General features: G+C 44.0%; 2 protein-coding genes across 2 annotated transcripts; both read right to left on the reverse strand.

Moving 5' to 3' along the window:
• Positions 1-21,045: 21,045 nt before the first annotated feature.
• LOC119289046 lies at positions 21,046-22,421 on the reverse strand. Its single transcript, XM_037568482.1, has 4 exons — positions 22,168-22,421; positions 21,961-22,062; positions 21,769-21,858; positions 21,046-21,621 (listed from the first exon to the last, which is right to left on the reverse strand). Exons 1-4 carry the CDS (start codon positions 22,392-22,394, stop codon positions 21,474-21,476), a joined length of 567 nt encoding a protein of 188 aa, XP_037424379.1. The 5' UTR covers positions 22,395-22,421; the 3' UTR covers positions 21,046-21,473.
• An 807-nt stretch (positions 22,422-23,228) lies between these two features.
• On the reverse strand, positions 23,229-25,192 carry LOC119283597. The gene is made up of 3 exons (XM_037563076.1): positions 24,828-25,192; positions 23,813-24,656; positions 23,229-23,725 (listed from the first exon to the last, which is right to left on the reverse strand). Exons 1-3 carry the CDS (start codon positions 25,190-25,192, stop codon positions 23,360-23,362), a joined length of 1,575 nt encoding a protein of 524 aa, XP_037418973.1. The 3' UTR covers positions 23,229-23,359.
• Positions 25,193-72,089: the final 46,897 nt, after the last annotated feature.

Genomic DNA, 72,089 nt, shown 5'->3' on the forward strand with positions numbered 1-72,089 from the left:
TTGCCTTTCCGGCAGCCGCATCACTTTTCCTGGCTTGCTCCTTGGCTCGGGCAAGTTCCGCCTGAAGATTCCCCATGGCAGCAGCACCATCTGCAACAAGCGCACACATTGTAAGATACTGGCATAAAGCTCCTCTTACCAGGTGCCGCCGGAGGAATTACATACCTTGTGCCTCGTCAAGCCGCTTGTTGACAAGCGCGATGTTGGCATCTGCCACGTCAAGTTGCCGCTTTAGCTCGGAAAATTCATCAGTCCGGCTGGCCACCGGACACTTCTCCACCTACGTATGAAGGCGGCATATTAGACCTGGGATTATGATCCTCTGTGCGCCGTCACTTTTGACAACGCACAGAGTCTCGGGGCTACTATCTACACAGGGTGCATCTTATTTATGCGCAACTGTCCAAAAAGGGTACATTACTTCGCGTACCTCAAAACCTGTCAGTAAACTCCTGATGGCCTCGTGCAATCCACTCTCCGCGGATGAAATCCTCTCAATCACCGTACCCATCAATGCACGGTTCTCCTCTGAGATAGATGCTCGCTCTAGCAGATCCTTCAGCTCCTCCGACCGCGCACCACACGGTGCCGGACTCGTCCGATGGCCCTTTTTGAAGGCGGGACGTGGAGGGCTTTGGGGGGCCATATGACTACCTTCCGGCCCTGCCGGATTCGGAGAAACCCTCCGTGACGATACCTCAGGGTCGCCCACCTCGCATGGAGGTACGGCAGGGGGAGGCCTCCCGCTCTCCATCATCTCCGGAAGAGGATCCCCCGAAGACGAGCTCTGCTGAGAAGGGCTAAGGTCCGAGCTACAAGGTAAATTTTCGATTACTTTTCTCAGATATAAAGCAAGGATTTCTCTCATTTCTTAAAAATAAAACTCCTCTCTACTTACGGCTCGATGGAGGGCTGATCCCCTTGAGGGCATAATTCGGCCGAAGTATCCCCCAGCACAGGACCCTCTGGCGAAGATTTCTTCCCCCGCTTTGAGGCCATGGTCTCTGGGTCTTCAGAGGCGGTCCTCTTCTTCCCCTGAGGAGAGGAATTTTCGATTCCTCCCTTCCAAACAGCTTCCTTCGAGGAGGCCGTAGCTTCCTTGTCCCCTCCCTCGCTTTCCTCCGAAGGCACAACCTCCAACATCCTGACTAGCACGGGACCCGGCGTGGTCTCGGGGAGGGGGGCCGGACACCTGATTAGCTTTGCTTTCGCTATCCACTCCTGTTTAAAGGACAACTCTTTTAAGGGCAATTTTATGATAAATATGCGGATTGCAGGTCCGGGCACAGGGCTACTTACTTGAGTATCCGAGCGGTTGCAGCTCAGACCTGTGTCCTCGGTCAAGTCCGGACACATTGCTTGTGATCCGAAGAACAATTTGTACATCTCCACGGGCATCGCGCCCATAAAATGTTGGAGAGCTCGTGGTCCACCCGGATTGAACTCCCACAGGCGGAGGGGGCGACGTTTGCAGAGCAGAGCTCGGCGAATCAGCATAACCTGTGTCACCACGACTAGACTGATATCTCTTTCTAGGAGATCTCGAATGCGGCCCTGCAACAAGGGCACGTCCTTGGGCGGCCCCCAGTCCAGTCCTTTATTGACCCATGACGCTAGCTATGGTGGGGGACCTGAGCGGAAAGCAGGCAGCGCCACCCACTTGGTGCTCCTGGGAGCTGTGATATAAAACCACTCTCATTGCCATAAGCTGGACTCCTCTTGAAAAGAGCCCTCGGGCCATGGAGCACCGGCATTCTTTCTTATAAAAGCACCTCCACACTCCGTGTGCCGTCCCTCGATCATCTTCGGCTCTACTTTGAAGGTCTTGAGCCATAGTCTGAAGTGAGGAGTAATACGGAGGAAGGCTTCACACACGATGATGAATGAGGAAATATGGAGGATGGACTCCGGAGCTAAGTCGTGAAATTCCAGTCCATAATAAAACATGAGCCCCCTCACAAAGAGATCCGTCGGGAAGCCTAGCCGCCGAAGGAAGTGAGACATGAACACCACACTCTCACCAGGCTTGGGAGTAGGAATGACCTGCCCTTGAGCAGGCAGCCTATGCCAGATTTCGCCGGTCAAGAACCTGGCCTCTTTCAACTTCAGCACGTCCTCCTCCGTGACGGAAGAGGGCATCCATCGGCCTCGAAGGTCGGAACCGGACATTGTTGAAGGTCCGAAGCGCCTGAAATCTGGAGTCATGGGTGTTGGAACTCGAGGCGAAGGGCGAACTCGTTTGAGATTGAAAGAAAGGAGTAAGGCCTTGGTCTCTTTATAAGAGGTTGAATACCAAGGGCCCTCCCCGTGACCGTTTGGGACTCGCCTTTGATCGAGAAAACATACCAATGGGTACGACTGGGTTACCCACGCCCGTATTGATGAGAATCCCGGAATGAGGGGACACGATCTCTTCTTTGACAAGACGTGCCAAGGAAACCGCCTCGCTAAACGCGCTGAGGTGGGACAGTAAAACGATTCGAATAAAGACTTGGCCGTGGTGTGATGTCATGCTACGGAATACGTCAACAGATTAGATTTGTGTAAATATTATTCTCTCTATGGCAATATGTGGAAATTTATTTTGCAGAGCCGGACACTACCTTTCTGTTCAAAATTTTCTATGAAGTACTTGGAGGAGGAAGCCGCCTTGCAATGCCAAAGACGATCTGCGTGCCGGACTCGTCGTCATGGAAGCCTGGTTCAGGGGCTACTGAGGGAGTCCTGGATTAGGGGGTGTCCGGATAGCCGGACTATACCATCGGCCGGACTCCTGGACTATGAAGATACAAGATTGAAGACTTCGTCCCGTGTCCGGGAGGGACTTTCCTTGGCGTGGAAGGCAAGCTTGGAGATACGGATATGTAGATCTCCTACCATTGTAACCGACTTTGTGTAACCCTAGCCCTCTCCGGTCTCTATATAAACCGGAGGGTTTTAGTCCATAGGACAACAATCACAACACCAATCATACCATAGGCTAGCTTCTAGGGTTTAGCCTCCTTGATCTCATGGTAGATCTACTCTTGTACTACCCATATCATCAATGTTAATCGAGAAGGACGTATAGGGTTTTACCTCCATCAAGAGGGCCCGAACCTGGGTAAAACATTGTGTCCCCTGCCTCCTGTTACCATCCGGCCTAGACGGACAGTTCAGGACCCCCTACCCGAGATCCGTCGGTTTTGACACCGACACTCGTCCTCAACTGGATCAATAGATGGAGGGACTTCATCGAGGTGAACATGTGCTGAATGCGGAGGTGTGATACGTCCAATGCTTGGATCGGTTGGATCGTGAAGACATTCGACTGCATCAACCGCGTTACTAAACTATTCCACTTTCAGTCTACGTGGGTACGTGAACACACTCTCCCCTCTCGTTGCTATGCATCTCCTAGATAGATCTTGCGTGATCGTAGGAAATTTTTGAAATACTGCATTCCCCAACAGTGGCATCAGAGCCAGGTCTATGCATATATGTTATATGCATGAGTAGAACACAATGAGTTGTGGGCGATAATAGTCATACTGCTTACCAGCAACGTCTTAGTTTGATTCGGCGGTATTGTTGGATGAAGCAGCCCGGACCGACATTACATGACCATGTTCATGAGACATGTTCTACCGACGTGCTTCGCACACAGGTGGCTAGCGGGTGTCTGTTTCTCCAGCTTTAGTTCAATCAAGTTTGACTACGCCCGGTCCTTGTTGAAGGTTAAAACAACACACTTGACGAAAAATAGTTGTGGTTTTTATGCGTAGGTAAGAGCGGTTCTTGCTAGGAGCCCGTAGCAGCCACGTAAAACTTGCAACAACAAAGTAGAGGATGTCTAACTTGTTTTTGCAGGGCATGTTGTGATGTGATATGGTCAAGATGTGATGATATAAATTGTTGTATGAGATAATCATGTTTTGTAACAATTATCGGCAATTGGCAGGAGCCATATGGTTGTCGCTTTATTGTATGAAATGCAATCGCGATGTAATTGCTTTAGTTTATCACTAAGCGGTAGCGATAGTCGTAGAAGCAATAGTTGGCGAGACGACAACGATGCTATGATTGAGATCAAGGTGTCAAGCCGGTGACGATGATGATCATGATGGTGCTTTGGAGATGGAGATCAAAGGCACAAGATGATGATGATGATGGCCATATCATATCACTTATCTTGATTGCATGTGATGTTTATCTTTTATGCTCCTTATTTTTCTTAGTACAGCGGTAGCATTATAAGATGATCTCTCACTAAATTTCAAGGTACAAGTGTTCTCCCTGAGTATGCACCATTGCTACAGTTCGTTGTGCCGAGACACCAGGTGATGATCGGGTGTGATAAGCTCTACGTTCACATACAACGGGTGCAAGCCAGTTTTGCACAAGCAGAATACTCAGGTTAAACTTGACGAGCCTAGCATATGCAGACATGGCCTCGAAACACTGAGACCAGAAGGTCGAGCGTGAATCATATAGTCGATATGATCAACATAGTGATGTTCACCATTGAAAACTTCTCCATCTCATGTGATGATCGCACATGGTTTAGTTGATATGGATCACATGATCATTTAGATGACTAGAGGGATGTCTATCTAATTGGGAATTCTTAAGTAATATGATTAATTGAACTTTAATTTATCATGAACTTAGTATCTGATTGTATTTTGCATGTCTATGTTGTTGTAGATAAATGGTGTGTGCTACTGTTCCTTTGAATTTTAATGTGTTCCTAGAGAAAGCTAAGTTGAAAGATGATGGTAGCAACTACACAGACTGTGTCCGTAACTTGAGGATTATTCTCAATGCAGTACAGAAGAATTATGTCTTGGAAGCACCGCTAGGTGCAAAGCCTGCAGCAGGAGCAACTCCAGATGTTATGAACGTATGGCAGAGCAAAGCTGATGACTACTCGATAGTTCAGTGTGCCATGCTTTATGGCTTAGAATCGGGACTTCGGCGACGTTTTGAACGTTATGGAGCATATGAGATGTTCCAGGAGTTGAAGTTAATATTTCAAGCAAATGCCCGGATTGAGAGATATGAAGTCTCCAATAAGTTCTACAACTTCAAAATGGAGGAGAATAGTTCAATCAGTGAACATATACTCTAAATGTCTGGGTAACACAACCACTTGACTCAACAGGGAGTTAATCTTCCTAATGATAATGTTATTGATAGAGTTCTTCAATCACTACCACCAAGCTACAAAAGCTTCATGATGAACTATAATATGCAAGGGATGGATAAGACAATTCCCGAGCTCTTCGCAATGCTGAAAGCTGCGGAGGTAGAAATTAAGGAGCATCAAGTGATGATGGTCAACAAGACCACTAGTTTGAAGAAGAAGGGCAAAGGGAAGAAGGGGAACTTCAAGAAGAATGGCAAGCAAGTTGCTGCTCAAGTGAAGAAGCCCAAGTATGGACCTAAGCCTGAGACTGAGTGCTTCTACTGCAAAGGGACTGGTCACTGGAAGCGGAACTGCCCCCAAGTATTTGGCGGATAAGAAGGATGGCAAAGTGAAAGGTATATTTGATATACATGTTATTGATGTGTACCTTACTAATGCTCGTAGTAGCGCCTGGGTATTTGATACTAGTTCTATTGCTCATATTTGCAACTCGAAATAGGGGCTACGGATTAAACGAAGATTGGCTAAGGACGAGGTGACGATACGCGTGGTAAATGGTTCCAAAGTCGATGTGATCGTAGTCGGCACGCTACCTCTACATCTACCTTCGGGATTAGTTTTAGACCTGAATAATTGTTATTTGGTGCCAGCATTAAGCATGAACATTATATCTAGATCTTGTTTGATGCGAGATGGTTATTCATTTAAATCAGAGAATAATGGTTGTTCTATTTATATGAGTAATATCTTTTATGGTCATGCACCCTTGATGAGTGGTCTATTTTTGTTGAATCTCAATAGTAGTGATACACATATTCATAGCATTGAAGCCACAAGATACAAGTTTAATAATGATAGTGCAACTTATTTGTGGCTAGTCGTTTAGGTCATATTGGTGTAAAGAGCATGAAGAAACTCCATGTTGATGGGCTTTTGGAATCACTTGATTATGAATCACTTGATTATGGGCAAGATGACTAAGACTCCATTCTCCGGAACAATGGAGCGAGCAACAGACTTATTGGAAATAATACATACTGATGTATGCGGTCCTATGAGTGTTAATGCTCGCGGCGGGTATCGTTATTTTCTGACCTTCACAGATGATTTGACAAGATATGTGTATATCTACTTAATGAAACATAATTATGAAACATTTGAAAAGTTCAAAGAGTTTCAGAGTGAAGTGGAAAATCATCGTAACAAGAAAATAAAGTTTCTACGATCTAATCATGGAGGTGAATATTTGAGTTATGAGTTTGGTCTTCATTTGAAACAATGTGGAATAGTTTCGCAACTCACGCCACCTGGAACACCACAGCGTAATAGTGTGTCCGAACATCATAACCACACTTTATTAGATATGGTGCGATCTATGATGTCTCTTACTGATTTACCGCTATCGTTTTGGGGTTATTCTTTAGAGATGGCTGCATTCACGTTAAATAGGGCACCATCGAAATCCGTTGAGACAACACCATATGAACTGTGGTTTGGTAAGAAACCAAAGTTGTTGTTTCTTAAAGTTTGGGGTTGCGATTCTTATGTGAAAAAGCTTCAACCTGATAAGCTCAAACCCAAATCGGAGAAATTTGTCTTCATAGGATACCCAAAGGAGACTGTTGGGTACACCTTCTATCACAGATCGAAAGGCAAGATATTCGTTGCTAAGAATGGATCCTTTCTAGAGAAGGAGTTTCTCTCAAAATAAGTGAGTGGGAGGAAAGCAGAACTTGATGAGGTAATTGGACCTTCTCCCTTATTGGAATGTAGTTCATCACATAAATCAGTTCCAGTGATTCCAACACCAATTAGTGAGGAAGCTAATGATGATGATCATGAAAGTTATGATCAAGTTACTACCAAACCTCGTAGGTCAACCAGAGTAAGATCCGCACCAGAGTGGTACGGTAATCCTGTTCTGGAGGTCACACTACAAAAGAAAGACACATCCGTGACATTTTGGGCCGTACGAAAAAAAATTCGCATACTTATGACACTTCTATGTCGATAATTGTGACAAAACCCGGTATCATCATAGATGTGGTGGGGTCCTACTTCTATGACAAAAAATCATGACAGAAAATGGGCTTTTCGTCCTGGGCGGGCCGAAGACGCAGCTGCATGACATTCTTTGGGCCGTCCATGATGGAAAAAAACCATGGTATAAGCGAGGGCGAGGAAAATATCGGGGAATTCCGGGTTATGGTGGGTGGTCGGGGCCGAGTGATACGTCTCCGTCGTATCTACTTTTCCAAACACTTTTGCCCTTGTTTTGGACTTTAACCTGCATGATTTGAATGGAACTAACACGGACTGTCGTTGTTTTCAGCAGAATTGCCATGGTGTTATTTATGTGCAGAAACAAAAGTTCTCGGAATGACTTTAAACTCCACGGAGTGTATTTTTGGAAATAATAAAAAAATACTGGCAAAAGATCAAGGCCAGGGGGCACACCCTAGCCACGAGGGTGGGGGCGCGCCTGCCCCCCTGGGCGCGCCCTCTACCTCATGGGCCCCCTGGAGCTCCTCTGACCTCAACTCCAACTCTACATATTCGTGTTCGGAGAGAAAAAAATAGAGGAGAAAGATTCATCGCGTTTTCCGATACGAAGCCGCCGCCAAGCCCTAAACTCTCTCGGGAGGGCTGATCTAGAGTCCGTTCGGGGCTCCGGAGAGGGGAATCCGTTGCCATCATCATCATCAACCATCCTCCATCACCAATTTCATGATGCTCACCGCTGTGCGTGAGTAATTCCAACATAGGCTTTCTGGACGGTGATGGGTTGGATGAGATTTATCATGTAATCGAGTTAGTTTTGTTAGGGTTTGATCCCTAGTATCCACTATGTTCTGAGATTGATGTTGCTATGACTTTGCTATGCTTAATGCTTGTCACTGGGGTCGGAGTGCCGTGATTTCAGATCTGAACCTATTATGTTTTAATGAATATATGTGAGTTCTTGATCCTATCTTGCCAGTCTATAGTCACCTACTATGTGTTATGATCCGGCAACCCCGAAGTGACAATAACCGGGACCACTTCCGGTGATGACCGTAGTTTGTGGAGTTCATGTATTCACTATGTGTTAATTCTTTGGTCTGGTACTCTATTAAAAGGAGGCCTTAATATCCCTTAGTTTCCACTAGGACCTCGCTGCCACGGGAGGATAGGACAAAAGATGTCATGCAAGTTGTTTTCCATAAGCACGTATGACTATATTCGGAATACATGCCAACATTACATTGATGAATTGGAGCTAGTTCTGTGTCACCCTATGTTATGACTGTTACATGATGAACCACATCCGACATAATTCTCCATCATCGATCCATTGCCTACGAGTTTTCCTTATATTGTTCTTCGCTTTTTTACTTTTCCACTGCTATTGTTACAATCACTACAAAATATCAAAAACATTACTTTTGCTATCGTTACCTTTTGCTACCATTATCACTACTATCATATTACTTTTCTACTAAATACCTTGCTGCACATATTAAGTTTCTAGGTGTGGTTGAATTGACAACTCAGCTGCTAATACTTGAGAATATTCTTTGGCTCCCCTTGTGCCGAATCAATAAATTTGGGTTGAATATTGTACCCTCGAAAACTGTTGCGATCCCCTATACTTGTGGGCCATCAAGACTATTTTCTGGCACCATTGCCGGGGAGAATAGCTCTATTCTTTGAGTCACTTGGGATTTATATCTTCTTGTCATTATGAAGAACTTGAGAGATCCAAAAACCAAGATCTATCCCCCAACTACGAGGGGAGGTAAGGAATTACCATCTAGCTCTGCACTTGATTCACCTTCTGTTTTGAGTAAGCTTGCGACACCTAAACCTTCTTATGCGATTGATTCTGATATGTCGCATTGATGATGCCACTTCTGCTATGCATGATACTTATGATGAAACTACTTCTATGCCTGATACTACTGTGCCACTTGGTGAATTTCTTGATGAACAACTTGCTAGGGCTAGAGAGAATGAAATTGTTGAAACTGATAATACTTATGAAAGTGATTATGAAGGCTCTCCTAATAAATATGAATTACCTGTTGTTCCTGAGGGCTATGTTATGGATGAAGAAACTAAAAGAGACTTTCTCGCTTGCAATGATAGAAGTGATCTTAAGAAATTATTAGCTAAGCTTAAACAAAAAACTCTGAATGCTAGAATGAAATATGATCCTGCTTATGCTACTTCACCTATCTTTGTTACCGATAAGGATTATGAATTCTCTATTGATCCTGATATAATTACTTTGGTTGAATCTGATCCTTTTTATGGCTATGAATCTGAAACTGTTGTGGCACATCTTACTAAATTAAATGATATAGCTACGCTATTCACTAATGATGAGAGAATTCGTTACTTTTATATCCTTAAAATATTCCCGTTCTCATCAAAGGGTGATGCTAAGATATGGTTTAATTCTCTTGATCCTGGTTGTGTGCGTAGTCCCCAGGATATGATTTATTACTTCTCTGCTAAATATTTCCCTGCTCATAAGAAATAAGTTGCCTTAAGGGATATATATAATTTTGTGCAAATTGAAGAAGAGAGTCTCCCACAAGCTTGGGGGAGGCTTCTCCAATTACTTAATGCTTTGCCTGATCATCCTCTTATGAAAAATGAAATACTTGATATCTTTTATAATGGACTAACCAATGCTTCCAGAGATTACCTGGATAGTTGTGATGGTTCTGTTTTCAGGGAAAGAACACCGGATGAAGCTGAAATTCTATTGAATAATATGTTGACAAATGGAAATAATTGGACACTTCCTGAGCCTATTCCTATACCAACTCCGAAGAAAAGGGGTGTTCTATTTCTCAGTCCTGAAGATATGCAAGAGGCAAAGAAATCCATGAAAGAAAAGGGTATTAAAGCTGAAGATGTTAAGAATTTACCTCCTATTGAAGAAATACATGGTCTTAATTTACCGCTTGTTCAAGAAATATATGGGTTTAATCCATCACCTATTGAAGAAACACATGGTCCTGATAACCCAACACAGGTAGTAAAGGTAAATTCTCTCTATAGATATGATAAAGCTGAAATCCCATTTACTAAGTTTGCTAGCCCATGCTTAGATGAGTTTGATAAATTTATAGTTAAGCAAGAAGACTTCAATGCTTATTTTGGTAGAGAATTAAAACACAGTGCTGATATGCTTGAACACTTGGGTGATTATATGGCTAATGTCAAAGGTGAACTTAAACTTATTAGTAAACATGCTTCTATGGTTACCACTCAAGTAGAACAAGTACTTAAAGCTCAAAATGATTTTCTCAATGAATTGAATAGTAAGAATGAGGACTATGCTGTTAGAGTGGCTACTAGAACTGGTCAAATGACTCAGGAACCTTTGTATCCTGAAGGCCACCCTAAGAGAATTGAGCAAGATTCTCAGAGAAATAATATAGATGCACCTAGTCCTTCTAAAAGGAAGAAAAAGAAAAATGATAGGACTTTGCATGCTTCTATTGAACCTATTGCTGAAACACCTGAGAATCCAAATGATATTTCTATTTCTGATGCTGAAACACAATCTGGTAATGAACAGGAAACTAGTGATAATGTTAATAATAATGTTCATGATGATGCTCAACCTAGCAATGATAATGATATAGAAATTGAACCTGTTGTTGATCTTGATAACCCACAATCAAAGAATCAACATTATGATAAAAGAGACTTTGTTGCTAGGAAACACGGTAAAGAAAGAGAACCATGGGTTCAAAAACCCATGCCTTTTCCTCCCAAACCATCCAAGAAAAAGGATGATGAGGATTTTGAGCGCTTTGCTGAAATGATTAGACCTATCTTTTTGCGTATGCGATTAACTGATATGCTCAAAATGAATCCTTATGCTAAGTACATGAAAGAAATTGTTACTAATAAAAGAAAGATACCGGAAGCTGAAATTTCCGCCATGCTTGCTAATTATACTTTTAAAGGTGGAATACCAAAGAAACTTGAAGATCCAGGAGTACCCACTATACCATGCTCCATTAAAAGAAACTATGTTAAAACTGCTTTATGTGATCTTGGAGCCGGTGTTTGTGTTATGCCTCTCTCTTTATATCGTAGACTTGATTTAAATAAGTTGACACCTACTGAAATATCTTTGCAAATGGCTGATAAATCAACTGATATACCTGTCGGTATTTGTGAGGATGTGCCTGTTGTGGTTGCAAACGTTACTATTTTAACGGACTTTGTTATTCTTGATATTCCCGAGGACGATAGTATGTCTATTATTCTTGGAAGACCCTTTTTGAATACAGTAGGGGCTGTTATTTATTGCACCAAAGGCAATGTCACTTTTCATGTTAATGGTAATGAGCATACGGTACACTTTCCGAGGAAACAACCTCAAGTCCACAGTATCAATTCTATTGAAAAAATTCCATCGATTATTTTTGGAGGTTTTGAATTTCCTCTTCCTATTGTCAAGAAGAAATATGATATTCTTATTGTTGGGGATGTGCATATCTCCGTTGAGGTAACCTAGTGTTATTTGAAAATTCTCCGGTTCCATGTTATTCGGAATGAGTTTGTTAACAAGACTTCATCAACCTTATTAATTGATTCCTTTTGATGATCATGAGATGGATGAATTTAGAAAACACAACTCTGTGTACCCTCTTTTTTACTTTATGTTATTTATATTAAATAAAATAAAAATAGTATTTTCTGTCTGTTATCTGAATTATCCGTGCAATATAAAAATACCCCGAAAATAAAAGTTCTCCAAATGCCCTGTAATTTAAATATGATTTTTTCTGGAATATTTGAGAATATCTGGCACTGAGAACACAGCAGGGGAGCAAGCACCTGGGCACGAGGGTCCAGGGCGCGCCCTACCCCCCTGGGCGTGCCCCCCTACCTCGTGGGCCCACGGTGGCCCTCCTCCAATTATTGCTGCACCCACACACTCCTTCTTCCTCCCACAAACACCATTATCCAACTCAAGCACGAGTTCTAGCTCATTTTGCTGCGATTTTCGATCTCCTTGCTCAAAGCACCTCTCACAAAACTGCTTTGGGGGATTGTTCCTTGGTATGTGACTCCTCCAATGGTCCAATTAGTTTTTGTTCTAGTGCTTTATTCATTGCATATTTTTGCTGCTTAGGTGACCCTGTTCTTGAGCTTGCATGTCAAATTTATGTGGTTCCAAGTAGTTTTGATGCATGATATAGGCTCTACGCACTTGTAGGAGTAGTTGCTATCAATTTTGTTGAGTTTGGTTCACTTTTATTTGAAGTTACTAAAAATTTCAGAATTTTTCAGAAAATAATGAAGAGATTTTTGAGGGGCTCATCGAGTCGAAGCTCGAAGGAAAAGCAAAATGAATAAGCAAAGAGGCCCAAATATAATCTGCCTGGCATCACAGAGGTTCGGTAGTGTGAATGGCCTTGTGATGATTTCTTAAGAGCAGCCAGGATTTATGATGATTTCTATGAATTGGCTGAGAATGCAAGCCTCACCGCCTTCCTCCATGACCAGCGCCAACAGTATCTCTTACTCACCAATATCTTTGTGCAAAACTTTCATTTCCATGCTAGGAGCTCACCACCTACGGTGGAGTTTTATTTATATGATGAGCATAAGGAGATGTCACTTCGTGATTTTTGTCGGGTTTGTTTGATCCCTTTTGAGGGCATCATAGACGAACCACATCGCGGCGATGTGGATGGGTTTATTGATACCATCACTGTAGGGGAAACGAGGAAGGTTCCGATGCACGAACTACTAGCATACACTTTCCTGTTCTACGATACTTTGCTATATTTGCTAGTAGATGATTAATTGGGCACGGGAACTGTGGAAACCTGAGTGCCCCTGATATTGTTATTTTGTGCCACGCCTTATTTCGCGATGATACATTCAGCATGGGTGCTATTATTGCAAACCGGTTAAATCTTAACCGTACTAAGGGCGCATCTTTGGAGGCATCTTCGCCTTGCGCCTAGCTGCACATTTTAACATACCTATTAGGCATTATGAGAAGGAAGAAAAATTGCTGCCTCCTGTTTATTTAGATTATAAGAGTATGGTAGCACACGATTTTATTGTTAAGAATAGGGAAAATGAGCTCAAATACAAATTGTTCTTCGATAAACATCATCCTGAGACTATTACCCTGCCTGCTCCTTCCTTGTTTGATTTATCTGCAGGCAAGTACCTTGTCCCGTTGGAGGCTATTCGCGCCTACCGGAGCCCTACATCAGCCATAGACCAGAGTCGGAACCACAAGTTGATCCTCCACGACATTCTAATTACCAGTGGGATCCGAAGATGATTGTGTGACAAGTCTTCTTCTTCGCAGTACGACCCCAACTATTACTATGGATATCCGCCAGGCTAACCGTGGCCATAGACCAACTTAGGCCAAAAGCCTAAGCTTGGGGGAGTACATATTTCCCACCGACATTACATTCATGTTCACACACTCATTGCTAGACGTCGGTGCTCATACTTTTTCACTTTAATATCCATGCTAGTTTATTTCTTTTTTATGCTTTCTTCTTGTGAGTTTCATAAACCTTAAGAAAAACCAAAAAAATTAGTTGTAGTTTTTAGTTAGTTCACTTTCCATGCTTGTAGTAGTAGTTAAAAAGAAAAGCCAAAAAGATTTCCTATTCTTCCTTTTGCTTGTTGGGAGCTTTCCCGTGTATATAGTTTTATTTCTTTTCTTTTCTTTGGGGGTAGATATGAGAAGACCATGATTAAATTGTTGAAGTGACTCATATATGCTTTATTGTTGATTTAACCAAGAGTCCATATAGCCTTGTCTTCTCCTGTTTATTGAATGCTTGCAGATTCCAGCTTAGTCCAATGCATGTGCAGTGTTATTATTATTCACATCATTCGGTCGTGCAAGTGAAAGGCAATTATGATGATATATGATGGACTGATTGAGATGGGAGAAGCTGGTATGAACTCGACCTCTCTTGTTTTTGTACATATGATTAGTTCATCGTTCCTGATTCAGCCAATTATGAATAAACATGTTTGCAATGAAAATTAGAGATTATAGTTGCTTATGCCATGCTTAATTAGCTAGGAGCTTATAATGGTTTACCTTGCGTGCCAACATGCTATTAAAATGGTTGTGATGTGGTATGATAGGGTGGTATCCTCTTTTGAACGATTTGAGTGGCTTGACTTGGCACATGTTCACGCATGTAGTTGAAACAAAATCAACATAGCCTCTACGATATTTATGTTCATGGTGCATTATATCCTACTCATGCTTGCATTCAGTGTTGATTAATTTTAATGCATGTTCATGACTGTTGTCGCTCTCTAGCTGGTCGCTTCCCAGTCTTTTTCTAGCCTTCACCTGTAATAAGTGGGAATACTACTTATGCATCCAATCTCATAAACCCCAAAGTTATTCCATATGAGTCCACCATACCTACCTATATACGGTATCTACCTGCCGTTCCAAGTAAATTTGTATGTGTCAAACTCTAAACATTCAAATAAATATCATGTTTTGTATGCTCGAATAGCTCATGTATCAACTAGGGATGTCTGTATCTTCCATGTTAGGCGGGTTATTCTCAAGAGGAGTGGACTCCGCTCCTCACTCATGAGAAAGTGGATGGTCACCGGGATGCCCAGTCCCATGCTTTATGCAAATCAAATCAAAATAATTGCAAACAAAACTCCCCCTGGGACTCTTGTTAGTTGGAGGCACTCGTTGTTTCGAGCAAGCCATGGATTGATGCTTGTTGGTGGAGGGGGAGTATAAACTTTACCATTCTGTTTGGGAACCGCCTATTATGTGTGTAGCATGGAAGATATCGTCATCTCTTGGTTGTTATGTTGACAATGAAAGTATACCTCTCAAAATATTATTCACCTCTATTTCAAAATCGAGTTCTGGCACCTCTACAAATCCCTGCTTCCCTCTGCGAAGGGCCTATCTATTTACTTTTATGTTGAGTCATCATCCTCTTATTAAAAAGCACCAGTTGGAGAGCACCTCTGTCATTTGCATTCATTACTATTAGTTTACATTGAGTATGACTTGACTGGATCTCTTTTACCATGAATTACAATGTCTTGTCAGTCCTTGATCTTTAAAAGTGCTCTGCATTTATTTTTTGCGGTCTCAAAAAGGGCTAGCGAGATACCATCTTGTTATATCATATTATGATTGTTTTGAGAAAGTGTTGTCATCCGAGATTTATTATTATTGCTCGCTAGTTGATTATGCCATTGATATGAGTAAACATGAAACCTACGCGTTATTGTGAATATGGTTAGTTTATAATCTTTGCTGAAAACTTGAATGTTGGCTTTACATATTTACAACAACAAGATCAAATAGTGTTTGTAAAAGTTTTTCTTTATCACTTTCAGTTTGTCAATTGAATTGCTTGAGGACAAGCAAAGGTTTAAGCTTGTGGGAGTTGATACGCCTCCGCCTTATCTACTTTTCCAAACACTTTGGCCCTTGCTTTGGACTCTAACTTGCATGATTTGAATGGAACCAACCCGGACTGACGTTATTTTCAGCAGAATTGCCATGGTGTTATTTTTGTGCAGAAACAATAGTTCTCGGAATGACCTGAAACTCCACAGAGCATATTTTTGGAAATAATAAAAAAATACTGGCAAAAGATCAAGGCCAGCGGGGCCCACACCCTATCCACGAGGGTGGGGGCGCGCCTGCCCCCCTGGGCGCGCCCCCCTACCTCGTGGGCCCCTGGAGCTCCTCCGACCTCAACTCCAACTCTATATATTCGTGTTCGGATAGAAAAAATAGAGGAGAAAGATTCATCGCGTTTTACGATACGGAGCCGCCGCCAAGCCCTAAACTCTCTCGGGAGGGCTGATTTGGAGTTCGTTCGGTGCTCCGGAGAGGGGAATTCGTCGCCATCGTCATCATCAACCATCCTCCAGCACCAATTTCATGATGCTCACCGTCGTGCGTGAGTAATTCCATCATAGGCTTGCTGGACGGTGATGGGTTGGATGAGATTTATCATGTAATCGAGTTAGTTTTGTTAGGGTTTGATCCCTAGTATCCACTATGTTCTGAGATTGATATTGCTATGACTTTGCTATGCTTAATGGTTGTCACTAGGGCCTGAGTGCCATGATTTCAGATCTGAACCTATTATGTTTTCATGAATATATGTGAGTTCTTGATCCTATCTTGCAAGTCTATAGTCACCTACTATGTGTCATGATCCGGCAATCCCGAAGTGACAATAATCGATCGGGACCACTTCCGATGATGATCGTAGTTTGAGGAGTTCATGTATTCACTATGTGTTAATGATTTGGTCTGGTACTCTATTAAAAGGAGGCCTTAATATCCCTTAGTTTCCACTAGGACCCCGCTGCCACGGGAGGGTAGGACAAAAGATGTCATGCAAGTTCTTTTCCATAAGCACGTATGACTATTCGGAATACATGCCTACATTACATTGATGAATTGGAGCTAGTTCTGTGTCACCCTATGTTATCACTGTTACATGATGAACCACATCCGGCATAATTCTCCAACACCGATCCATTGCCTACGAGTTTTCCATATATCGTTCTTCACTTATTTACTTTTCCGCTGCTATTGTTACAATCACTACAAAATATCAAAAACATTACTTTTTCTATCGTTACCTTTTGCTACCATTACCACTACTATCATATTACTTTGCTACTAAATACATTGCTGCAGATATTAAGTTTCCAGGTGTGGTTGAATTGACAACTCAGCTGCTAATACTTGAGAATATTCTTTGGCTCCCCTTGTGTGGAATCAATAAATTTGGGTTGAATACTCCACCCTCGGAAACTGTTGCGATCCCCTATACTTGTGGGTTATCACCGAGCGATACGCATTTCTCTCGTACACGTACGCGCATGGGTGCGAGGCGTTGGGCTCTAACTGAACCCGATCGAGGCACTGGGCTCTAACTAAACCCGAGCGATTGCACTAGCTATGTTACAGAACCCGAGCGATCAATCCCTTGCTGTTAACTGAACCCGAGTGATTCCTTCGCTAATGCTGCTAACTGAAGACGATCAATGCTGCCTCTGGATGAACAGTGAGGGTTGTTGGGGGGTTTGGATGAACAGTTCCATGTGGGGGGTTGGATGAAGAGGACCCTGTGTTAGTAGAGGTTGTTGTCGCTGGATGAACAGTACCTCGATTGATCGAGCCGGTGGATGAACAGGACCCCGTGGAGGGGTGGATGAACAGGACCCCGTGGAGGGCTGGTTGAACAGTAGCTGGTGGAGGGCTGGATGAATAGTAGCCCGTGGAGGGGTGGTTGAACAGGACCCCATGGAGAGGGCCGGTTGAACAGTAGCCGGTGCAGGAGCGCGCGGTGGAGGCTGGAGGAGGTCGACGGTGGAGATGAACAGTATCCCGTGGAGTCCCGTTTTGCGGTACGCCACACCCCTCCCGATGAACAGGACCCCCGTTTTGACCGTAGCGCTCCAACAGAAGTCCGTTTCCTCTGTTTTGTAGTACGCCACACCCCTCCCGATCTATAGGAACTCGTTTCCACCGTAGGAGGTCCGTTTCCTCCGTTTTGCGGTACACCAGACCCCTTCCGATGAACAGGATCCCGTTTCGACCGTGGCCGGTCGAACACAAGGCCGTTTCCTCCGTTCTATGGTACGCCAGGCCACGTTTCCATCGACTGTTCCGTCCAAGCCGGTTGGCTCCCGATGAACATGACGACGCATTCTGTTCTGACCCAGCCGGTTGCCTCCCCATGAACATGATGACGGCACAGCTTCTCCGTTCTGGCCCAGCCATGTACACAAGCCCTGGTCGTACGTATGCGCGAGTAGGCATTTGAGTCCCCGCCCGTATGTACACGTTCGCGACTAGAATGACAATGCTACGTACACTTTGACCAGGTGGGTCCGACTGTGAGGCACTTCCTTGTGTACGAAGATGTAGTTGGTGGGTCCCAGCAGTCAGGGTGTGAATCATTTTTTTTTGCCCGTAATATGGATGCACTTCCTTGCGTGCGAAGATGTAGCTAGTGGGTCCCAGCAGTCAGGGGGAAACATTTTTTTTGCGAAATACGGTAGCCCATCTGGTGGGTCCCTGCTGTCAGGTGGAGGAATCATTATTTTGTACGTAATAAGGAGGCATTTCCTTGTGTGCGGCCATGGACCCAGCTGTCAGCCTCTCCATGTACAGTCCACGTCCGATGGATGTCATTCGTTGACCACGTTGACCACAGTGCGCCAAGAGCACTAGGAAGGGAACGGCACGGAGCCAGGGAAGACTCAGCAGTGGTTGCCCACATGGTGGGGAGTACGAGGGTTTACTGGTCTGGCTGCCGTCATCGAAAAATAATAGGAGGTGTGGGTGAGTAGAGGAATGGCCTGGCCAGCAATGGAGTAGGGTGGGGCGGTGCGGCCTGTGCAGCAGCACAGCCGGCCACGGGAGGCGGGAGCAAGCAGTCTCACCGGTGCTGGTTTGGGCGGATGAAGCAAGAAGACCAGAGGTTGAAGAAGCACTACGGCCATTGGATGGACATCATACGGTCTCTGTAGCTAGAATCGTTTATATTGACTAAGTTGACAAAGCCCTTGGTACGCGTCAACTTAATAGGCCCACGGGCCAGCCTCCGAAATGGTGTGCCCATATGTCAGGAGGAGGAATAATTTTTTGGGCGGCTGAAGCTAGAATATCCGAGATTAAAGAAGAAGCACGACATCTGTTGGATGGACATCCAACGGCCACTGCTGCTAGAACTGTGTGTTGACTATAAGTTGACAAAACCTTGCATACGCGTCAACTTACTTTTTTAGGGGACACATCAACTTAGTAGGCCCACAAGTGTGTGGCAGAGAACTTATATCCCATTTGCGATTTGCAAGAATGTACAACCCATTTTTGAATTCTAATGGAATTTACTACAGCTCATTTATAGTTTGTTTAAAAGTACAACCCATTTTCTAGCTAGGACAACGATTAATAATTTCAACCAACCGTTCAAAACAGAATTCAATAAAAATTTCCCACATTTTGATGGGATCCGAAATATTTTTATCCCGAAATTTCTAGTCAGATTAAATACAATTTCAATATAAATTTGTATTACGTAAAAATTCCAACGAAACATTGCGCGCGCAAGAATTAATGAAATTAAAATTTTCAAAATCCAAAAAGAAATATAAACTAGTTACGTGTTTGGTGCATTTTTATAGTTACTGCGCAGTTTTTATAATGGCATCCCATTTATTATTTTTTAAAGCTCATTCCCTTGTTAAGCCTAATGCATCCCTCCTTGGAAAGATTTACAGCGTAATGGGGCGGAGAATAACAAGTTGACCTTGTCTGGGTATTCCTCAAGAAAAGTATAGCTGGGCTAGCCATTTTCAGCTTGAAAAAAATTAATATCTGGGCTAGATATCTGGCCTGGGCTAGATGGGCCATAGCCTGCCCAGTTAATACCCTCCTCTCCTCTGAACAACAACGAAAACATCGCTCAAGAAAAACTCTACAGTGCTCACACCTCAAAAACACAAATACTGCTCGAGCTGCTTGGTCCCATCTGTCGGCCGCTCCTTGTGCAATTATCTCGTTGATTGACTACATAGGTTGACAATGGTGTGGGATCATGATGTCAGGAAACCAGGAGGAAGCAAAAAATATTATAGTTGTATCTAATAAGGAGGCACTTGCGTACGTGTGGCTATGGCCCTGGTGGGTCCCCACTGTCATCCTCTCCAAGTAAAGTCATCTCCTCATTCCTCATGTCCATTGACCATGCTGATAACGCGAGACGGCGGTGCCACAGCGAGCGCAACAACTCGAAGGACGACGGAGAGGGCCTCGCGGGCCCTACGGATGGTCCGATACAACGCCCGCTGCTCATTCGGGAAGCCAGGATCATATGGCCACATGTCCGCGACGGCATTGTCGTTCGCTTGTTCACCAGTGCTCGTTGAGGAGGCGGAGGTTGCAGCATAGGTCCTCCTGCGCTGGTAGCTCTTCCGCCATTAGGGCATCGAAATGCGGCCGCACCTGCTCTATGGTGACCACGGCATGAACTGGCTTGGACAGTGGCGCCGGCTCCTGGTCGGAAGCTACGTCCATCGTCTGATTGTCGACGCTCAGCTCGGCGAGCTCGCTGGCGAGCCAGCATGTCCGGCTGCTGGACCGACCCGCTGCCAAGCACGAGTCTGACTGCCGTGGCCCACCCAAACCGCCTCCCTCGCCCGTGCGCACTTTCCGCCCGAAACGGTCAGCGCCGCCCGCCCTACTTCCTGGTGCAGGCGATTGCTTCGCCTTCAAACGACACAAGTGTCGTCCGTCCGTCCGTCTGCCGCTCACATTAAGAGAGAATTCCATATTTAACACTCGCTGAAATTTTTGTGCCCTATTTAACACCGTAAATTTTTTTCTTCCTTATCTAACAACAATGCTAAAATTTGTTCCCTTTGTGACACTTCCGTCTATTTTGAGTACTAACGGTGTTAAATGGTACATGAAAAGATGATATTACCCCTAATGCAACTTGTGATCAAAATCATTCACATGGGGATCAATAACTTTTCCTGCTGTTAATTGCAAAACTGGGCAGAACTTTCCTTGTAAACATGCAATTCTGGACAGTTTTTTATTTCGAAATTTAATTCAAAATTGTGCAGAACCTGTGACACAATTCATATGTATATTGTTCAACACACACCTTTCAAATTTGCCAATGGCATGAGGCACTCCATATACATCCAGACTCACATCCAAGTACACATATATGACTCACATATATCATGCGTATACATCATATTAGCAACCCAAAAGTGGCTCACATCATACCCAGGGTCACATACATTACTCCAAGTCCACACATACATCATATTAGCAACCCAAAAGTGGCTCACATCATACCCAGGTTCACATACATTACTCCAAGTCCACACATACATCATATTAGCAACCCAAAAGTGGCTCGCATCCTACCCAGGTTCACATACATTACTCCAAGTCCACACATACATCATATTAGCAACCCAAAAGTGGCTCACATCATACCCAGGTTCACATACATTACTCCAAGTCCACACATACATCATATTAGCAACCCAAAAGTGGCTCACATCATACCCAGGTTCACATACATTACTCCAAGTCCACACATACATCATATTAGCAACCCAAAAGTGGCTCACATCATACCCTGATTCACATACATTACTCCAAGTCCACACATACATCATATTAGCAACCCAAAAGTGGCTCACATCATACCCAGGTTCACATACCTTACTCCAAGTCCACACAACATGACATGAGCAGCAACAAAAGTGACATTAAGTGAAAGAAATTAGATGGAGTTCACAAGCTGAGCCGCCTTTTGCTTCTTGTGCCCATTGCAGGGCTAGTTGGGTAAGCTCTTTTGCTTCTAGTGCCCATTGCAGGGCTGTCAAATGGAACCATCAGATTGTTTTGATCCTTTTTAGCAAGCTCCATCTTCCTTGTGGCCCTTAAAATAACAACATGGCTGTCAAATTATTGTAGTGCATGTATGACAACAATACATATGGATATATTTGATACATGTATGGCAGCAAACAACAATATCAACTATGCATAATATGTGATATTAAAATCCAGAAACAGAAAAGGTCACCTTTTCCCCCCTTTTGCATTTTTCTTGTTTGTAGTCTCCAATGTTTGGTTATGCTTTCCCTTCCTCTTGGTTGTAGTTTCCAAGTTTTGGCTATGGATTGCATGAATACATACAAATCGAACTCAGTTTTCGTTTGGCACAAATAAAAACTCAGTTATTATTTGGAACAAGCATTGGTGTAGAATAGGTAACCTTGGTGGAAAATACATAGCGGCTGTCGGCGCGTCATCACCTCTTGGCACAATGGATGACTCGGATGTTTTAGTAGTCTTCCTCCTCTTCTTTGGTGGTTCTCTACACAAGAAATGAGAAAGTAGTGAACATTCATAGGTGATTACAAACAATAATGCAAGAAAGTAGTTAACATGCAATAGGAGAGTAGAATGGATAGTTGATTACCTCACAGCCATGAAAGCAGCAATGTCATCTTTGTTACCCTTCTTGCACTTATGCCAATGGTGCCCGTATTCCTTGCAAATAGGGCACAAGTGCTGGCCACTTTTCCTCTTTTTCTCACCACAACCCTTATGCCTCTCAGTTTGGGGCCGACCAGCTACAGCTTTTAACAAGGGTGGATGCATGAAGAATCCATGGTTAGATTCAGGCCACTGGGTCTTGTCACACATAGCAGGGATTAGTTGGCCATAAGCTGCCCTAAACATGTCAATGGAGTAATATGAGTCCACATAATTCTGTATATGTGCATTGACAAGTGATGTGATGAATGCTAGAGCATGCTTGCAAGGAAGGCCGGAAACTTGCCATTGTCTACAAGAACATGTGTTGTCATGCAAGTTGACGACAAACCTAAACCCGCTGCCTCCCAATTGAGTAACTTCAGCAACTTCTTCTGCGCTTTCTACCACCTCCAAGTTTAACTCTCTACTCTTTGCATTCAACTTCTTCATTATGTGGGGCAAAATTAATAAGCCAGCTAACTTCTTTGCTACTTTTCTCCTTCGATTCCACATGATCATAATCATCTGCCTAAGCTTGTCCATTAAGTCATCCAAGTTGAAGGACTTGTGGTGCTTAATCCATTTATTGAAGCACTCTGCCAGGTTGTTGGTTACATAGTCCACCTTACAAATGGTTGAGAACTGACTCCTAGTCCACAACCTAGTGTGCCACTTCCTAAGTTATGTAGTTGTCGCTGGCTTTGCTGTCTCCATTGCAACCCAATTTTTCTCAAATATATACTTGTTCCATGAGTAAGCAGCAGCCCAAAGATGGTCATCAAATACCTTTCCGTGATACTTTTTCTTGAAGTTTGACACCAAGTGAAACATGCATTCCCTAAGTTCTACCTCTGGGAAAACTTCCTTTACCCCTGTCATCACCGCCTGCCCAGCATCAGTGCTTACGGCTAAACCCCTTGGCGATCCTATGGCTTGCCTAAGCAATTGCATGAACCAGATCCAGTTCTCATTTGTTTCGGAATCAAAAATTCCAAAACAAAGTGGATACATCCAATTATGGCCATCTACAGCAGTAGCACTGGCTAGCTGCCCCTTAAACCTGCCTGTTAAGAATGTGCTATCTACTGCCAAATACGGTATGCAACCACTAAGGAATCCATCTATGCAAGGTTTCAAAGCAAAGAAGAACCTTCTAAACCTGATTTTTTTTCTTTTATAGTGTAATGATCAATCTGCACTATGCTACCAAGGCAAGATATTTCAACTTGCGCTTTAAACCTATACAAATTGTCAAAGCTGCTATCCCAATCACCATATAGTTCTTTCAGAGCTAGCTTCTTACCCATATATACCCTCTTGTAGTGGATGTCAACCTTGTGGTGTTCTTTAATCTTTTTGCGCAATGCCTTCGCTCCGAGAGTAGCATCTTCAATCAGCCAATCCTTCACCTTATCACATATCCAAAACTTGGTTGCATTCTTCATCTTCTTTTTCCTTCTTGTACTAGAGCAATCATGACCACATGGGTTTTTCTTCACCTTAAAAAGAGAGATAGAGGTAATTAGCTAAAAACACTTGACAATTATGCAATAAATGTTCACAAATGAATAGAGTTAAACAATTACCATTACAGTACACTTATCCTCCATCGTAGAAGCATGTATCCTCCATGGACAATTATCAGCATCTTGTCTTGAACAATAGCCCCTAAACCGATGAGGTGTACTATACTCGGTATTATACTCAAATTCATGTTTGATTGCATGCTGAGAAAGTGCCAACTTGAACTCTTTCATGCTGGGATATGTAAAGCCTTTTGTCATTGGAGGGTCTAATTTGTCATACTCTACATGTGGAGTATGCTCTGCCTCATGGCACTCCTCATCCTCCTCTACTTCATCATCCTCTACTTCAGACTCCCCTACTTCATCGTCCTCTACTTCAGACTCCTCTACTTCAGACGCCTCTACTTCATCATCCTTTTCTTTATTACGATAAAGAACCACATCTAAGGGCATAGGTTCGTCCACTTCATACATATTCTCCTCATCAACACCAACATGCTCATTCTCAGGTCTTGGGTTGCGAAGGTAAGTATCATCCTCATGTTCTATATTGCTGTTAGGTTCATCCCACCTGGTGATAGGCTCATATGGTTCCGAGGGATCACAATATGCAATAATCATATGCAGCATCTTTGTCTCCGAGTGTTTTACAAACATAATCATCAAATCTTGGTCAGATTTTACTTCTGGACAGTTTTTAAGAGCATAGTCATAATATTGCACATGTGCAACTTCCAAATAACGCGGCGGGTACTGCTCTACAATTGACTCGACCAAATCCTTATAATTTGTCAAGTCACAATCGATAACCTTCTCAAAACAAAAACATCTTATGACCTTTCGAGCTTTCTTTGGATTGCCAAACAATTTAATTTTGAGCAAATAACTCGAATTTGGATCCATCCTGTGAATTAAAAGACAACTTTAAACTTTGCTTTAAACCTATACATGAGTATTGCTAGACAATCTGATCATTAACAGAAATTAAGTGAAAAGATCTCTTCCTCAAATACATAGCTACACAAACTAGCACAATCTATGCATGATAATTGCTACTAGATGGACTGGCCCTTACCCATCTGGACACGCCCATGTTGCTGGCGGCAACTGAGTACCTCCCTGGCCTGAAGCTGCTGCCATGAACGACCCAGCCGTGCCCTCGCCAGAGACCCCATCCACTGCCGCGCCCTGGCCCGAGCCAGCTGTAGCCGAGCCACCGGCCAGGCCCGAGCCAGCTGTAGCCGAGTCTCCGGCCTGGCCCGATGCTGGCTCAACCCCACCGCAGCCCGAGGCTAGCCCGACGCCGTGGATTGACCTAACCTCAGCCCCGCCGGCGCCATCGGCAAGCACGTCCGCAGCCGCGCCATGACCATCGTTCGCAGCCGCGCCATGGCCGTCGTCCGCGGCACTGTCTCCATCTATAGAACTGCCGCCATCCATAGCCCTCCGTCGCCGCCCCTAGGTCTAGGAGGTTCGCCGCCGCCGCCGCCTCTAGGGTTGGGAAGAAAGGGGATGAGAAGAGTCGGGTCGGGAGAGAATAGAGAGACCGGTTTGGTCTCTGGTTTTCTTTTTCCTCAAAGGGGTAATTTCGTCCAACGAGAAAATACTGACATCAGTCAATCCAGATCTTAACGGCATATGCTAACGGACTTGACGGAAGTGTTAGAAAGGGAAAAAAATTACACTTGGTGTTATTTAGGGAAGAAAATTTATTGGAGTGTTAAATAGGGAACCAATATTTAAAACAGTGTTATATAAGGAATTTTCTCTCACATTAATGATATGCGGTTGCGAGGCAGCTACTCCGGCGCCACATGTCTGTCCCTCCGTCGCCCACCATTGCTATATAAACTGCTACGCCGGCCATAGCCGCAGTCATCCGCCTCAGTTCCCTTTCTCCTGTCCACTCCACTACTGCACACCATGGCTTCCTCATGCTCCAACGCTCTTCAGGACAGGCGGACGATGAACCACAAGGAGATGGCAGCCATTGCTACCGACTGGCTGTCCGGCAGGCAGCCAGAGGACAACGATGTCCCAATGGATAACTTAGTAGTCGATGATCCGACGCCAACCCCCTCCTCCGTGCCATCGTCACTGGTGCATTGCACCATGACCATGGGCGAGTTTCGTGCCCAATACATGGACACGGTGAGGCGAAGCGTGAGGAGCAGTTCCGGGAGGCGCAGGCCGATGCCGCCTACAACCACCATCTCCTCTAGGAGTACGTGCAGGAAAAGGAGCAGATCGCCGTGGAGCAGGCAGAGCAGGAGGCGCTGCTCGACTCGTACCGCTCCGCCCGCGAGGGCTGCCTCGAGCGCTGGCGGTACCGCATGCATGTGGTGGAGGCTGCGACTGCCTACAAAGAGGCCGATGAAGCGGGCGAGGCGCTGTTTGGCGAGACCGAGGACGAGGCAGAGGACAATGCCGACTCCGACAAGTCCCCGCTCTGCTGGCGTCGATGAGGCCTTGCTCCGTCGAGGCACCGCGGCACCAACAACGAGGCAGAGGACACCGCCGGCTCTGCCGAGGCCCCACCCTGCCGGCACCGAGGCGGAGGGCCTCGCCGGCTTCGGCGAGGCCCTACTCCGCTGTGGCCCCGCCCCGCCAACAACGAGGCAGAGGACATCGCCGGCTCAGCCGAGGCCCCCCTGCCGGCAATGAGGGGGAGGATTTCCCTCGCTCCGCCGAGGCGCCGCCCCGCCGGCAACGAGACAAAGGACATCGCCGGCTCCGTCGAGGCCCGCCCCGCTAACAACGAGGCCGTGCCACACAGAAAACGAGGAACAATAGAAAACGGTAGGTCGCCGCCGCTCGGGTCCAAGTAAGGCCACTGCTGCTACCCTCCGGTTAGGCCAAGCTAGGCGGGTTGACCATTGACGGACGATTAGCTTCTTGGCACCGTCGTGGAGTCGGAGAGCTATGTTGGAGAAGGACGCTGCTTCAGTTAATTAACTGCTGGTGCAGTTGGGTCACTGACACGTGGGACCAATCGGCATCTGGGCCACATGTCAGTTACGCAACTGCACCAGCGGTTAAGTCACTGAAGCTCAGTCCGCTGGAGAATAAGCTTCTGTTCGGCTCAGCCGGACACAGTGGGTAGATTAGGTTAATTAATTATACCTCCAGCGCACCCCTTTTAGTTGAAGAATGTATGAAATGTAATGAAATCCGGCATGTTTATATGAAATCCGACCATGTATGAATGAATTTAGTTCGATTAGTTCGAATTCCTGTATCACTGGCATTGGATGAACATGCAAAACAATACATACTAGGATTATTCCTAGGGTGATCACTGATAGCCCACAAGTATAGGGGATCGCAACAGTTTTCGAGGGTAGAGTATTCAACCCAAATTTATTGATTCGACACAAGGGGAGCCAAAGAATATTCTCAAGTATTAGTAGCTGATTTGTCAATTCAACCACACCTAGAAACTTAATATCTGCAGCAAGGTATTTAGTAGCAAAGTAATATGATAGTAGTGGTGACGGTGGCAAAAGGTAACGGTAGCAAAAGTAATGTTTTGGGGTTTTGTAGTGATTGTAACAGTAGCAGCGGAAAAGTAAATAAGCAAAGAACAATATATGGAGAGCTCGTAGGCAATGGATCGGTGATGGAGAATTATGTCGGATGTGATCGATCATGTAACAGTTATAACATAGGGTGACACAGAAGCTCCAGTTCATCAATGTAATGTAGGCATGTATTCCGAATATAGTCATATGTGCTTATGAAAAAGAACTTGCATGACATCTTTTGTACTACCCTACCATGGCAGCGGGGTCCTATTGGAAACTAAGGGATATTAAGGCCTCCTTTTTAATAGAGTATCGGACCAAAGCATTAACACATAGTGAATACATGAACTCCTCAAAGTACGGTCATCACCGGTAAGTATCCCGAGTATTGTCACTTCGGGGTTAACGGATCATAACACATAATAGGTGACTATAGACTTGCAAGATAGGATCAAGAACTAACATATATTAATGAAAACATAATAGGTTCAGATCTGAAATCATGGAACTCGGGCCCTAGTGACAAGCATTAAGCATAGCAAAGTCATAGCAACATCAATCTCAGAACATAGTGGATACTAGGGATCAAACCCTAACAAAACTAACTCGATTACATGATAAATCTCATCCAACCCATCACCGTCCAGCAAGCCTACGATGGAATTAGTCACGCACGGTGGTGAGCATCATGAAATTGGTGATGGAGGAAGGTTGATGATGACGATGGCGACGGATTCCCCTCTCCGGAGCCCCGAACGGACTCCAGATCAGCCCTCCCGAGAGAGTTTAGGGCTTGGTGGCGGCTCTGTATCGTAAAACACGATGAATCCTTCTCTCTGATTTTTTTCTCCCCGAACACGAATATATGGAGTTGGAGTTGAGGTCGGTGGAGCGTTAGGGGGCCCACGAGGCAGGGGGCGCGCCCAGGGGGTAGAGCGCGCCCCCCACCCTCGTGGACAGGGTGTGGGCCCCTGGCGTGGATCTTTCTTCCAGTATTTTCTATATATTCCAAAAATAATCTCCATTGATTTTCAGGTCATTCCGAGAACTTTTATCTCTGCACAAAAATAACACCATAGCAATTCTGCTGAAAATAGCGTCAGTCTGGGTTAGTTCCATTCAGATCATGCAAGTTAGAGTCCAAAACAAGGGCAAAAGTGTTTGGAAAAGTAGATACGACGGAGACGTATCAACTCCCCCAGGCTTAAACCTTTGCTTGTCCTCAAGCAATTCAGTTGATAAACTGAAAGTGATAAAGAAAAACTTTTACAAACTCTGTTTGCTCTTGTTGTTGTAAATATGTAAAGCCAGCATTCAAGTTTTCAGCAAAGATTATGAACTAACCATATTCACAATAACACTTAGGTCTCATGTTTACTCATATCAATGACTTAATCAACTAGCGAGCAATAATAATAAATCTCGGATGACAACACTTTCTCCAAATAATCGTGATATGATATGACAAGATGGTATCTCGCTAGCCCTTTCTGAGACCGCAAAACATAAATGATGAGCACCTTTAAAGATCAAGGGCTTACTAGACATTGTAATTCATGGTAAAAGAGATCCAGTCAAGTCATACTCAATGTAAACTAACAGTAATGGATGCAAATGACAGCGGTGCTCTCCAACTGGTGCTTTTTAATAAGAGGATGATGACTCAACATAAAATTAAATAGATAGGCCCTTCGCAGAGGGAAGCAGGGATTTGTAGAGGTGCCATAGCTCGGTTTTGCAATAGATATGAATAATATTTTGAGCGGTATACTTTCATTGTCAACATAACAACCGAGAGATATCGATATCTTCCATGCTACACACATTATAGGCGGTTTCGAAATAGAATGGTAAAGTTTATACTCCCCCTCCACCAACAAGCATCAATCCATGGCTTGCTGGAAACAACGATTGCCTCCAACTAACAACAATTCTGGGGGAGTTTTGTTTGCTGTTATTTTTATTTGATTTGCATAATGCATGGGACTGGGCATCCCAGTGACCAGCCATTTTCTCGTGAGTGAGGAGCGGAGTCCACTCCTCTTGAGAATAACCCGCCTAGCATGGAAGATACAGACAGCCCTAGTTGATACATGAGCTATTCGAGCATACAAAACAGAATGTTTATTTGAAGGTTTAGAGTTTGGCACATACAAATTTACTTGGAACGGCGGGTAGATACCGTATATAGGTACGTATGGTGGACTCATATGGAACAACTTTGGGGTTTTTGGATTTGGATGCACAAGCAGTATTCCCGCTTAGTACAAGTGAAGGCTAGAAAAAGACTGGGAAGCGACCAGCTAGAGAGTGACAACAGTCAAGAACATGCATTAAAGTTAATCAACACTGAATGCAAGCATGATTAGGATATAATGCACCATGAACATAAATATCATAGAGGCTATGTTGATTTTGTTTCAACTACATGCGTGAACATGTGCCAAGTCAAGCCACTCGAATCATTCAAAAGAGGATACCACCCTACCATACCACATCACAACCATTTTAATAGCATATGTTGGCACGCAAGGTAAACCATTATAAACTCCTAGCTAATTAAGCATAGTATAAGCAACTACAATCTCTAATTGTCATTGCAAACATGTTTCTTTCATAATAGGCTGAATCAGGAACGATGAATTAATCATATTTACAAAAACAAGAGAAGTCGAGTTCATACTAGCTTTTCTCATCTCAATAAGTTCATCATATAATCATCATTATTGCCTTTCACTTGCATGACCAAATAGTGTGGAAAATAATAATAGTGCACGTGCATTGGACCAAGCTGGAATCTGCAAGCATTCAATTCAAGAGAGAAGACAAGGTAATATGGGCTCTTTGTTAGGTCAACAATAATGCATATGAGAGTCACTCAACATTTTAATCATGGTCTTCTCCTCTCGACCCCCAAAGAACAAGAAAAGAAATAAAACTATTTACACGGGAAAGCTCCCAACAAGCAAAATAAGAACGAGAAATCTTTTTGGGTTTTCTTTTTAGTTATTACTACTACATGCATGGAAAGTAAACTAGCTAAAAGCAACAACTAATTATTTTTCTGGTTTTTCTTAAGGTTTATTAAACACACAAGAAGAAAGCATAAAAAGGGAAATAAACTAGCATGGATATTACAATGAAAAAGTATGAGCAGCGACAACTAGCATGAGTGTGTGAACGGGAATGTAATGTCGGTGAGAGATACGTACTCCCCCAAGCTTAGGCTTTTGGCCTAAGTTGGTCTATGGCCATGACTGGACTGGCGGATATCCAAAGTAATAGTTGGGGTCGTACTGAGAAGGAGCATCGGGTTGCCACTGGTTGGCGATCTCCTCCGGATCCCACTGGTAAACAGACTATCGTGAAGGAACAAATTGTGGTTCCAGATCTGGCTTTGTAGCTGGTGTGGGGTTTCGGTAGGCGTGAATGGCCTCTGGCGGACCAAGGTACTTGCCTGCAGATATGTCAAACAAAGAAGGAGCAGGCAAAGTGATAGTCTTAGGGTGATTTTTATCAAAAATCAGCTTGTATTTAAACATCTTTTCCTTATTCTTAACGATAAAATCATGTGCTACCATACTCTTATAGTCTACAAAAACAGGAGGCAGCAACTTTTCTTCTTTTTCATAATGTCTAATAGGTATGTTAAAATGCGCAGCGAGGCGTGAGGCAAAGATACCTCCCAAGATGGGGCCCTTAGTACAGTTAAGATTTAACCGCTTTGCAACAATAGCACCCATACTAAATGTGTCATCACGGAACAAGGCATGGCACAAAATAACAATATCAGGGGCACTAAGGTTGCCATAGTTTCCGCGAACAATTAAGCATCTACTAGCAAATATTGCAAAGTAACGTAAATCTGGAAAATGTATGCTAGTAATTCTTGCATCGGAAACCTTCCTCGTTTCCCCTACAACAATTGTATCAATAAACCCTTCCACATCATCGCGATGTGGTTCCTCTACACTGCCCTCAAAAGGGATCAAACAAACCAGACAAAAATCACGAAGTGACATCTCCTTATGCTCTTCATATAAATAAAATTCCACCGAAGGTGGTGAGCTCCTAGCATGGAAATGAAAGTTTTGCACAAAGATATTGGTGAGTAAGAGATACTATTCGCGTTGGTCGTGGAGGAAGGCGGTAAGGCCTGTATTCTCACCCAACTCATAGAAATCATCATAAATCCCGGTTGCTCTCAAGAAATCATCACAAGGCCATTCACAAGGCCGAACCTCCATGGTGCGAGGGAGCTTATACTTGGGCCTCTTATCCTCCTCACTTTGCTTATCCTTCGAGCTTCAGCTTGATGAGCCCCTCAAAAATCTCTTCATCTTTTTCTGAAATTTTCTGAAATTTTTAGCAACTCAAAAATAAAAGTGAACCAAACTCAACAAAATAGATAGCAACTACCCCTACAAGTGCCTACAGGCTATATCATGCATTAAAACTACTTTTGATCATATAAATCTGGCATGCAAGCTCAGGAACAACGTCACCTAGGCAGCAAAAATTTGCAATGAATAAAGCACTAGTACAAAAACTAATTGGACCATTTGAGGAGTCACATACCAAAGAACAATCCCCCAAAGTTGTTTTGTGAATGGAGCTTTGAGCTAGGAGATCAAAAATGGCAGCAAAATGAGCACTCGGGTTTGAGCTAGCTAGTGATTTTTTGGGAGGAAGAAGGAGTGTGTGGTAGCTGGAATAAGTGGAGGGGGCACCATGGGCCCAAGAGGCAGGGGGTGCGCCCAGGGGGTGGGTGCGCCCTAGACCCTCGTGGCCAGGTGCTTGCTCCCCTGGTGTGTTCTCAGTGCCAGATATTCTCAAATATTCTAGAAAAAATCATATTTAATTTTCAGGGCATTTGGAGAACTTTTATTTTCGGGGTATTTTTTATTGCACGGATAATTCAGAAAACACACAGAAAACACTATTTTTCTTTATTTAATATAAATAACAGAAAGTAAAAGGAGGGTACAGAGAGTTGTGTTTTCTAAATTCATCCATCTCATGCTCATCAAAAGGAATCCACTAACGAGGTTGATCGGGTCTTGTTAACAAACTCATTTCAAATAACATGAAATCGGAGAATTTCGAATAACACTAGGTTACTTCAACGGGGATATGCACATCCCCAACAATAAGAATATCATATTTTTTCTTGACAGTAGGAAGAGAAATTCAAAACCTCCACTAGTGATTGTTGAAATTTTCCAATAGAATTGATACTGTGGACTTAAGGTTGTTTCCTCGGAAAGTGTACAGTATGCTCATTACCATTAACATGAAAAGTAAAATTGCCTTTGGTGCAATAAGTAACAGCCCCTGCAGTATTCAAAAAGGGTCTTCCAAGAATAATAGACACACTATCGTCCTCGGGAATATCAAAAATAATAAAGTCTGTTAAAATAGTAACGTTTGCAACCACAACAGGCACATCCTCACAAATACCGATAGGTATGACAGTTGATGTGTCATCCATTTGCAAAGATATTTCAGTAGGTGTCAACTTATTCAAATCAAGTCTACGATATAAAGAGAGAGGCATAACACTAACACCGGCTCCAAGATCACATAAAGTAGTTTTAACATAGTTTCTTTTAATGGAGCATGGTATAGTTGGTACTCCTGGATCTCCAAGTTTCTTTGGTATTCCACCCTTAAAAGTATAATTAGAAAGCATGGTGGAAATTTCAGCTTCTGGTATCTTTCTCTTATTTGTAACTATATCCTTCATATATTTAGCATAAGGATTCATTTTAAGCATATCAGTCAAACGCATACGCAAAAAGATAGGTCTAATCATTTCAGGAAAGTGCTCAAAATCCTCATCATCCTTTTTATTGGATGGTTTAGGAGGAAAAGGCTTGGGTTTCTGAACCCATGGTTCTCTTTCTTTACCGTGCTTCCTAGCAACAAAGTCTCTGTTATCATAACGTTGATTCTATGATTGTGGGTTATCAAGATCAACAACAGGTTCAATTTCTACATCATTATTATTGCTAGGTTGAGCATCAACATGAACATCATCATTAACATTATCACTAGGTTCATGTTCATTACCAGATTGTGTTTCAGCATCAGAAATAGAAATATCATTGGGATTCTCAGGTGTGTCAATAACAGGTTCACTAGAAGCATGCAAAGTCCTATCATTTTTCTTTTTCTTCCTTTTAGAAGGACTAGGTGCATCAATATTAATTCTCCGAGAATCTTGCTCAATTCTCTTAGGGTGGCCCTCAGGATACAAAGGTTCCTGAGTCACTTTACCTCCTCTAGTTGCAACTCTAACAGCAAAGTCATTATTCTTACTATTCAATTCATTGAGCAAATCATTCTGAGCTTTAAGTACTTGTTCTACTTGAGTGGTGACCATAAAAGCATGTTTACTAATAAGTTTAAGTTCACCTTTGACATTAGCCATATAATCACTCAAGTGTTCAATCAGATAAGCATTGTGTTTCAGTTGTCTACCAAAATAAGCATTAAAATATTCTTGCTTAACCATAAAGTTATCAAATTCATCCAAATATTGGCTAGCAAACTTAGCAGGAGGGATTTCAGCTTTATCATATCTATAGAGAGAATTTACCTTTACTACCTGTGTTGGGTTAACGAGACCGTGTGTTTCCTCAATAGGTGATGAATTAAGACCATGTATTTCTTCAACAGGAGGTAAATTCTTAACATCTTCAGCTTTAATACCTTTTTCTTTCATAGATTTATTTGCCTCTTGCATATCTTCAGGACTGAGAAATAGAATACCCATTTTCTTCGGAGTTGTCTTAGGAGTTGGTTCAGGAAGTGTCCAATTAATTTCATTAGTCAACATATTATTCAATAGCAATTCAGCTTGATCAACAGTTCTTTCCTTGAAAACACAACAAGCACAACTATCCAGGTAATCTCTGGAAGCATTGATTAGTCCACTATAAAAGATATCAAGTATTTCATTTTTCTTGAGAGGATGATCAGGCAAAGCATTAAGTAATCGGAGAAGCCTCCCCCAGGCTTGTGGGAGACTCTCTTCTTAAATTTGCACAAAATTATATATTTCCTTTAAAGCAGCTTGTTTCTTATGAGCGGGGAAATATTTAGCAGAGAAGTAATAAATCATATCCTGCGGACTACGCACACACCCAGGATCAAGAGAATTAAACCATATCTTAGCATCACCCTTTAATGAGAACGGAAATAATTTAAGGATATAATAGTAGCGAGTTTTCTCATCATCAGTGAACAGGGTAGCTATATCATTTAATTTAGTAAGATGTGACACAACAGTTTCAAATTCATAGCCATAGAAAGTATCAGATTCAACCAAAGTAATTAACTCAGGATCGACAGAGAAATCATAATCCTTATCAGTAATAAAGATAGGTGAAGTAGCATAAGTAGGATCATATTTCATTCTAGCATTCAAAGACTTTTCTTTAAGCTTAGCTAATCGTTTCTTAAGATCACTTCTATCATTACAGGCAAGAAAGTCTCTAGCAGTTTCTTCATCCATAACATAACCCTCAGGAACAACAGGCAAGAAAGTCTCTAGCAGTTTCTTCATCCATAACATAACCCTTAGGAACAACAGGCAATTCATATCTAGGGGGAGAATCTTCATCATCACTTTCATCAATATTATCAGTTTCAATAATTTCATTCTCTTTAGCCCTAGCAAGTTGTTCATCAAGAAATTCACCAAGTGGCAGAGTAGTATCAAGCATAAAAGTAGTTTCATCATAAGTATCATGCATAGCAGAAGTAGCATCATCAATAACATGCGACATATCAGAATGAATAGCAGGTGTAGGTGTCGCAAGTTTACTCAAAACAGAAGGTGAGTCAAGTGTAGAGCTAGATGGCAGTTCCTTACCTCCCTTCGTAGTTGAGGGATAAATCTTGGTTCTTGGATATTTCATGTTCTTCAGAACGATAAGCAGATATAAATCCCAAGTGACTTAAAGAATAGAGCTATGCTCCCCGGCTGCGGTGCCAGAAAATGGTCTTGATAACCCACAAGTATAGGGGATCGCAACAGTTTTTGAGGGTAGAGTATTCAACCCAAATTTATTGATTCGACACAAGGGGAGCCAAAGAATATTCTCAAGTATTAGCAGCTGAGTTGTCAATTCAACCACACCTGGAAACTTAATATCTGCAGCAAGGTATTTAGTAGCAAAGTAATATGATAGTAGTGGTAACGGTGGCAAAAGGTAACAGTAGCAAAAGTAATATTTTTGGGTTTTGTAGTGATTGTAACATTAGCAGCGGAAAAGTAAATAAGCGAAGAACAATATATGGAAAGCTCGTAGGCAATGGATCGGTGATGGAGAATTATGCCGGATGCGATCGATCATGTCACTGTTATAACTTAGGGTGACACAGAACTAGATCCAGTTCATTAATGTAATGTAGGCATGTATTCCGAATATAGTCATACATGCTTATGGAAAAGAACTTGCATGACATCTTTTCTACTACCCTCCCGTGGCAGCAGGGTCCTATTGGAAACTAAGGAATATTAAGGCATCCTTTTAATAGAGTACCAGACCAAATCATTAACACATAGTGAATACATGAACTCCTCAAACTACGGTCATCACCGGTAAGTATCCCGATTATTGTCACTTCGGGGTTAACGAATCATAACACATAATAGGTGACTATAGACTTGCAAGATAGTATCAAGAACTCACATATATTCATGAAAACATAATAGGTTCAGATCTGAAATCATGGCACTCGGGCCCTAGTGACAAGCATTAAGCATAGCAAAGTCATAGCAACATCAATCTTAGAACATAGTGGATACTAGGGATCAAACCCTAACAAAACTAACTCGATTACATGATAAATTTCATCCAACCCATCACCGTCCAGCAAGCCTACAATGGAATTACTCACGCACGACGGTGAGCATCATGAAATTGGTGATGGAGGAAGGTTGATGATGACAATGGCAACGGATTCCCCTCTCCGAAGCCCCGAACGGACTCCAGATCAGCCCTCCCGAGAGAGTTTAGGGCTTGGCGGCGGCTCCGTATCGTAAAACATGATGAATCCTTCTCTTTGATTTTTTTTCTCCCCGAACACGAATATATGGAGTTGGAGTTGAGGTCGGTGGAGCATCAGGGGGCCCACGAGGCAGGGGGCACGCCCAGGGGGGTAAGGCACGCCCCCACCCTCGTGGACAGGGTGTGGGCCCCCTGGCATGGATCTTTCTTCCAATATTTTGTATAAATTTCGAAAATAATCTCCGTTGATTTTTAGGTCATTCCGAGAACTTTTATTTATGCACAAAATTGACACCATGGCAATTCTGCTGAAAGCAGCGTCAGTCCGGGTTAGTTCCATTCAAATCATGCAAGTTAGAGTCCAAAACAAGGGCAAAAGTGTTTGGAAAAGTAAATACGACGGAGACGTATCCATCACCTTGTTTGCAGCAGTTTCGCATGTACTCCATCAGGTGTTTTTTAGTCTGTATACAAGTTTTGTCTGTAGTCAAAGTATCTCTAGTTTGACCAATCTTTTAGAAAAAAGTATTTTACATTCACAATGTAAAATCAACTGACTTGACAGAAATCTAATATGCGAAGTAAAAAGGAACAGAGTGAGTACAAAGATTTTGAGCTGCTTTTTAGCGTTCCTGTACATTGCAATCAAACACATAGGCCTGGCAATTCATAGAGAACATTCAAAACAATCAATGACTATGCATCTCAGCGATTCACATGTCAGAGCCAATATTTACTTCACAACTAAACAATAAATAAAAATCGATCGATTCTGCTGACAGCAAAGGGCGTCCCATTTGAAAATATCAAACGCATGTCTTCTTGCTAACATCAATGAGCAAAATTTGACAAGGTTGTCCCATTGCCTTTGACAAGGTTTTCCCATTCCAAAATATCAAATGCCTACAATTGCGGAATGGGCAGGGTTTGCCATCAGTTCGTACATTGACATGGCACCTCGTGCTAAATAAACCAGCTGTTCTTTTTGTGCAGTTCCATCAAAATCAACCAAATTCGCGTGTAGCTTTTATGATTTTGCCTTTATATGTTGCAACGCCTTGAACATATCGGCACCTCCTTTCTTATGGTAGAAATGAATGATTCGATGTATTCATGAACATTTTGTGCAGTTCCCATTGAAATCAAGCTGAGCACCCCTGTTTGCACAAATACAAAATAAGTGATTAGTATAAAGAAAATTGTACTATGAATTGACAGTTTAAACATGCACCTACATGGTCCATGTAGAGCACACTTTAAAAAAATGGAACTCACATGAAAGAATCCTAGAACAACATTGTACTTGCGCGTCACAGAAAAAAGATGGAGATATGTCAGTCCTTTCGAGATGAAGTTAGTTTGGTCTTGTGGGGAGTAATGTAACCATCCTTCAACTGCTCCTTCTGATCAGAAGATAAATAGGGCTTCTTCATCCTAGCATAATCGGAACTAGTCACTTCACGTACTCCATATTCTTCTTCAGAGGAGGATGATCCTGTTGTGCAAAGACAAGAGGACAACTAAATGCTAGCATCCATGTTTGCTCGAAAAAAAGGAAAGGAAATATTTAAAACAGCACAGATGAAGCACTTCTCAACGACAATACCACTTTCTCATGACAGTATCTAAACAGTAGCACAACACCAATAGAGATGACAAAGCTCAATCATATGAATGAAATCCGTGGGGAGTAACAACCTTTGTCAGGAGGCTTATTGTGCAGAGCATACAGATCAAGCACTTCTCCGGAACCATCTGTTGTTATCTATTGTGGTTACCATGCTTACTATATACTCCTAGATTAGTTTAATGTTTCCAACATCTTCTGGTGCAGTTCCACTAAAATATATGGTATCTTCAAAGAAGATCCCTATTTGCACAAGTAGAGATATTACATATTACATTAAGAGTGGCATCAAATCAGTGGCAAAAAAATTGCTCATCCAGCCATAGCAATAAATTAAGATGCAAAACTATATCATTACTTGTGTCATCACAGTTCCAGTGCTTCATTACAGCACCGGGAGTTGATTTTTGTTTTTCTTCCGCTTTTTATTCCCCTTCATCACTTGGTTCAATAACAAACAAGCTTCGCCTTCAATGTAAGATTTGGCATGTCAATTAGGGAGCACAAGTATAGCACTAAACTATGACATTAATTTTCTGATGAAAGTGGCAAAATACAGGCCAAAAGTTGTGCAATATCCTCATCTTACCTCAATGGGATATTACGGTGCACATACAGATTGGAAGTCTTGTCTCCATTTGTGCAGTTCACTAAAATCAAGCAACATTACCGTACAAGTAGCACAACATATGAAAGCACACTGCGCAATCATGTGAAAAAAGGCTAGTACTGACCTCTCATGACGCGGAATTCAAACAACTCACAAGAAGAAGATCTGAACCAAATTTGCCAACACGGATAGGAAGTAAGATCTCCTCTTGTGCAGTTCCACTAAGATCAAGCAACGTTGTTGGTGTGACATTTTGGTTGAACTTCACAAAACACTCTTAAAACAAAAGTGTTTTGTGCAGTGCAACAAAAGGTCACAATAGCAACGAGGTGAAGTAGATAACACTTTTAGCATGTCATTTAACAACCTCTAGTCCATGTAAAGTCCTTGGAACCAAGTAGGTAGGGAATAGGGACTTTTTATTTACTAAAAAAAGTCCTAGGACTTTTTAACCAAACAGGGCCTTAGATTAACAACAGGTAAAGAGTTGTATGGGACAATGGACTCACCATCACCATGTGCATCTACCGATGTATGAAGGGTGATGCACAGTCTGTTGCAACAAAGAACAAACAACCAAGGAGCATATTTGTGTTGGTCCCAGTTTTGTTATCTTTAGACACCTTTCCCTATGTGAGCGCATAAAATCTAGTCCTGCTGAAACTCTACAGCCTTGTCCCACAAAACAAAAAGATCAGTTTGTTACAGATGTGCGTACTGCGTTTGTCATTGGTTTGCCTTTTCGACCAATGTAGGTGCTGGATAGCCAGTATGTACTAGTACTTTCCCCCCTTCCTTTCCTCTTTGAACCACGTCCTAGATTCATGCTATGCTACTTTCCCCACTACTTTCCCCCCTTCCTTTCCCTTTTGAACCACGTCCTAGATTCATGTGATACAAATTTCCCCACTACTTCCCCCCATTCCTTTCCTCTTTGAACCACATCCTAGATTCATGCTATGCAACTTTCCCCACTACTTTCCTGTTTGATCCAACACCAAGATTCGAGTGCAGAAGCGGAAAAATCCCACATGCAGCTAGAGCAATGCATGTGGAATAAGTAAATTATACCTTAAGGTTCTTGGGGTGTGGTTCAATGGGCGACCGGAGGCCATTCTGCCCACACTATGTACGACAGCGAGGAAGAAGGGGTCGGTGGCCCTCCCGCGCTGCCGCTGGGTGAAAGAGAACAGTTGCGTCGGTAGTGGATTCCCTCCCTCACCGACGGCGACAATGTTAAGCCTCCTTCCCTTCCCGGCAGACGGATCCTATCGTCTCTTTGACCGGCAGTGAGGGGAGAGAGAGAGAGGCCAGTGAAGTCTTGTTTAGATCTGGAGAGGGTGAGAGAGTGTGAAGAGAGCAACTACAAGCGCTGACGCTCTAGCATGTATAGATATAGTGGAGAGAGAGTCTAAAGAGTGCAAACCCTAGAAAACAAGCGCCGAGGCCGAGATGGTATAGCTCCGTATCCATCCATTTTGACCAGTCAAAGAATCCTCCTGGCACCGCCCCAGATCATTTTCTCTCTCTGTCATGCGGGGCCTACCTGTCATTGGGTGGAACAAAGAAGTCGAACAAAAGCAAAATTATGTTCAAGTGTGGTTATCGAACCCGAGACCTCTAGTTTGATGAGCGAAGAGGCTAACCAGCTACACCACCCTCACATTATGTTTAACTAGAGGAAAGTAACCTTTTATACATTCCTGCATTTGTGTGACAAGCATGCTGTGTTTTTTTTCTGCATGGGAGTCATTGGGATTCAAATCATAATCATGTCATGTGGATTTGGTGGTAAGGTCTTTTGGGATTTAAAGCAGTGTTGGTAGTACAGAAATAATGCAGCCTTAGTCACCTTACCTCTCTCCAGGTAGTACGTTGGGTCCCACCAGTCAGAGGGTGGAACAAACAAATTAATAAGAAAAATGTTAGTACGTGAAATACAAATTAATATAATTTTTTGTGACATGCATGAACATTTTTTTAGTTCAACCTATGGTCAAAATTTGACATGAAATACAATGGGGATCAATAAACCAGGACGGAGGTAGTACATGAAGTTTGCCGTCGGAAGCGAGCCGATCTGGCTCTCCTGAGCTAGCAAGGTTTTTCTAGCCCAGCCAAGCTAGCTGGCCCACAAAAGCTAACATATTTTAACACTTCCAAATGCCTAACCTTGCCCAGCTGGGCTATAAACTGTTCTTGCTAAGGATCCAAACGCTCCCTAAGTAACTCGCACGATATTCCTATTCTATGAATATGTGTGTGCGTGTGCGTGTGTGTGTGTGTTTGTGTTTAATAGCATGTGTGTGTTAGAGAGAGCGACGCGTTGACCTACTCCTACAGAGAGATGGTGTGTAGTGTATGATTTAGCCGCGAGAGTCGGTGCATCCTCTTGTTTCTGGGTGTCCAGTCGGGACAGGCGGACCACTGCCACGCCCACTCCTGACCAGCCTGGCCCACCCAAAGCCCCTCCATCGCCCGCACACGCTTCCCTCCCAAAACGGTCAGCGCCGCTCCAAAGAATCGGTGCCGCATTCATGCTTGGGCAGAGCGGACGCGACCTCTCGCTGGCGCCTGCGTTGAAGAGAGAAGCAGATTCAAGAGTGGTGGTTGCTTCGTCCGTCCAACTTACTGCTGGGTCTATGTGATTTGACGGCTCATTGGTCATTATTACTGAGATGGTAGGACTGCTGGATGTCCCACGATTTTGGCGAAAGGAGGTACTACTAGATTACAATTTTCTCCATTCTTACAACGGAGGAGTACGAGAGCAGTGAAAACACGCAGGCTAAGTGATTACATGGCCCACCTCACATTATCACCATATTTTCTGGACACCGTGCGACACCTAACTCTTTACATAGTACTAGTATAGTACGTACTGTAATTTATCAGCGAGATAAATTTGTACAATGCTATGAAGCTTCCAGCTTCTATTTCATGTATCTTCCGTCCAAGGTTGCCCGTTGCAACATTTCGTCAAATACAAAGGAGACTAACATGCATGCTATTACATCTCAATGATTGACAAATCATAGCCAATATGTACTCCCTCTATTCCAAAATAAGTGTCTCAACTTTATGCAAACTTTAGTACAAAGTTGTACTACTACTACTAAAGTTGACACTTATTTTGGAACAGAGACAGGTAAAGAAAAAATGATCCATGCAGTCCCTAGCCCTTGAACCGTAAACCCCAACCAGGCTTTAATTTGCTGGCAATGTTGGAGCTTCCGAAGAAATGAAGTTTGCAACCCTTTGACCATCGGATCATTTTGTGTAGTTTCACCAAAATCGATATGAGCATCCCTGTGGCAAAGAAATTGAAGAAGTGTGATTAGAATAAGATTACTCGGACTAGTTGATGAGACATAAACTCATCACAAATATAGTACATAGAAGCCAGTAGAGGTATGTGTGGGCAAAGAAGTAGAAAAATATCCACATGGAGTGATGTGGGCAGCTGGAGCAGTGGTGCAAGCCGGTTGTAAAGGAAGTTGTACCTGAGGGATGTCGGGACGTAGCTCAACCTAGAGGAGGGCGGCGGGAGGCGGCAACTGCACATGTCGCGGCAGTGAGCAAGGGACGAAGGCAACCTCACCGGCTTTGTGAGAGAGAATGGCAGGGACCCCTGATTGGGATGTGCCGACAATGCCTCCATATGAACCTATTTATATTGTGTATGTGCCACTGAAGAAAAAAACTTTATTTATAAATGACGCGGCACCGTTCATGCGTGGTTCCCGACCCTCCATTATTTATAAGTGAGTAACTACTACTAGACGCGTCAAATTATCACGTGGGCTGCATCATCTTATAGAAATGAGGTCCACCATGTCACGTGTGTGGTTGGGGAAGACGCAAAAGACGCAAAGAGCGCTACTAGTACACTATGTGCGTGGGTGCGTGCACCTCTTCTCTTCGAGCATGGTTATTAAAAGTATAGCCCACTACTGTACTACCACGTGGTTATTATATATGGGCAAAGAGTACAGGCAGTAATAATGACTAATAAGCCGTGAAAACATGAGGCCCACCTTTCTCTATGTTTGACCGAGGAAGCAGCCATCATTTCACTCCTCGTTGAATAACCATCTGCTGCTACCTCTGCGAATAAATAAAAATCTGCTTCTACCTCCGTAGCATGGTTAATAATATGGCCATGTCAATCATGACATAGAAATATCATTCACCGATACAATAGGGATGGATCTAAGGCTGGTGATTTTTTTTTACTTTGTCTCTTTCTCTTTTTGTCTCATTTACTCATTTTACATAGGAGCACGGGTAGAGGATGGCTATTCCTTTCGATGGGACTTCTTCATGGGGTTTAAGACTAAGGCTGGTCATAGTGGGGAGTAACTTAGACTAGTAACATGCTTTTGTTACTAGTCCATGTGACTACCTTCATAATGGGTAGTAACATATAGATGGTAACATACAAACCTTCATCAATTGAGACATAGACTCATTTTACCTCGGGGTGTGTTATGTTACAGTAACATATTATGTTACCACAAGCATCTCTTCCCTCATTAACTCCATGCCACATAAGCAAATTTGTCTTGGGATGTGTCATGTTACTACATAAGTTACTCCCACTATGACTAGCCTAAGCAGCTCCGAATTATGCCCGCTGCCCACCACTCTGAATCGTTCCATCTATGATAGGGAGTAGTCCCATAGCAACAATGAGGTCCACTATGTCTAGCACGTCCTGTAAGAAGAGATTGTCACGCAAAACATACATCGTGTTGCCTTCTTCCTCGTACAGTACGTACCACTGGTACATACTACTAGTACTACTACTACTCGTTCTCCTATAAACCTTGCGCTTGGCATCTCCAAAATATTAACCTTGCGATTGGCTCTCCGCCTCTTCGGGAAGCCGGGCAATAATGGTACTACAGTATATATCATTCTAGCTATATGAGACCAAATGAATTGCTGCACGTTCACCACGTGGGCGAGGGAGAGTGCGTACTATTACGTCCTTTTCAATATTGACTACATATGGAGCAAATGAGTGAATCTACACTCTAATATACATCTATATACATCAGTGTTTGGAGTATGTACTAGTAGTTCATATTGAAATCTACTAAAGGACATATATTCCAAATAATATGTTAATCTCTCTAACCAAGGTAGGGACCAGGAGTAAATGGAGGGAGTAGTAAAATTTTCTCCTCGTCCTATGAGCCATCGCGCGTGTGGGCGAGGGAGCAGGCGTAAGGCATAGTAAGCAAGCTCACCTCGTCCTGCGAGCCACCGCGCCCGTGGGCGGGGGAGACGGTGTACTAAGCAAGCTTATCCTCGTTCTACAAGTTGATGGGACACATCAAAAGTAATACTCACAGAGCATCCTAAGTGTATAGAGCATTGCCTCTAAGGTAGGCCCCACATGGTTTGCCTCTTTTTTAACATAATGCGTCAAGTTGCAATTTCTTTGTTCACCCGTGGTTGACGATCCTCCATCAAGTCGACAACCAGTACACGTGTCAAATTACCACGTGGGCTGCCTTTTCATATAGAAATGAGCTCCACAGTGTACCTGCACGGGTGTGGTAGGGAAAGAGACGGGAGTACGTGTGCCGTGCGTGCACCTCTTCTCTTCGTGCACGTCCCCCACCTACGTGGGTGTGTGTGAGAGAGATACAAACCTAGATAGATGGCGTGTGCGTTCGTGACACATCAAAAATTTGACACATGCAATGTGTGTGAAATAGAGGCCTATCGATATCATATATAAAGGGGGCGATCCATGAGAAGAGAGGGAGGGGTCATATATATCGACAGAGTCGAAGAGAGGATCAAGTGGGTGGGTGCGAGATCGATGAAGAGAGCCATCGAAATTGTGTGTGTGCGGGTCAAATATATAGGGCGACTAACCTACCGGAACGTCGGAGGGCACATGGCAAGTTTGTGTGTGGCAGGGAGACATGACTAAAGCGCTCGATGTATCAGTGTGTGGGGGGAGGAGGGGGAGGCAGAGGCCTAACTAGAGAGGTAGAATGACTCATATATGTGTTGAGAAGGAGAGACCCAGCTATGTCTTGAGGGAGATCAGCCGACATCCATACATAACTAAAGGACGGGAAATAGGTTGGACAGAGAGAGAGAGAGGAGAGAGAGGGGTAGAGTGTTGGATGGGTGATGGAGTTGCTTCTTGAAGATGGTGGGAGAGGCCTACTAGACAAATTGAAGGTAGAACTGCAATATTATCAATAAGAGTAGGGATGTGTTTCTGTGTGTGTCTGTGCGTGATAGATGTGTCGGGACGCATGCATGGATGATGAAGGGGAACCATGTGTTTGGTAAGCAAACCTAACTAGATCGGTAGATCAATTGTTGTTTGTCGGAGGAAGGGAGAAACATAACTAATGAGGTAGATCGATCGACGCGTGGGGAAAACGAGTTATAAGGACCTAGCTAGCTATATTTATAGCAGGAGATCAGTCGATGTACATCCATTTGTTAGAGGCAAATAAGGCCCAGCGAGACAGATAGACAGTGAGAATGGAGCTAGGAGGTGGTACGAGATGCCGAGCTACTAGCTAGATAGGGGGAGGAGTGTGCGATTGTGAGATCGATGAAAATAGGGGCGAGAGTTTACACGTGTGTGGGACCGTATGAGAGACACGAGGCATGGACACAGAAAGGAGGAGATGGAAGGTGCATGTGTATGTTGTAGGCAGACATCGCTGGGGAGGTTTATCGATCGGTGTGTGTCGAAAAGGAGTTGTGGAGACTATGGGAGAATGACCTAAAAAAGAATGTGTGCGATGGATAGAATGCTGAGGGAGGGGGAGTGCAAGGAGGGCATGTGCATGCACGAGTGAAAGTTAATGCTAGCTACAAAGGTTAGAGGATTGTGTGGGTGTAAGAGACTGAAAGTGCAACTATCCCTAGGTGGTTTTGGTAATTCATAACAACATATAGCTCATTGAGCTAATGCTATTCCAAGATGACTATTTCAGGAAAGCTCAATGATTGGCATGGCATGGATGTGAAAGTGGAACCCTCAAAATGCTAAGGACAAAGGATTGGCCCAAGCTCAAAAGCTCAAGACTCTTCATTTTATATTTTAGTGATCCAAGATAACATTGAGTCTTTAGGAAAAGCCAATACTATCAAGGAGGGATGAGGTGTTGCTTAATGAGCCTCTTGCTTCATGTGCTTAGTGATATGCTCCAAAACCCTCAACTACTTTCCCATATCCACATATGACCTAAACCCTAAGCCAAACTCGGTCCTACCGATTCTTTCTATCCAGCGCCACCGAGTTTCACTTGTCATAAGCCACTGCCAAACCCTAGCAATTCGGTTCTACCGATAGGGATATCGGTCTCACCGAGATGGGATTGCAAACTCTCTGTTTCCCTTTCGTAACTTTTTGGTCTCACAGAAAGAGTGAATCGGTCCCACCGAGATTGCAATGTAAACTCCCTGTTTCCCTTTTGTAACTTTTCAGTCTCACCGAAAGAGCAAATCGGTCCCACCGAGTTTGCCTGACCAACTCTCTGGTTAGCTTATTACCAAACTCGGTCTCACCGAGTTTGTGTAATCGGTCTCACTGAGATTACGTTATTCCCAAACCCTAACCATATTGGTCCTACTGAGTTGCATGTCAGTCCCACCAAAAATCTCTAACGGTCACTAGGTTTACCTTTTCGGTCCGACCGAGTTTGTTGATTCGGTCCCACCGAGATTGGAAAACTGTGTGTAACGGTTGGATTTTGTGTGGAGGCTATATATACCCCTCCACCTCCTCTTCATTCAAAAAGAGAGCCATCAGAACACATACACAATTCCAACTCATATGTTCTGAGAGAGAACCACCTACTCATGTGTTGAGACCAAGATATTCCATTCCTACCATATGAATCTTGATCTCTAGCCTTCCCCAAGTTGCTTTCCACTCAAATCTTCTTTCCACAAAATCCAAATCCTATGAGAGAGAGTTGAGTGTTGGGGAGACTATCATTTGAAGCACAAGAGCAAGGAGTTCATTACCTACACACCATTTGTTACTTCTTGGAGAGTGGTGTCTCCTAGATTGGCTAGGTGTTACTTGGGAGCCTCCGACAAGATTGTGGAGTTGAACCAAGGAGTTTGTAAGGGCAAGGAGATCGCCTACTTCGTGAAGATCTACCGCTAGTGAGGCAAGTCCGTCGTGGGCAATGGCCATGGTGGGATAGACAAGGTTGCTTCTTCGTGGACCCTTCGTGGGTGGTTGCTTCTTCGTGGACCCTTCATGGATGGAGCCCTCCGTGGACTCGCGCAACCATTACCCTTCGTGGGTGGAGCCCTCCATGGAATCGCGCAACCGTTACCCTTCGTGGGTTGAAGTCTCCATCAACGTGGATGTAGGATAGCACCACCTATCCGAACCACGGGAAAACATCTGTGTCTCCAATTGCATTTGAATTCTCCAAACCCTTCCCTTTACATTGTTGCAAGTTGCATGCTTTACTTTCCGCTGCCAATATACTCTTTGCATGCTTGCTTGAATTGTGTGATGATTGCTTGACTTGTCCTACAATAGCTAAAATCTGCCAAGAACTAAAATTGGGAAAAGGTTAAGTTTTTATTTGGTCAAGTAGTCTAATCACCCCCCCTCTAGACATACTTCCGATCCTACAGAGACTAACAAAGATGATAATTTGATGTGAAAGTGGATTCATATATTTGAATAGGAGATCATAGTGTTATAAACATATGCATGCATGAATATAGCGGTGATACGCGTGCTGTGGTTTTGCACATGTTATACCATAACGTGATAATGCATGGCGTTTGCAACTCATAGCTAAATGTCGAACAATCTATACCATACTATACATCGAACAATCTCACATTTTATTTGAATTTGTGATAATGTGTGGCGTTTGTAGCTTACAACTAAATATCGAACAATCTAAACAATATATATATCGAACAATCACACATTTTATTTGAATTTGTGGTAATGTGTGGCGTTTGCAACTCACATCTAAATACTTGTAGGAGTAGGGGGGCACCATACATTATGTGATAAACATATTATACATATGAGACATGGTTTAGATTATGAAGATCTAGCTAGAGCTTGAAATGTACTGCGATTAGAAATCAACAAAAAGTGGATTCAAAAAATCGAGTTCGAGTTCATATAGTACACATAGTTCATATCTTACTCGACAGTAATCATGTGGTGTGATGTGAAGATAATACACAAACGATGGTTTAACTTGACAATAATGATGATTGTATATCTTATTAAAATAGAGAAACAAATTCAAATGGTTTGACTTCACAACAATCATTATTACGGATCTTATTCAAATAGAGAAACGAATCGACAGTAATCACGCTACTGTTGTCCTCTTGCTCTCGGTCCCCTGCTTGGTCTGCTCTTGCTATTGCTCTTGCTCTTGCTCCCGTTGCTGCTCTCGCTCTTGCTCTTGCTTGCGATGTTGCTCCGATTTAGCTACACTTCAGTCGACTGAATCGACTTTTGGGTCAGTCAATTTTCAGGGGGGGCTCGTCAGAGTTAAGGAAGAACCAGCCGCAGCGGGGAGGGGGCTCGCCGAAGAGGTACCCCACTATCTATCTTAGGATTTAGGGTAGGGGCGGTGGTCGCCGGCGGTGGTGGGGCGGTGGCGTGGGGGTCGCCGGAGAAAAAGCTCGGCACGGGCGGCCTAAAGGGATGGCCAGGGCAGCGGCGGACTGGCCGTGGGGAGTGGTTTCAGGGCGGGCGGGGCGGGCGGGGCGGCGCACCGCTAGCCACGGGCGGCGGGGGGCGACTGTTTGGCCAGAGGTGGCTGGCGACTCAGGGTAGCCTCACCTGATGCTGCTACACGACCAGCTGCCCCGGCTCTCACACGCATTGCTCCTACTGCTACTACTTTTCTGCTACTAGTATGTTCGGTTTTGACAGTAAAATTCAGTTTCGACAGCAAAATTCAGTTTCGACAGTTAAGTTCAGTTTCGACAGTTAAATTTAGTTCGACAGTTAAGTTCAGAGATGAGCGGCTGATGAATTTTACATCTAGCACTTTGTGGTTATGTATTTTACGCCATCTATTGGAGATTATATTAGAATTCCACTCAGGTTAACGTTGTCTCTCTTATCCTGCTTCAGCCTCGATGTCGTACAACTTACCGGAGCTGCTCCAATGACGAAACCCTCCATCACAGCGGAACAGTACCCCGGGCTCCATCTCCAGACGCCTAAGATCTTCTTCCTCTCCTTCGACAGTCAAGTCAGCCGGAGCATCCACACCGACCAACCCAATCACGCTGAGATCGACATGGCTTCGCCAAAGAGGTTGTACACTTGTTGCATCTCTTTTTTACTCTACATGTTATATATATTGTCCACTGAGCACACGTAGTAACGTGAAATACGATTATTTTATCCTGCTATATGACAAGCAGTGAGGTACCAGGCAACTTAGCTATCTGTGATGGACTCTCTTGAAAGCCATCATTATTTATCACTACGTGTTTGAGCTGTGCATTTGTCAATGGGCCTGGGAGTTGAGCTAGTAGGACAGTGGCGTGGGTCCAAAGTAATAGAAGTAGCACAAAAACATTTTTTGAGTGTAGGCTTTTCCTTGCTCAAGCCTGCATACTAGAATTGCCAGTGCTTGAAAGGAAAAGTGAAGGAAAAACATAGGAATTGGAAACTTTCCTATGGTACTACTATTCATGAATTTGGTTCAAAGGAATGGAGAAAAGGAAAACTATAGGATTTGTTCCTTCAGTGTCTCCTTGAAATTAAAACCGTAGGAATTTTAGTTTCCACTTGTCCTCCTTTTCAAATTCCTATTCATGAAGCACAAGACTAAGAGATAGTAGCATAATAGCATTATAACCGTACATTTTCTTGTGGTTTGACTTAATCTCACCATGCTTCTTTGCATCCTGTGATCTTCCAATTCTTGTAGCCGACCTATGGATATGGATATCTAGGAAATACGGATATGGATATCTCCTCCTTTGTAGCCGACCTTGTGTAACCCTAACCCTCTCCGGTGTCTATATAAACCGAAGGGTTTTAGTCCGTAGGACAACAATCACAACATACAATCATAACATAGGCTAGCTTCAAGGGTTTAGCCTCTCTGATCTCATGGTAGATCTACTCTTGTACTACCCATATCATCAATATCAATCAAGCAGGACGTAGGGTTTTACCTCCATCAAGAGGGCCCGAACCTGGGTAAAACATTGTGTCCCCTGCCTCCTATTACCATCCGGCCTAGACGCACAGTTCGGGACCCCCTACCCGAGACCCGCCGGTTTTGACACCGACATTGGTGCTTTCATTGAGAGTTCCTCTGTGTCGTCGCCGTTAGGCTTGATGGCTCCTACTATCATCAATAGCGATGTGGTCTAGGGTGAGACTTTTCTCCCCGGACAGATCTTCGTATTCGGCGGCTTTGCACTGCGGGCTAATTCGCTTGGCCATCTGGAGCAGATTGAAAGCTACGCCCCTGGCCATCAGGTCAGATTTGGAAGTTTGAACTACATGGCCGACATCCGCGGAGACTTGGTCTTCGACGGATTCAAGCCACAGCCGGGCGCGCCGCATTGTCACGATGGGTATGACCTAGCTCTGCCGCTGAACAGTACCCCAGAGGCCGCGCCCGCATCAGCTCCGACCCTTAGCTCGGAGCCAACTGCGCCAATTGAGGACGGGTGGTTAGACACCGCCTCAGGGGCGGCAGTCTCAAGGGCGATCGAGCCGAACACCAGCCTAATCCTCTACGCAGCCCGTGACTCCAAGGTGTCGGACTCTTTTTCAGACTGTGAACCATCCGCGCCCCTCCCAATCGAATCCGATTTGGCGCCGATCATGGAATTCACCACCGCGGATATCTTTCAGCACTCGCCCTTCGGCGACATTCTGAATTCACTAAGGTCTCTCTCTTTGTCAGGAGAGCCCTGGCCGGACTATGGCCAACAGGATTGGGATGCAGACGACAAAGAAATTCGACGCCCACCCACCACCCACTTCATAGCCACTGTCGATGATTTAACCGACATGCTCGACTTCGACTCCGAAGACATAGACGGTATGGACAACGATGTAGGAGACAAACATGAACCAGCGCCTATAGGGCACTGGAAAGCCACCTCGTCATATGACATATACATGGTGGATACACCCAACGAAGGCAATGGCGACGAGATAGCGGAGGATGACCCCTCCAAGAAGCAACCCAAGCGCCGACGTCAGCGGCACCGCTCTAAGTCCCGCCAAAGCAAAAGTGGTGATACCGGCACAGGAGATAATAATACTCTGGATAGTGTCGAAGACAACAACAACCCCCTCCAGCAAGATTTAGAGCAGGAGGATGAAGGAGCCAGCTCTCCTGAGAGAGCGGCAGACGGAGAGGAGGAGGATGACAATTACATGCCCCCCTCCGAAGACGAGGCAAGCCTCGGCGACGGTGAATTCGCCGTACCAGAGGATCCCGTCGAACAAGAGCACTTCAAGCGTCGGCTTATGGCCACGGCAAATAGCCTGAAGAAAAAGCAGCAACAGCTTCAAGCTGATCAAGATCTGCTAGCTGATAGATGGACTGAAGTCCTCGCGGCCGAGGAATATAAACTCGAGTGCCCCTCCAAGAATTACCCAAAGTGCAGGTTACTACCCCGACTGGAGGAAGAAGCGTATGATACGGCTGATCGTCCACCTCGTGGCCGCGATAGAGAGGCATTCCAGCCAAAAGCTCAGCCTCCACCCTGACGCCATTCAAATAAAAAGGCATGGAGAGATACGCTAGACCTGCGAGACCTATTGGAGGACAAAGAAAAGCATGCAAGATCGATCTACGGTTCACAACGGTGCATCACTCTGCGAGACGATAAACGTCACGCCGGATACAGTAAAAGGACATCCGGCTGGGCCGAACACAGCGGGCAAGACCCATTTGAGCTACGTCGCGATATAGCCCAATACAGAGGCGCCGCACACCCCTTATGCTTCACAGACGAAGTAATGGAACATCAATTCCCAGATGGTTTCAAACCTGTAAATATTGAATCATACGACGGCACAACAGATCCCGCAGTATGGATTGATGATTTCCTCCTCCACATCCACATGGCCCGCGGTGATGACTTACACGCCATCAAATACCTCCCACTAAAGCTCAAAGGACCAGCGCGGCATTGGCTTCACAGCTTGCCAGCGGACTCCATTAGTTGTTGGGAAGATCTGGAAGCCACATTCCTCGACAACTTTCAGGGCACTTATGTGCGACCACCAGACGCCGATGACTTGAGCCACATAATTCAGCAGCCAGAAGAGTCGGCCAGGCAATTCTGGACTCGGTTCCTTACAAAGAAAAATCAAATCGTCGACTGTCCGGATGTGGAGGCCTTAGCGGCTTTCAAACACAACATCCGAGATGAGTGGCTAGCCCGGCACCTTGGTCAGGAAAAGATGAAATCTATGGCAGCTCTCACAACGCTCATGACCCGCTTTTGTGCGGTAGAAGACAGCTGGCTGGCTCGCAGTAATAACATATCAAAGAACCATGGTACCTCAGATACCAAGGATGGGAATAGCAGGTCTCGTCACAACAAACATAAGTGCCGCATTAACAGCGAAAATACTAAGGATACGATAGTCAATGCCGGATTCAAAGGCTCTAAACCCGGTCAGCGGAAAAAGCCATTCAAACAAAGTATGCCGGGTCCGTCCAGCCTGGACCGTATACTCGATCGCTCGTGTCAAATACACAGCACCCAAACAAGCCAGCCAATCACACCAACAGGGATTGTTGGGTGTTCAAGCAGGCCGGCAAGTTAATTGCCGAAAACAATGACAAGGGGCCGCATAGCGATGACGAGGAGGAGCCCCGGCAGCTGCACACTGGAGGACAGAAGAGGTTTCCCCCGCAAGTGCGGACGGTGAACATGATATATGCAACCCAAATCCCCAAGAGGGAGCGGAAGCGTGCGCTCAGGGACGTATATGCGTTGGAGCCAGTCGCCCCAAAGTTCAACCCTTGGTCCTCCTGTCCGATCACCTTCGATCACAGGGACCACCCCACTAGTATCCGACATGGCGGATTAGCCGCATTGGTCCTAGACCCAATCATTGACAGAATTCACCTCACTCGAGTCCTTATGGATGGCGGCAGCAGCCTGAACCTGCTTTATCAGGACACAGTGCACAAAATGGGTATAGACCCCTCAAGGATCAAACCCACAAAAACGACCTTTAAAGGCGTCATTCCAGGTGTAGAGGGCCATTGCACAGGCTCAATTACACTGGAAGTGGTCTTTGGATCCCCGGATAACTTATGAAGCAAAGAGTTAATCTTCGATATAGTCCCGTTTCGCAGTGGTTATCACGCGCTGCTCGGGAGAACCACATTTGCTAGATTCAATGTGGTACCGCATTATGCATACCTCAAGCTCAAGATGCTAGGACCTCGCGGAGTTATTACAGTCAATGGAAACACAGAGCGCTCTCTCCGAACAGAGGAGCACACCGCAGCCCTCGCAGCAGAAGTGCAAAGCAGCCTCTCAAGGCAATCAACTAGTTCGGCGCTTCACAGCCCGGACACCTTGAAGCGCGCTCGGAGCAATCGGCAAATAGACCACCTGGCGCGATCTAAGCTCATGTAGCAATACGGCGGCCACCCCAATCCCAGCCCAGCGGCAAAACTCGTGTCGCGCGTACATAATTACACATTAAAAATACCATGGGCATAGATGGGGAGGGGGGCACAACTGCGGCACGCCCCAAGACGCGGCTTAAACCACACTAGGGGCTTCCCGTTTGGTTATTTTTCTTTTTTTTCAGGACCTTAATCTCTGGAAACACTGTCCGGCAGCACTATTACTGAACACATGATGCAGCAACCAAGGAGGCAGACAGCTACGTCATACCACGGAATTCCCAGGTTGATTACAGAAACGAGCGAAATATTCGATTTCATATCATTCCTCAGCTTGCCCTTGGAAGGGACATAGTCCTACTCTTTGCTTATCGCACTATCTGTATCACTCTGCTTTAACGCAATTTTTTAATAAACAATGCATGACATTACGACTATTATTGCATTCTTATATATATATATATATACATATATATATATATATATGTGTGTGTGTGTGTGTTCATTAATGACGCCTTGCAACCGTACACCTTGGTACGGCTAATACACCAGGGGCTTACGTACCTCACAATACGGTGTGACAAGTCCGAACACTTTCACAAGTGCGGCACCCCAAACTTATAGCATTATATGCATCAGCTCCGAATCATGTCTTTGGTCTAATGTTGGGTTTGCCCGGCTCCTATGTTTTGGTACCTTACGTTCCGCTCTATCGGCTAAGGTAGCGCTAGGAGAACTACTACAATTGTGCCCCGGTTCTGCTGGGTTCAGCACCTCAGTAGAGAAAGCTAAAACTAACTGTCATGATAAGGTGAGAGATTGGTCGCTGTTCGGCGAGGTTTTCGAGTCCCTAAAGACTTATGCCGCTTAGAGCGAGGGGCCACCCCTGTCCGGCTTAAAGGCGTGTATCGCGCCCCAAATTCGGCCTTCCGAATACCAGGGGCTTCGCTGAAATTTAAAATTATAGAATTCTATGGCTAAGTGAGAGTGATAAAGCATTATTAGTCAGGTTGCCTTGTTCGCTGTGCTGAGCACCTCCCTCGAAGGACCCAAACATGGGAACAAGAGTGCTCAGGTTTATCCTGAACACCCCAGCACTCGTGGCATGGGGGAAGAAGCCGAGGACTAGCCATCTCTCAGATTGGATAAACAGCCAAACAGAAGGTAATATTTTAAATTCAAACAAGCGTTGCATAGCGCATATGAAACAAGTTTTCGTAAATACAGGATAAAACGAGCAAGTCTCATTCAAATATTACATCTTTTGAACACTCATCCGCGATGAGACGGGCACCCGGCAGAACACCCTCGTAGTACATCTCGGGGTGGCGGTGCTCCTTGCCCTCTGGCGGCCCCTCCTTGATCAGCTTCAAGACGTCTAGCTTGACACACTACAATTTCACACGGGCGAAAGCCCGGCGTGCACCTTCAATGCAGACAGATCGCTTGACGACCTCCAGCCGCGGCAGGCATCCACAAGCCACCTCACCAGGCCGAAGAAGCTGTTCGGAAGGGCATCGCCAGGCCACAGCCGGACTAAAAAGCTTGTCATGGCCCGATCGGCCGCCTTATGTAGCTCGACCATCTGCTTCAGCTGTTCGCTCATTGGCACCGGGTGTTCGGCCTCAGCATACTGAGACCAGAATAGCTTCTTCGTTGAGCTTCCATCCTCGGCCTGGTAAAATTGCGTGGCATCGGACACACTGCGGGGCAAATCTGCGAATGCTCTTGTAGAGCTCCGGATTCGGGTAAGTAATCGGTAATTTACTTTTACATGCTTGATTTGCATATAGAAAGCCTTACCCGCCGCTATCTTCTTCATTGCGTCGATCTCCAGGAGGGCCTTTTGGGGTTTGGCCTTGGCACTTCTTGCGCTGTCGAGGGCCGCGGCAAGCTCAGACTCCCGCGTCTTTGAGTCAAGCTCCAACGCCTCGTGCTTCGCCACGAGAGCCTGGAGCTCTTCCTGCACCTCGCCCACCCGAGCCTCGTGCTTCTCTCGCTCGGTGCGCTCCTTGGCCGCTATATCCTCGGCCTTGGTTAGCGCTTGCTTTAGGGTCTCCACCTCGGTCGTGGCCCCTGGCAAATATACGTTGATCCTGTCATTTTGCAATCGCGTCTTCTTTATATATACATATCTATAGACAGGGTATTACTTACCCTTGTTCTCCTCGAGCTGCCTCTTGGCAAGGCCGAGCTCTTTCCTGGACCCCTCGAGGTCCTGCTTTAGTACGACGACCTCCGCAGTCAGTGCGGCGGACGCCAACAGCGAAGCTTGCATATGCATATTGACATACTTATATTAGACTCCTGCGACATTATTTGATCCTCTGTTCAGCTTTTCTTTGTGATCACCGAACAAAGCATCAGGGGCTACTGTCTATGCGGTAATATTTCTACTACATTTTAAAACACTTACCTCAAAGACCGTTAGAAGGCTGGCATAGGCTTCAGTCAATCCGCTCTTGGCGGACTGAACCTTCTGGATCACCGCACTCATGATAGTGCGGTGCTCCTCGTTGATGGAAGCGCTGCGAAGCGCTTCCAGCAGATTGTCCGACGCCTCTGGATGGACAGAGGTCATCGGCACAGGCGTCTTGCCCCTCTTAGGAGGAGGCCGCCTGCCCGAGCCTGGAACCGCTGGAGGTTCTGGCGCGGTGTTCGGCTGAGGGCCGAACTCGCAGCTCTCAGGGGCCCCGTCCCCTCGGCTCCCGGAGTCCGGAAGGTCGCCTTGAGGCGCCTCCAGGACTGTCTCCCCTCGACCCGGTGCCTCTTGAGAAAGCACCTCGGCATCGTCATCAGGATGAGGGGAGGTGGCGGTAGGGACTGGATCGCTATCCATGTCCGACGAGCCTAGGGAGTCGTCTGATGATACATCGATACTGGCTCGTGGCGACCTGCGTAATTATGTTCGGCGTTAGGAAAAACAGTGTGACAAAGGAATTCTATGAGTTACTCTGGTATCCGAACACTTACGATCTCCCCGGGGGCTTGGCCCTGGGCAACCACTCGTCTTCGCCTTCGTCGGCGGCGGTGGAACTGTCCGGAAGGAGAGTCCTTTCCTTCTTGGACCCTTCGGCCTCCCCAGTTGGGGCGGCCTTCCTTTTCTTGTCTCCCCCGCCTGGAGGGGGAGCATCTTCTTCTTCCTCCTCGTCTTCGGGGGAAGAGTGTGCCACAGAGTTATCGGACGATGAGTCTGATAACACCTGGCGCCGGGAACTCTTTCAGGTTCCCTTGGCCTTCTTGGTCTTCTCCGGCACCTTGTAAGGAGCCGAAGCCAGCATCTCCGTCAGGAGAGCGCCTGCAGTGTCTTCGGGCAAAGGAGCCGGACAGTTAATATGCCCCGACATCTCCACCCAGTCCTATCAAAGGCATGGAGATTAGACCCCGCGCATAATTAAGCTAGGGAAAATAAATGTCCTACGGGACGTATTGAACTCACCGAACGCGCTAGGCGCTTTGCGCTTAGTCCGCGGTCCTCGGCGAGAGAAGGGGGGACCTCTGCGCCCTTGAACAGCACCTTCCAGACGTCCTTGTTTGTCGTATCGAAGAGCTCGCTGAGAGTCTGGTGCTGGGCCGGGTCGAACTCCCACAAGGTAAAATCCCGTTGTTGACACGGGAGGATCCGACGGATGAGCATAACCTGGACTATGTTAACAAGCTTGAGCTTCTTACTCGCCATGCTCCGGATACATTTCTGGAGTCCATCCAGCTCCACTGATGAACCCCACGACAAGCCCTTCCCTTTCCAGGAAGTGAGCCGTGTTGGGAATCCGGATCGAAACTCAGGGGCTACCGCCCATTTGGCGTCGCACGGCTCGGTGATGTAGAACCATGCCGATTGGCATCCCTTTATTGTCTCCATGAAGGAGCCTTCAAGCCATATGGCATTGGGCATCTTGCCCACCATGGCTCTGCCGCATTCTGCTTGTTGGCCTCGTACTACCTTTGGCTTGATATTGAAGGTCTTTAACCACAGGCCGAAGTGGGGCCGGATGCGGATTGCAGGTCCGGGTACAGGGCTACTTACTTGAGTATCCGGGCGGTTGCAGCTCAGACCTGCGTCCTCGGTCAAGTCCGGACACATTGCTTGTGATCCGAAGAACAATTTGTACATCTCCACGGGCGTCGCGCCCATAAAATGTTGGAGAGCTCGTGGTCCCCCCGGATTGAACTCCCACAGGCGGAGGGGGCGACGTTTGCAGGGCAGAGCTCGGCGAATCAGCATAACCTGTGTCACCACGACCAGACTGATATCTCTTTCTAGGAGATCTCGAATGCGGCCCTACAACAAGGGCACGTCCTTGGACGGCCCCTAGTCCAGTCCTTTATTGACCCATGATGCTAGCTGTGGTGGGGGACCCGAGCGGAAAGCAGGCAGCGCCACCCACTTGGTGCTCCTGGGAGCTGTGATATAAAACCACTCTCGTTGCCATAAGCTGGACTCCTCTTGAAAAGAGCCCTCGGGCCATGGAGCACCGGCATTCTTTCTTATAAAAGCACCTCCGCACTTCGTGTGCCGTCCCTCGATCATCTTCGGCTCTACTTTGAAGGTCTTGAGCCATAGTCCGAAGTGAGGAGTAATACGGAGGAAGGCTTCACACACGACGATGAATGAGGAAATATGGAGGATGGACTCCGGAGCTAAGTCGTGAAATTCCAGCCCATAATAAAACATGAGCCCCCTCACAAAGGGATCCGTCGGGAAGCCTTGCCCCCGAAGGAAGTGAGACATGAACACCACACGCTCACCAGGCTTGGGAGTGGGAATGACCTGCCCTTGAGCAGGCAGCCTATGCCAGATTTCGCCGGTCAAGAACCTGGCCTCTCTCAACTTCAGCACGTCCTCCTCCGTGATGGAAGAGGGCATCCATCAGCCTCGAAGGTCGGAACCGGACATTGTCGAAGGTCCGAAGCGCCTGAAATCTGGAGCCTTGGGTGTTGGAACTCGAGGCGAAGGGCGAACTCATTTGAGATTGAAAAAAAGGAGTAAGGCCTTGGTCTCTTTATAAGAGGTTGAATACCAAGGGCCCTCCCCGTGACCGTTTGGGACTCGCCTTTGATCAAGAAAACATACCAACGGGTACGACTGGGTTACCCACGCCCGTATTGATGAGAATCCCGGAATGAGGGGACACGATCTCTGCTTTGACAAGACGTGCCAAGAAAACCGCCTCGCTAAACGCGCTGAGGTGGGACAGTAAAACGATTCGAATAAAGACTTGGCCGTGGTGTGATGTCACGCTACGGAATACGTCAGCAGATTAGATTTGTGTAAATATTATTCTCTCTATGGCAATATGTGGAAACTTATTTTGTAGAGCCGGACACTACCTTTGTGTTCAAAATCTTCTATGAAGTACTTGGAGGAGGAACCCGCCTTGCAATGCCGAAGACGATCTGCGTGCCGGACTCGTCGTCATTGAAGCCTGGTTCAGGGGATACTGAGGGAGTCCTGGATTAGGGGATGTCCGGATAGCCGGACTATACCTTCGGCCGGACTCCTGGACTATGAAGATACAAGATTGAAGACTTCGTCCCGTGTCCGGGAGGGACTTTCCTTGCGTGAAAGGCAAGCTTGGAGATACGGATATGTAGATCTCCTACCATTGTAACTGACTTTGTGTAACCCTAGCCCTCTCCGGTCTCTATATAAACCGGAGGGTTTTAGTCCGTAGGACAACAATCACAACAACAATCACAACATAGGCTAGCTTCTAGGGTTTAGCCTCCTTGATCTCGTGGTAGATCTACTCTTGTACTACCCATATCATCAATGTTAATCGAGCAGGACGTATAGGGTTTTACCTCCATCAAGAGGGCCCGAACCTGGGTAAAACAATATGTCCCCTGCCTCCTGTTACCATCCGTCCTAGACGGACAGTTCAGGACCCCCTACCCGAGATCCGCCGGTTTTGACACCAACACTCGTCCTCAACTGGATCAATAGATTGAGGGACGTCATCGAGGTGAACATGTGCTGAACGCGGAGGTGTGATACGTCCGGTGCTTGGATCGGTTGGATCGCAAAGACATTCGACTGCATCAACCGCGTTACTAAACGCTTCCACTTTCAGTCTACGTGGGTACGTGAACACACTCTCCCGTCTCATTGCTATGCATCTCCTAGATAGATCTTGCGTGATCGTAGGAAATTTTTGAAATACTGCGTTCCCCAACAGTGGCATCAGAGCCAGGTCTATGCACATATGTTATATGCACGAGTAGAACACAATGAGTTGTGGGCGATGATAGTCATACTGCTTACCAGCAACGTCTTAGTTTGATTCGGCGGTATTGTTGGATGAAGCAGCCCGGACCGACATTACATGACCATGTTCATGAGACATGTTCTACCGACGTGTTTCGCACACAGGTGGCTAGCGGGTGTCTGTTTCTCCAGCTTTAGTTGAATCAAGTTTGACTACGTCCGGTCCTTATTGAAGGTTAAAACAACACACTTGACGAAAAATTGTTGTGGTTTTTGTGCGTAGGTAAGAGCGGTTCTTGCTAGGAGCCCGTAGCAGCCACGTAAAACTTGCAACAACAAAGTAGAGGACGTCTAACTTGTTTTTGTAGGGCATGTTGTGATGTGATATGGTCAAGATGTGATGATATAAATTGTTGTATGAGATGATCATGTTTTGTAACAGTTATCGGCAATTGGCAGGAGCCATATGGTTGTCGCTTTATTGTATGAAATGCAATCGTGATGTAATTGCTTTAGTTTATCACTAAGCGGTAGTGATAGTCATAGAAGCAATAGTTGCCAAGATGACAACGATGCTACGATTGAGATCAAGGTGTCAAGCCGGTGACGATGCTGATCATGACGGTGCTTTGGAGATGGAGATCAAAGGCACAATATGATGATGATGATGGCCATATCATATCACTTATCTTGATTGCATGTTATGAACGTCTGGCAGAGCAAAGCTGATGACTACTCGATAGTTCAGTGTGTCATGCTTTATGGCTTAGAATCGGGACTTCGGCGACATTTTGAACGTTATGGAGCATATGAGATGTTCCAAGAGTTGAAGTTAATATTTCAAGCAAATGCCCGGATTGAGAGATATGAAGTCTCCAATAAGTTCTACAACTTCAAAATGGAGGAGAATAGTTCTATCAGTGAACATATACTCTGAATGTCTGGGTAACACAACCACTTGACTCAACAGGGAGTTAATCTTCCTAATGATAATGTCATTGATAGAGTTCTTCAATCACTACCACCAAGCTACAAAAGCTTCATGATGAACTATAATATGCAAGTGATGGATAAGACAATTCCCGAGCTCTTCGCAATGCTGAAAGCTGCGGAGGTAGAAATCAAGGAGCATCAAGTGATGATGGTTAACAAGACCACTAGTTTGAAGAAGAAGGGCAAAGGGAAGAAGGGGAACTTCAAGAAGAATGGCAATTAAGTTGCTGCTCAAGTGAAGAAGCCCAAGTATGGACCTAAGCCTGAGACTGAGTGCTTCTACTGCAAAGGGACTGGTCACTGGAAGCGGAACTGCCCCAAGTATTTGGCGGATAAGAAGGATGGCAAAGTGAAAGGTATATTTGATATACATGTTATTGATGTGTACCTTACTAATGCTCATAGTAGCGCCTGGGTATTTGATACTGGTTCTATTGCTCATATTTGCAACTCGAAATAGGGGCTATGGATTAAATGAAGATTGGCTAAGGACGAGGTGACGATACGCGTGGGAAATGGTTCCAAAGTCGATGTGATCATAGTCGGCACGCTACCTCTACATCTACCTTCGGGATTAGTTTTAGACCTGAATAATTGTTATTTGGTGCCAGCATTAAGCATGAACATTATATCTAGATCTTGTTTGATGCGAGATGGTTATTCATTTAAATCAGAGAATGATGGTTGTTCTATTTATATGAGTAATATCTTTTATGGTCATGCACCCTTGATGAGTGGTCTATTTTTGTTGAATCTCAATAGTAGTGATACACATATTCATAGCATTGAAGCCACAAGATACAAGTTTAATAATGATAGTCAACTTATTTGTGGCTAGTCGTTTAGGTCATATTGGTGTAAAGAGCATGAAGAAACTCCATGTTGATGGGCTTTTGGAATCACTTGATTATGAATCACTTGATTATGGGCAAGATGACTAAGACTCCGTTCTCCGGAACAATGGAGCGAGCAACAAACTTATTGGAAATAATACATACTGATGTATGCGGTCCTATGAGTGTTAATGCTCGTGGCGGGTATCGTTATTTTATGACCTTCACAGATGATTTGAGAAGATATGTGTATATCTACTTAATGAAACATAATTATGAAACATTTGAAAAGTTCAAAGAGTTTCAGAGTGAAGTGGAAAATCATCGTAACAAGAAAATAAAGTTTCTATGATCTAATCATGGAGGTGAATATTTGAGTTATGAGTTTGGTCTTCATTTGAAACAATGTGGAATAGTTTCGCAACTCAAGCCACCTGGAACACCACAGCGTAATAGTGTGTCCGAACATCATGACCACACTATATTAGATATGGTTCGATCTATGATGTCTCTTACTGATTTACAGCTATCGTTTTGGGGTTATTCTTTAGAGACGGCTGCATTCACGTTAAATAGGGCACCATCGAAATCCGTTGAGACAACACCATATGAACTGTGGTTTGGCAAGAAACCAAAGTTGTTGTTTCTTAAAGTTTAGGGTTGCGATGCTTATGTGAAAAAGCTTCAACCTGATAAGCTCGAACCCAAATCGGAGAAATTTGTCTTCATAGGATACCCAAAGGAGACTGTTGGGTACACCTTCTATCACAGATCGAAAGGCAAGATATTCGTTGCTAAGAATGGATCCTTTCTAGAGAAGGAGTTTCTTTCAAAATAAGTGAGTGGGAGGAAAGTAGAACTTGATGAGGTAATTGGACCTTCTCCCTTATTGGAATGTAGTTCATCACATAAATCAGTTCCAGTGATTCCAACACCAATTAGTGAGGAAGCTAATGATGCTGATCATGAAAGTTATGATCAAGTTACTACCAAACCTCGTAGGTCAACCAGAGTAAGATCCGCACCAGAGTGGTACGGTAATCCTGTTCTGGAGGTCACACTACAAAAGAAAGACACATCCGTGACATTTTGGGCCGTACAAAAAAAATTCTCATACTTATGACACTTCTATGTCGATAATTGTGACAAAACCCGGTATCATCATAGATGTGGTGGGGTCCTACTTCTATGAAAAAAAATCATGACAAAAAATGGGCTTTTCATCCTGGGCGGGCCGGAGACGCAGCTGCATGACATTCTTTGGGCCATCCATGATGGAAAAAACTATGGTAGAAGCGAGGGCGAGGAAAATATCGGGGAGTTCCCAGTTATGGTGGGTGGTCGGGGCCGAGTGATACGTCTCCGTCATATCTACTTTTCCAAACACTTTTGCCCTTGTTTTGGACTTTAACCTGCATGATTTGAATGGAACTAACACGGACTGTCGCTGTTTTTAGCAGAATTGCCATGGTGTTATTTATGTGCAGAAACAAAAGTTCTCGGAATGACCTTAAACTCCACGGAGTGTATTTTTGGAAATAATAAAAAATACTGGCAAAAGATCAAGGCCAGGGGGCACACCCTAGCCATGAGGGTGGGGGCGCGCCTGCCCCCCTGGGCGCGCCCTCTACCTCATGGGCCCCCTGGAGCTCCTCCGACCTCAACTCCAACTCTATATATTCTTGTTCGGAGAGAAAAAAATAGAGGAGAAAGATTCATCACGTTTTACGATACGGAGCCGCCGTCAAGCCCTAAACTCTCTCGGGAGGGCTGATCTGGAGTCCGTTCGGGGCTTCGGAGAGGGGAATCCATCGCCATCATCATCATCAACCATCCTCCATCACCAATTTCATGATGCTCACCGCTGTGCGTGAGTAATTCCAACATAGGCTTGCTGGACGGTGATGGGTTGGATGAGATTTATCATGTAATCGAGTTAGTTTTGTTAGGGTTTGATCCCTAGTATCCATTATGTTCTGAGATTGATGTTGCTATGACTTTGCTATGCTTAATGCTTGTCACTGGGGCCGGAGTGTCGTGATTTCAGATCTGAACCTATTATGTTTTCATGAATATATGTGAGTTCTTGATCCTATCTTGCAAGTCTATAGTCACCTACTATGTGTTATGATCCGGCAACCCCGAAGTGACAATAATCGGGACCACTTCCGGTGATGACCGTAGTTTGAGGAGTTCATGTATTCACTATGTGTTAATGCTTTGGTCTGGTACTCTATTAAAAGGAGGCCTTAATATCCCTTAGTTTCCACTAGGACCTCGCTGCCATGGGAGGATAGGACAAAAGATGTCATGCAAGTTCTTTTCCATAAGCACGTATGACTATATTCGGAATACATGCCAACATTACATTGATGAATTGGAGCTAGTTCTGTGTCACCCTATGTTATGACTTTTACATGATGAACCACATCCGACATAATTCTCCATCATCGATCCATTGCCTATGAGTTTTCCATATATTGTTCTTCGCTTTTTTACTTTTCCACTTCTATTGTTACAATCACTACAAAATATCAAAAACATTACTTTTGCTATCGTTACCTTTTGCTACCATTATCACTACTATCATATTACTTTGCTACTAAATACCTTGCTGCAGATATTAAGTTTCTAGGTGTGGTTGAATTGACAACTCAGCTGCTAATACTTGAGAATATTCTTTGGCTCCCCTTGTGCCGAATCAATAAATTTGGGTTGAATACTCTACCCTCGAAAACTGTTGCGATCCCCTATACTTGTGGGCCATCAAGACTATTTTCTGGCACCATTGCCGGGGAGCATAGCTCTATTCTTTGAGTCACTTGGGATTTATATCTGCTTATCATTATGAAGAACTTGAGAGATCCAAAAACCAAGATTTATCCCCCAACTACGAGGGGAGGTAAGAAACTACCATCTAGCTTTGCACTTGATTCACCTTCTGTTTTGAGTAAGCTTGCGACACCTAAACTTGCTTATGCTATTGATTCTGATATGTCGCATTGATGATGCCACTTCTGCTATCCATGATACTTATGATGAAACTACTTCTATGCCTGATACTACTGTGCCACTTGGTGAATTTCTTGATGAACAACTTGCTAGGGCTGGAGAGAATGAAATTGTTGAAACTGATAATACTTATGAAAGTGATTATGAAGGCTCTCCTAATAAATATGAATTACCTGTTGTTCCTGAGGGCTATGTTATGGATGAAGAAACTAAAAGAGACTTTCTCGCTTGCAATGATAGAAGTGATCTTAAGAAATTATTAGCTAAGCTTAAACAAAAAACTCTGAATGCTAGAATGAAATATGATCCTGCTTATTCTACTTCACCTATCTTTGTTACCGATAAGGATTATGAATTCTCTATTGATCCTGTTATAATTACTTTGGTTGAATCTGATCCTTTTTACGGCTATGAATCTGAAACTGTTGTGGCACATCTTACTAAATTAAATGATATAGCTACGCTATTCACTAATGATGAGAGAACTCGTTACTTTTATATCCTTAAAATATTCACGTTCTCATTAAAGGGTGATGCTAAGATATGGTTTAATTCTCTTGATCCTGGTTGTGTGCATAGTCCCCAGGATATGATTTATTACTTCTCTGCTAAATATTTCCCTGCTCATAAGAAATAAGTTGCCTTAAGGGATATATATAATTTTGTGCAAATTGAAGAAGAGAGTCTCCCACAAGCTTGGGGGAGGCTTCTCCAATTACTTAATGATTTGCCTGATCATCCTCTTAAGAAAAATGAAATACTTGATATCTTTTATAATGGACTAACCGATGCTTCCAGAGATTACCTGGATAGTTGTGATGGTTCTGTTTTCAGGGAAAGAACACCGGATGAAGCTGAAATTCTATTGAATAATATGTTGACAAATGGAAATAATTGGACACTTCCTGAGCCTATTCCTATACCAACTCCGAAGAAAAGGGGTGTTCTATTTCTCAGTCCTGAAGATATGCAAGAGGCAAAGAAATCAATGAAAGAAAAGGGTATTAAAGCTGAAGATGTTAAGAATTTACCTCCTATTGAAGAAATACATGGTCTTAATTTACCGCTTGTTCAAGAAATATATGGTTTTAATCCATCACCTATAGAAGAAACACATGGTCCTGATAACCCGACACAGGTAGTAAAGGTAAATTCTCTCTATAGATATGATAAAGCTGAAATCCCATTTACTAAGTTTGCTAGCCCATGCTTAGATGAGTTTGATAAATTTATGGTTAAGCAAGAAGACTTCAATGCTTATTTTGGTAGAGAATTAAAATGCAGTGCTGATATGCTTGAACACTTGGGTGATTATATGGCTAATGTCAAAGGTGAACTTAAACTTATTAGTAAACATGCTTCTATGGTTACCACTCAAGTATAACAAGTACTTAAAGCTCAAAATGATTTGCTCAATGAATTGAATAGTAAGAATAAGGACTATGCTATTAGAGTGGCTACTAGAACTGGTAAAATGACTCAGGAACCTTTGTATCATGAAGGCCACCCTAAGAGAATTGAGCAAGATTCTCAGAGAAATAATATAGATGCACCTAGTCCTTCTAAAAGGAAGAAAAAGAAAAATGATAGGACTTTGCATGCTTCTATTGAACCTATTGCTGAAACACCTGAGAATCCAAATGATATTTCTATTTCTGATGTTGAAACACAATCTGGTAATGAACATGAAACTAGTGATAATGTTAATAATAATGTTCATGATGATGCTCAACCTAGCAATGATAATGATATAGAAATTGAACCTGTTGTTGATCTTGATAACCCACAATCAAAGAATCAACTTTATGGTAAAAGAGACTTTGTTGCTAGGAAACACGGTAAAGAAAAAGAACCATGGGTTCAAAAACCCATGCCTTTTCCTCCCAAACCATCCAAGAAAAAGGATGATGAGGATTTTGAGCGCTTTGCTGAAATGATTAGACCTATCTTTTTGCGTATGCGATTAACTGATATACTCAAAATGAATCCTTGTGCTAAGTACATGAAAGAAATTGTTACTAATAAAAGAAAGATACCAGAAGCTGAAATTTCCACCATGCTTGCTAATTATACTTTTAAAGGTGGAATACCAAAGAAACTTGAAGATCCAGGAGTACCCACTATACCATGCTCCATCAAAAGAAACTATGTTAAAACTGCTTTATGTGATCTTGGAGCCGGTGTTTGTGTTATGCCTCTCTCTTTATATCGTAGACTTGATTTAAATAAGTTGACACCTACTGAAATATCTTTGCAAATGGCTGATAAATCAACTGATATACCTATCGGTATTTGTGAGGATGTGCCTGTTGTGGTTGCAAACGTTACTATTTTAACGGACTTTGTTATTCTTGATATTCCCGAGGACGATAGTATGTCTATTATTCTTGGAAGACCCTTTTTGAATACTGCAGGGGCTGTTATTTATTACACCAAAGGCAATGTCACTTTTCATGTTGATGGTAATGAGCATACGGTACACTTTCCGAGGAAACAACCTCAAGTCCACAGTATCAATTCTATTGGAAAAATTCCATCGATTATTTTTGGAGGTTTTGAATTTCCTCTTCCTATTGTCAAGAAGAAATATGATATTCTTATTGTTGGGGATGTGCATATCCCCGTTGAGGTAACCTTGTGTTATTTGAAAATTCTCCGGTTCCATGTTATTCGGAATGAGTTTGTTAACAAGACTTGATCAACCTTGTTAATGGATTCCTTTTGATGATCATGAGATGCATGAATTTAGAAAACACAACTCTGTGTACCCTCTTTTTTACTTTCTGTTATTTATATTAAATAAAATAAAAATAGTATTTTCTGTCTGTTATGTGAATTATCCGTGCAATATAAAAATACCCCAAAAATAAAAGTTCTCCAAATGCCCTGTAATTTAAATATGATTTTTTCTGGAATATTTGAGAATATCTAGCACTGAGAACACAGCAAGGGAGCAAGCACCTGGGCACGAGGGTCCAGGGCGCGCCCTACCCCCCTGGGCATGCCCCTGCCTCGTGGGCCAACGGTGGCCCTCCTCCACTTATTTTTGCATCCACACACTCCTTCTTCCTCCCACAAACACCATTATCCAACTCAAGCACGAGTTCTATCTCATTTTGCTGCGATTTTCGATCTCCTTGCTTAAAGCACCTCTCACAAAACTGCTTTGGGGGATTGTTCCTTGGTATGTGACTCCTCCAATGGTCCAATTAGTTTTTGTTCTAGTGCTTTATTCATTGCATATTTTTGCTGCTTAGGTGACCCTGTTCTTGAGCTTGCATGTCAAATTTATGTGGTTCCAAGTAGTTTTGATGCATGATATAGGCTCTACGCACTTGTAGGAGTAGTTGCTATCAATTTTGTTGAGTTTGGTTCACTTTTATTTGAAGTTACTAAAAATTTCAGAATTTTTCAGAAAATAATGAAGAGATTTTTGAGGGGCTCATCGAGTCGAAGCTCGAAGGAAAAGCAAAATGAATAAGCAAAGAGGCCCAAATATAATCTTCCTCGCATCACAGAGGTTCGGCCGTGTGAATGGCCTTGTGATGATTTCTTGAGAGCAGCCGGGATTTATGATGATTTCTATGAATTGGCTGAGAATGCAAGCCTCACCGCCTTCCTCCATGACCAGCGCGAACAGTATCTCTTACTCACCAATATCTTTGTGCAAAACTTTCATTTCCATGCTAGGAGCTCACCACCTACGGTGGAGTTTTATTTATATGATGAGCATAAGGAGATGTCACTTCGTGATTTTTGTCGGGTTTGTTTGATCCCTTTCGAGGGCATCATAGAGGAGCCACATCACGGCGATGTGGATGGATTTATTAATACCATCATTGTAGGGAAACGAGGAAGGTTTCCGATGCACGAACTACTAGCATACACTTTCCTGTTCTACGATACTTTGCTATATTTGCTAGTAGATGCTTAATTGGGCGCGGGAACTGTGGAAACCTGAGTGCACCTGATATTGTTATTTTGTGCCACGCCTTATTTCGTGATGATACATTCAGCATGGGTGCTATTATTGCAACCGGTTAAATCTTAACCGTACTAAGGGCCCCGTCTTTGGAGGCATCTTCGCCTCGTGCCTAGCTGCACATTTTAACATACCTATTAGGCATTATGAGAAGGAAGAAAAATTGCTGCCTCCTGTTTATTTAGATTATAAGAGTATGGTAGCACACAATTTTATTGTTAAGAATAGGGAAAATGAGCTCAGATACAAATTGTTCTTTGATAAACATCATCCTGAGACTATTACTCTACCTTCTCCTTCCTTGTTTGATTTATCTGCAGGCAAGTACCTTGTCCCGTTGGAGGCTATTCGCGCCTACTGGAACCCTACATCAGCCATAGACCAGAGTCGGAACCACAAGTTGATCCTCCACGACATTCTAGTTACCAGTGGGATCCGGAGATGATTGCCAACCAGTGGCAATCAGAGTCTTCTTCTTCGCAGTACGACCCCAACTATTACTATGGATATCCGCCAGGCCAACCGTGGCCATAGACCAACATAGGCCAAAAGCCTAAGCTTGGGAGAGTACATATTTCTCACCGATGTTACATTCATGTTCACACACTCATTGCTAGATGTCGGTGCTCATACTTTTTCACTGTAATATCCATGCTAGTTTATTTCTTTTTTATGCTTTCTTCTTGTGAGTTTGATAAACCTTAAGAAAAACCAAAAAAATTAGTTGTAGCTTTTAGTTAGTTCACTTTCCATGCATGTAGTAGTAATTAAAAAGAAAACCCAAAAAGATTTCCTATTCTTCCTTTTGCTTGTTGGGAGCTTTCCCGTGTATATAGTTTTATTTCTTTTCTTTTCTTTTCTTTGGGGGTAGATATGAGAAGACCATGATTAAATTGTTGAAGTAACTCATATAAGCTTTATTGTTGATTTAACCAAGAGTCCATATAGCCTTGTCTTCTCCTGTTTATTGAATGCTTGTAGATTCTAGCTTAGTCCAACGCACGTGCAGTGTTATTATTATTCACATCATTCGGTCGTGCAAGTGAAATGCAATTATGATGATATATGATGGACTGATTGAGATGGGACAAGCTGGTATGAACTCGACCTCTCTTGTTTTTGTACATATGATTAGTTCATCGTTCATGATTCAGCCTATTATGAATAAACATGTTTGCAATGAAAACTAGAGATTATAGTTGCTTATGCCATGCTTAATTAGCTAGGAGCTTATAATGGTTTACCTTGCGTGCCAACATGCTATTAAAATGGTTGCGATGTGGTATGATAGGGGGGTATCCTCTTTTGAGCACATGTTCACGCATGTAGTTGAAACAAAATCAACATGGCCTCTACGATATTTATGTTCATGGTGCATTATATCCTACTCATGCTTGCATTCGGTGTTGATTAATTTTAATGCATGTTCATGACTGTTTTCGCTCTCTAGCTGGTCGCTTCCCAGTCTTTTTCTAGCCTTCACCTGTACTAAGTGGGAATACTGCTTGTGCATCCAATCTCATAAACCCCAAAGTTATTCCATATGAGTCCACCATACTACCTATATACGGTATCTACCTGCCGTTCCAAGTAAATTTGTATGTGTCAAACTCTAAACATTCAAATAAATATCATGTTTTGTATGCTCAAATAGCTCATGTATCTACTAGGGCTGTCCGTATCTTCCATGTTAGGCGGGTTATTCTCAAAAGGAGTGGACTCTGCTCCTCACTCATGAGAAAGTGGCTGGTCACCGGGATGCCCAGTCCCATGCTTTATGCAAATCAAATCAAAATTATTGCAAACAAAACTCCCCCTGGGACTCTTGTTAGTTGGAGGCACTCGTTCTTTTGAGCAAGCCATGGATTGATGCTTGTTGGTGGAGGGGAGTATAAACTTTACCATTCTGTTTGGGAACCGCCTATAATGTGTGTAGCATGGAAGATATCGTCATCTCTTGGTTGTTATGTTGACAATGAAAGTATACCTCTCAAAATATTATTCACCTCTATTTCAAAATCGAGCTCTGGCACCTCTACAAATCCCTGCTTCCCTCTGCGAAGGGCCTATCTATTTACTTTTATGTTGAGTCATCATCCTCTTATTAAAAAGCACCAGTTGGAGAGCACCTCTGTCATTTGCATTCATTACTGTTAGTTTACATTGAGTATGACTTGACTGGATCTCTTTTACCATGAATTACAATGTCTAGTCAGTCCTTGATCTTTAAAGGTGCTCTGCATTTCTGTTTTCTGGTCTCAAAAAGGCTAGCGAGATACCATCTTGTTATATCATATTATGATTGTTTTGAGAAAGTGTTGTCATCCGAGATTTATTATTATTGCTCGCTAGTTGATTATGCCATTGATATGAGTAAACATGAAACCTAAGCGTTATTGTGAATATGGTTAGTTTATAATCTTTGCTGAAAACTTGAATGTTGGCTTTACATATTTACAACAACAAGAGCAAACAGTGTTTGTAAAAGTTTTTATTTATCACTTTCAGTTTGTCAACTGAATTGCTTGAGGACAAGCAAAGGTTTAAGCTTGTGGGAGTTGATACATCTCCGCCGTATCTACTTTTCCAAACACTTTTGCCCTTGTTTTGGACTCTAACTTGCATGATTTGAATGGAACCAACCCGGACTGACGTTGTTTTCAGCAGAATTGCCATGGTGTTATTTATGTACAGAAACAATAGTTCTCGGAATGACCTGAAACTCCACGGAGCATATTTTTGGAAATAATAAAAAATACTGGCAAAAGATCAAGGCCAGGGGGCCCACACCCTAGCCACGAGGGTGGGGGCGCGCCTGCCCTCCTGGGCGCGCCCCCCTACCTCGTGGGCCCCTGGAGCTCCTCCAACCTCAACTCCAACTCTATATATTCGTGTTCGGATAGAAAAAATAGAGGAGAAAGATTCATCACGTTTTATGATATGGAGCCGCCGCCAAGCCCTAAACTCTCTCGGGAGGGCTGATTTGGAGTTTGTTCGGGGCTCCGGAGAGGGGAATTCGTCGCCATCGTCATCATCAACCATCCTCCAGCACCAATTTCATGATGCTCACCGCCATGCGTGAGTAATTCCATCATAGGCTTGCTGGACAGTGATGGGTTGGATGAGATTTATCATGTAATCGAGTTAGTTTTGTTAGGGTTTGATCCCTAGTATCCACTATGTTCTGAGATTGATGTTGCTATGACTTTGCTATGCTTAATGCTTGTCACTAGGGCCTGAGTGCCATGATTTCAGATCTGGACCTATTATGTTTTCATGAATATATGAGAGTTCTTGATCCTATCTTGCAAGTCTACAGTCACCTACTATGTGTCATGATCCGGCAACCCCGAAGTGACAATAATCGATCGGGACCACTTCCGGTGATGATGTAGTTTGAGGAGTTCATGTATTCACTATGTGTTAATGATTTGGTCTGGTACTCTATTAAAAGGAGGCCTTAATATCCCTTAGTTTCCACTAGGACCCCGCTGCCACGGGAGGGTAGGACAAAAGATGTCATGCAAGTTGTTTTCCATAAGCACGTATGACTATATTCGGAATACATGCCTACATTACATTGATGAATTGGAGCTAGTTCTGTGTCACCCTATGTTATGACTGTTACATGATGAACCACATCCGGCATAATTCTCCAACACCGATCCATTGCCTACGAGTTTTCCATATATCGTTCTTCGCTTATTTACTTTTCCGCTGCTATTGTTACAATCACTACAAAATATCAAAAACATTACTTTTTCTATCGTTACCTTTTGCTACCATTACCACTACTATCATATTACTTTGCTACTAAATACCTTGCTGCAGATATTAAGTTTCCAGGTGTGGTTGAATTGACAACTCAGCTGCTAATACTTGAGAATATTCTTTGGCTCCC

This window comes from Triticum dicoccoides, chromosome 4A, assembly GCF_002162155.2.
Source record: "Triticum dicoccoides isolate Atlit2015 ecotype Zavitan chromosome 4A, WEW_v2.0, whole genome shotgun sequence".
Lineage (NCBI taxonomy): Eukaryota > Viridiplantae > Streptophyta > Magnoliopsida > Poales > Poaceae > Triticum > Triticum dicoccoides.

What these genes read in the sequence shown, in the direction of transcription:
- LOC119289046 (XM_037568482.1), bottom strand. Translation starts at nt 22,394, where the DNA reads ATGTGTGACAAGACCCAGTGGCCTGAATCTAACCATGGATTCTTCATG. An exon ending in GCTGCTTTCATGGCTGTGAG is followed by an intron (nt 22,063 to 22,167) that starts GTAATCAACTAT and finishes TTTCTTGTGTAG; the next exon opens with AGAACCACCAAAGAAGAGGA. An exon ending in AATGCAAAAGGGGGGAAAAG is followed by an intron (nt 21,622 to 21,768) that starts GTGACCTTTTCT and finishes TGTTATTTTAAG; the next exon opens with GGCCACAAGGAAGATGGAGC.
- LOC119283597 (XM_037563076.1), bottom strand. Translation starts at nt 25,192, where the DNA reads ATGGATGGCGGCAGTTCTATAGATGGAGACAGTGCCGCGGACGACGGC. An exon ending in ACATGGGCGTGTCCAGATGG is followed by an intron (nt 24,657 to 24,827) that starts GTAAGGGCCAGT and finishes TTTAATTCACAG; the next exon opens with GATGGATCCAAATTCGAGTT. An exon ending in AGGATAAGTGTACTGTAATG is followed by an intron (nt 23,726 to 23,812) that starts GTAATTGTTTAA and finishes TCTCTTTTTAAG; the next exon opens with GTGAAGAAAAACCCATGTGG.